This window comes from Vicia villosa, linkage group LG7 (assembly GCF_029867415.1).
Source record: "Vicia villosa cultivar HV-30 ecotype Madison, WI linkage group LG7, Vvil1.0, whole genome shotgun sequence".
NCBI lineage: Eukaryota > Viridiplantae > Streptophyta > Magnoliopsida > Fabales > Fabaceae > Vicia > Vicia villosa.
In genome coordinates this window covers 79,968,424-80,040,512 of record NC_081186.1, presented here as the reverse complement: position 1 = coordinate 80,040,512, position 72,089 = coordinate 79,968,424, and the positions used below count along the sequence as shown (strand labels likewise).

Genomic DNA, 72,089 nt, shown 5'->3' with positions numbered 1-72,089 from the left:
GCATGAAATATCAAGTCAAAAATATAGTACAAAATGAAGTAAAATATTATTATTTTTTTTTTATATTGATTTTATTTGAGAAATTGAATTACAAATCAAGCAAAAGACTAAAACAAAAAGCCTAAAACTAATATTTTTTATTGAACATTTTTATATGTCAAAAGATGTGTCAAAGTCTAAGAATTAATAGGAGAAAAATTATCATTTATCACCTAAATAAAATTGGTAGAAATCTAATTAAACCATGCATTTAATCAAAAAACAAATGGAACTAAGGGGTGTGACCTGAATTATTGGTATGAAGAGCAATTGGGGTGCAGGACCCAGAGGACATGGCCCAAGCATGATTTTTGTATTGCAGACAAAATAATAAAAGAAGTAACAAGGGCCAAGGGGAATCGGTGTAGGCCCAAGGGTTTTGTGATCCAATCACCATTTTTATCAGATTTTATTATTGATTCAATTATCGTTAATCAAGTCCATACTTATGTTACATTAATATATTAATTAGCAAGATTAGATGTTATCAGATTAATAGTACCAGACTTTATGTTAAATATAATTAACTGATAAAATTGAAAAGAGGAATTTAGGGTAAAATGTGTGACCTTTGAGCTTATCGTGACCCACTTCTCTCTTCTCAAAGCGGCGGCGATATCACCTTCTCCGGCGAGGTTCTTCTCTTCCTCTCCGTCATGAGCAAGAAAGCGCAACGAAAATCTCCACTATCTGCCTTACCCTATCGTATCGCCTCTCCGACTCAATCTCAGATTCACTCTCTCCGCGCGATAGATTCTTCAGAAAAACTCAACGGCTACTCCAATAATCTTGACGAGGATGAATGATGTCCGAGGCCTTGATTCGACTGAGAAATAAACTCGTTCTTGTTTGGATTTTAACCGTGGTGAAGATTTATGGCATTGAAAGGGCGATGAAGCTCGATTCTTTTTCTTCTTTTTCTTTTCTAATCCGATATTTTCTTCTTCTTCGAGCTATCCTTTCGATTTTTCAACTATTGCTGAATTTCCCATCGCGACGAGATGATGTTGTTCTTTGATTGTTGCAGCGATGAAGGTTGTTGCGTGAAGGATTCAGTGATGATGTAGTGGATGAGATGCGGATGAATGATGATGTTGATGATGAGCGAAGTGTTGGTTGAAGGTTATCGTTCCTTTCTGCAGGTTTCAGTGAAGGTGAAGATGGAGGGAGTGATGTTCGATGAAGGTGAGTGAAGATGAAGATTGAAGGTTGTATTTTTTTGAAGATTGAAGCAAGGTTGAAGGTTCTGTATGTGAAGATTGATTCTGCAGAGGGAAGTTGAGATTGATGATTGAAGAAGGGTTGTGGAGCTAATGATGAAATGATGAGAGAAAAATCGTTGAATGGGAAGAGTGAAGAGATTGAAGAAAATGGTTGAGTCAAGGTGGAAGTGGTGTCGAGAGCCTGAAGAAGATGAAGATCTCAGTATATATAGGTAACTCTCTTCTTTCTCTGCTCTTCATTTCTGCTGGAGAGTCTGTTTCTCATTCTGTTATAGCTGTTAGGATGGTAGTTAGAGTTTGTTTGGTGGTTATGAATTCTGTTAGGAAGTTGTAACTGATTCTAGAAGTTAGGGAAATGGTTTATGGACTGTGGGATCTCTTTTGTATGTAGAATTATGCAGGTTTTGTTAGATACATATGGCACTATTTCTTTTTGGGCTATGCTGAGTTTTTGAAGTTGATTTCCTTCTCTTTTTGGTTTGTTTTATGCAGGGTATTAAATTGATGTGTGGAGAGGGACTGGCTGTTGCCTCTGCCGGTCTTGGTTTTGGACAAGAAGAGCAGCTGTCAGCTTCAACACTAGTAGCAAACCACTTTGAAATGCAATCTGAACTCTCCTAGCAACCACTTGTCTCTGAGGTGCAGCCTGATTGTTTGTGCACATATGCAGGGTTATGGTAAGTACGGTGATGAGCAAAAGGCTTTGCAGAGGCTCACTCATTGGATGCAAGATGGAGTGACTCAAGGACTTGGAGAAAAGTAGATCCAGGACTTAGATATAATCTTGTAATGTAATAACAAAATATTTGTACTTGTATGCATTTTTCTTTTGCGAGTGAACTTGGATAACATTAACCTTGTATAGATCGGATAAACTCAAAAAATGTGAATGATGTAAGGTAGGGCTTTGACTGGTAATGAATCTGTATATGAACATGTATTGGTGACATTTGGTAATCGAACTTGTATATCTTGAAAATAGTGTTGAATAACTCTTGAATAAATGAACAGGCTTGAGTATCCTTGTGCATGTCATATGCTCTAAGTTTCAAGTAGCTTGTTTCTCAGGAAATCCCACACAAATTCTTAATAATTCTAATCCATTATGGTATTCTTTGAATTCGAATCCACTTGAATTTCAAGGAACAAATCCTCAATTGGTTCCCCTCTTCAATGAAACCCTTATTCAATCTTAAATCAACTTGAGTGAGGTAGACCCTTTGAATAACCTCTGAATATAGATAAAAAATTTTAAGCAATAATAACTTCCAAGTCAACAAGATCTTTGATCCCAATATCAGATTTATTTACTAATAATGCATGATGTGTTACATGGTCTAGTGGATATATGCAAATGAATATGAAACTTAAGCCAATTAAAAATAAAATTAGATGGGCAAATTTTGGGGTGCAACAGCTGCCCCTATTTAATCATCTTAATCCTGAAGGTGAGATTGGCGTTAGCCTTTCGATCATTCAAGGAAGAAGAAGATTAAATATCAAGAGAACCTGAAAATTTGCCTGATGAGATAGGATCCATTGGGGAGGGAATGGTGTCAACTCCACTGAAAAAGATTGTGTCAATTCTGGATTGATTGAAATAACTCTGGGTTAGAAATGAACTCATATCAACTCTAGGTTGAAAAAGAAAAGTGGGTCGACTCTGGGTCGAAGAACAAAGGGAAGTCAACTCTGGGTTGGACAAGATGTAAACATCAACTCTGGGTTGAGAATAGAAAGGGAAATCAGTATTAATGGGACAAGATATAGGCATCAACTCTGGGTTGAGATAGAAAGTAAGAACATCAACTCTGGGTTGAAAACAAGAGATAGACATCAATTCTGGGTTGAGAGAAAGTAATTCAACTCTGGGTTAGAAATGAAATAAACATCAACTCTGGGTTGAAAAATAAACGTGGGTCAACTCTGGGTTGAAGGATAAAGGGAAATCAACTCTGGGTTCAAGACAATGGGTAGACATCAACTCTGGGTTGAGAGAAGGTAATTCAACTCTGGGTTGAAAGAGGAAAGATGATCAATTAGGAATAACCATCAACTCTGGGTTGAATGGGAGAGACAGAAGGTAACCGTCAACTCTGGGTTGAGTGGGAAAGGAGGAGTCAACTCTGGATTGAATAAAGGGTAACCATCAACTCTGGGTTGAGAGGGAAAAAGGATAAGGGATAACCATCAACTCTGGGTTGAGTAAGAAAAGGTAAATGATAAGCGTCAACTCTGGGTTTGGTGGGAAAGAAAGAAGATAACCGTCAACTCTGGGTTGAGTGGGAAAGAGAAATCAACAATGGATAACCGTCAACTCTGGGTTGAGTGGGAAAGAGATCAACTCTAGATTGAATAAAAGACAAACATCAACTCTGGGTTGAATAAAAGGTGACCGTCAACTCTGGGTGAGTGGGAAAAGACAAGAATCAACTCTGGGTTGAAATAAAAGGTGACCGTCAACTCTGGGTGAGTGGGAAAGAAACAAGGATCAACTCTGAGTTGAAGTAAAAGGTGACCGTCAACTCTGGGTGAGTGGGGAAGAAACAAGGATCAACTCTGAGTTGAAGTAAAAGGTGACCGTCAACTCTGGGTGAGTGGGGAAAAGACAAGAATCAACTCTGGGTTGAAATAAAAGGTGACCGTCAACTCTGGGTGAGTGGGAAAAGAATCAATTCTGGATTGAATAAAAGTCAAACATCAACTCTGGGTTGAATGGAAAAAGATAAGAATCAACTCTGGGTTGAACAAAAGATAAGCATCAACTCTGGGTTGAGTAAAAGGTGACCGTCAACTCTGGGTGAGTGGGAAAATATAATTAACTCGGGGTTAAAAGATGAAAGGAGAATCAACTCTGGGTTGAACACAAAACATCAACTCTGGGTTGAAGAAATATGAACATGATTGACTTTAGGAGATGACACCACAATGGTAACTCTGAGTGATCCAGTGGATTATCAATGGAATGCTTGTAGGGACCTCATCTGATGAGTAACTTGGCTTATGCTTCATATGCAAATGTTTGATTTATCTGTGCACTTCTGGAGATGCAATGCTATGAATTCTATATGCAATGTACTGATTGATTGATCAGGGCTTCTGCTTCGATGTGGAATAGATTAGGTGGAGTTCTGAACTCTGCTTGATTCAAGATAGGGTGGATGCCCCTGATTTGTTGATGATTGGACCATGCGGGTGAAATGATAATGAGAATGCAATGATATGCATGATGATTGTATGATTATGAATGGGATGATAGTTTCCAAGATGCCAGGAGTGGATGGAGTATGCCCTTGTGGAAAGTTGTTGCTTGAAGGATGGCACTTGTGAAGGCGAGGTGTTGACTTGACTCCTCAACACTTGTCTTGATATCTGACACTTACTTGGGGATGAAAAGATGAATTGTCACTAGCTTGCCCCAGTTTGTAGGATCTCTTGAGATATGACTTTGAGAAAACTCGAATCACGGAGATTGCAATGGTCTGCCCCAGTGTTGATCATGGGATGAGTGCCCCAGATTGAAAGGAACTATTCCACCAGATAGATGCTTCTGATATTTGCTTTGTGGATGACCAAACTTTACCTTTGTAAGATTACTCGATGGAATTTCAACGTTGAACTTTCCTTGGTATCAAGTACTTGCTTTCGAGTTAGAGACAATTCTGTTTTGAAAAGGATAATGAGAATGCAATGTACATGTTAATCTCAAAGAAAAGTTTTTATTTGTCAATGTTATATCAATACTAACACAAATGACACAGCAACATAAGGAGTCAGTTTTGACATGATTTCACAGTTTGTATGCTTTCAGAACGAACCCTGCTTCAATTAGGACTTTTGAGGGTTGTAACGTGGCCGGGTTCACGGTTTGAGAAACAAAGGATAAAGGCTCAAGTTCTACTTAACCCACCCCTCTTCATGATGTCCTCCAGTCCTACGTTCAGTTAGTTTGACACGAGTGTTCATCTTTCAGGAAGGATTGTGATGGATGAGGATCCTTTATGGCTTTGGCGGAGGTGGCAGCCACCCTTTGATTCTTTTGTTGATGGTCACAACAACTTGTCCCTTGGAGGATTTTTCTTTTGCTTTGTTTTTTTACTTTCCCTAACTTTTGCCTGGACAAAGAGTTTCTTTTGATATTGGTGTTCGTTGTCCAGCGGGATATGCCCTAATTTTTGCCTAAGTCATTTGCTTCAAAGCTTTTCCTTTCTTTTTGACTTAGCGGGCTATTGTTTCTTTCTTTTTTTTTTTGATCATGATTCAATACTTTCTTTTCACTCCTTTTTTTTTTTGCCTCGTTTGGGAACAAGTTGTATGATTTTTGTGACTGACTTGATGAAAAGGTTATGACTGCCTTTGTTCTTAGTGAATGAGAGACATCCATTGTGGATTGTTCTCTTCTTCTTTTGTTGCGGGACATGAGATGTAATTGATCCTCTGATGGAATACCTGAAAGTTGAGCGCTCGGTCGCACTAACTGAAGACTACCCTGCCCCTGGTTAAGATGAAGGGTTTCATTGTTTTTTTTTGAAAAGAAACTACTACTCCTTAGGCTCAATGGGGTTTACGAAGGTTTCACTCCCTTATAACTCCGGTGTTTAGGAATTGAAACAATGCCTGCACATCGTCAGTAGGATCTTTGTTCCAAAAGCATACAGTTAGTAGTTCATGTGTTTTTTTGATTTTCATCATTCTCCTTTTTTAGTTGCTTAAGACAAATGAGTGAAGTATCAATGAACATAATGACAAAGATGAAATGATTTGAGAAAAACATGTATATTGCATTATTTTTATTTATTCAAACAGAATGAATTTCTTACAATGAGAAGTAATTGATAACAACGAAAATAGTACAATTGAAAATACTAGAGAAATCTATACAATGGCAAGCTTGGCCTTATTCTAATGCAAATGAAATGTTTTCTGACAAACATAAAAGTCTTCATGTTCCACTGGTGGAAGCTCCATTGTGAGGTGGCATGGGATTGTTGACCACATTAGGTGCCGCAGGTGTGAATGTAATCTCCTTTGCATCAAGCAGATCCTGAACCTTGTCTTTGAGAACTCTGCACTCTTCAGTGGTGTGGCCAGATCCTCCAGAATGGAATTCACACTTGGCATTAATCTTGTAATTTGGAGGGAGAGGATCAGGAGGAGGCCTCGCCTCAGCTAATTGAATCAACTTTTGATCAAGCAAGGCGGCGAGAAGTTGGCTATAGGTCATTGGTACACGATCATACACCCTTTTAGGCCTATTCTGCCTCTGTTGACCCTGTCTCTGCTGATAACCTTGTTGTTGGAAACCTTGTTGTTGTTGTTGGACATATTGTTGATAAGGGACCCAAGGTTGTAGACCAACAGGTGTCACATAAGCTTGAGGGGCGGTGGCGGCCACTCGATAGCAAGGAGCTTGATCTTGAGCATAGGTGGCACTGGTCTCGCCTTCTTTCTTCTTGACAAAGTTACCCTGAGGTTTCTTGTACCCATATTGGTTTGCAGCAGCAGCATTGGCGGGATTCTGGATCTTACCAATTTTCAAACCATTCTCAATTCTTTCACCAATCCTGACTAGATCGGAGAAACCAGAAGAAACACTACCAACCATTCTCTCATAGTAATGTCCTTGAAGAGTGTTCATAAACATATCAACCAGTTCAGATTCAGAAAGTGGTGGATTAACCTGAGCAGCCATTTCTCTCCACCTCTGAGCATACTCTTTGAATGTCTCATTGGTCCTTTGCACTTGATTTTGAAGTTGCAACCTAGTCGGTGCCATGTCAATGTTGTATTGATATTGCTTGAGGAAAGCATCAGACAAATCCTTCCAAGATCGGATTCTATTACGCTCCAGATTCATATACCAGTTCAGAGATGCCCCAGATAAGCTATCTTGGAAGCAGTGAATGAGCAATGAGTCGTTGTGGATGTGAGAAGCCATCTTACGACAATACATGATGATATGGCTCTTCGGACAGCTCAAACCCTTGTACTTCTGGAAGTCGGGAGTCTTGAACTTAGGAGGGACAACCAGATTAGGAACTAGACACATATCCTCAGCATCCATCCCATAGGCACTAAATCCTTCAATGGCTCGAATTCTTTCCTCAAGGATTTTGTACTTCTCAGCAGATTTCTCAACGGGTCGAGCTCTTTCAGCAGTTGGTATTGTTTGCATTTCTGGATCAGCAGAACGAGTACCACAGAAAGCAGGAATAGGAATCTCTGTTTGAGAAGGTGGCACAGGGAATGGGAAGACGGGATCAGCCATAGTCATTGCTCCAGAAGTCACGGGTATAGTCCCACCTTGGTTTGGAGCTCCAAGGGTATCAACAGTCATGAAGTTGAATGGCATCCCAAGAGTAGCATTAGTCCTTGCTTGGAACTCAAATGGAGTAGAAGAAGGTGGAACGACCTCAAGTTGGCTAGCAGCAGCTTGGTTACCAACAACGGGAATCTCTTGTGTAGCAGGAACCCTTTCAGTTCGCAAGGCTTGGATAGCTTCCAGGATAGCATCGACCTTAGTTTTCATTTGATCCATCTCTTCTCTAATGGCAGCTTGATCTTGTTCGTAATTCTCCATGATTCTTCTTCTGTGAGCTCTTGTCAGATATCGGTGTGGAGGAATCGTCTTGACTGATCTGATGGAGAGGAAGAGTATAAGAGTCTTGGTAACCATGGATGCATATGCATGAATGCAAAAATGTTAATGATGATGCAAATGCAGCAGGAATCAGGATCAAGGATCAAGGCCTCTTGGATAACAGCTTCTCATGATCAATAAGATATGGTCGAATCCTCCAGATTCAGAGGTCCGACGTTGCTTTCTGGATAAATAGCTTGTGCATAAGTCAAGGGTGGTCGAATCCTCCAGATTCAGAGGTTCGACGTTGATTCTGATAGATAACCTTGCATAAGTCACATAAGGTCGGACCCTCCAGATTCAGAGGTTCGACGTTGATTATGATAGGTAGTCTGAACGGGCATAGGGTGGGATGAAGGCTTGTTTTCCTGCAAAACAAAATTTCCCAACCCCTCTCACAGGTAGGATCTAGTATATGGTAGGTCAAGAAGCCAACAGAGGATTGAAAGTAGGCGCTATCATACGATATTGCCTCGTTCAACCAAGCTCTGTCCGTGGATACATGATCGGATCAATCAGACATACGTCTTCTGTCCGTCATGGCCACTCTAATCCTAGTTCCTAAGGTATCACTCTGGCCTGGGTATTGGGCCTTTTACCTCATAGAAATCCCACCCAACCTGCAAACATAGAAAATATGTGGCCCCCACGGGGACCCATAATATAGTCCAGGATGCGAGAAAATAAACATGATATGCAAGCAATAAATAGTCATGATATGCGAGGCATAAAGAAGTAAAGCCATAAAGCAATAAATCAATAAATGAACACCCAAAGAAAGCAAACACAAGCTAGGATCGACTAAGCTAGGTCCCCAGCAGAGTCGCCAGCTGTCGCACGCTCGCGAAATGTGAACAGAGTCGCCACCAATATATTTATCCCAAAGAGGGAAAGGAATATCAGAAAACCTAGAATAAGGATAAGAGAAGGTCTTGCGACCAGAGATAAGGTACGGGAGTCGGTTACGCGAGGGGAAGGTACTAGCACCCCTCACGCCCATCGTACTCGATGGTATCCACCTATGTTTGTTCTATTCTAAGGGTGTATAAATCTAAGGCTTAATTACTAAGGGAATGCATGCAAATGAAAGAAAAGAAACACGGGGAAAATAAGGTTTATAAATAGTTGTGCTCGCTTAGGCCCCGCGACCTAATGCCTACGTATCCTTTTCAGGAATCAGAGCGCCGTAGTTCGGCTCTTTAGTTTTTGTTTGTTTTTGTGTTTTTTAGTGGACAGTTACATTCGCACTCCGCTGCTCGACCTCTGGAGTCTTAAGCTGGGAATGGAGCGGAAGTAACGTGTCCGATTAGGAGAAAGAATGCCCTGAAGGCAAGGGAAAGAATGCCTAGGAGGCAAGAGAGAAAAGAGATTGGTTTGTGTCTTTTATGTGTGATTCCATGATGGACGAAAACCTACTACAAGGCATCGCATCACTTCCTCACTTTGATTAGCTCTGAGCCTTTATTAGATATTTTGAAGTGTTTTTGTTTAGGTGTCTTTTAAGGGAAATTAATTTGTGACTTAGATCATACCAAAAAGAGTTTTGTTTTGCATATTTAGAGAACACACATCGAGGCCTACGCCACAATCGTTTCTCTAAATAACGGTTAAGAAATACATCGAGGCTTCACACCTCAATCATTTCTTCTCCGCTAAGTAAGGGAGATACAAAAAGAGTTCTTTTGTGAATATTTAGAGAATGCACATCGAGGCCTACACCACGATCGTTTCTCTAAACAACGGTTAAGAAATACATCGAGGCTTCACACCTCAATCATTTCTTCTCCGCTAAGTAGGAAAGAACATACATCGGGGCCTACACCCCAATCATTTCTTTCCTACTATGAAATATAGTAGCGGTATGATCTTCATCGATATTTATTAAGTATTTTAAAAGTTGAAAAGAAAAAGAAGGAAGACTAGCCTAAAAGGATCAACTAGCCTAATGTTATGAAGGGGATTTCTAGATCCTAATGTTATTATGGTTTCTACCTAAAGTTAGGAATTAAAGAGACATGAAAATAAAGTCACATTAGAAGCAAAAATTGAGAATGACGCAATAGTACAAAATCACACATAAGCATGAAATATCAAGTCAAAAATATAGTACAAAATGAAGTAAAATATTATTATTTTTTTTTTATATTGATTTTATTTGAGAAATTGAATTACAAATCAAGCAAAAGACTAAAACAAAAAGCCTAAAACTAATATTTTTTATTGAACATTTTTATATGTCAAAAGATGTGTCAAAGTCTAAGAATTAATAGGAGAAAAATTATCATTTATCACCTAAATAAAATTGGTAGAAATCTAATTAAACCATGCATTTAATCAAAAAACAAATGGAACTAAGGGGTGTGACCTGAATTATTGGTATGAAGAGCAATTGGGGTGCAGGACCCAGAGGACATGGCCCAAGCATGATTTTTGTATTGCAGACAAAATAATAAAAGAAGTAACAAGGGCCAAGGGGAATCGGTGTAGGCCCAAGGGTTTTGTGATCCAATCACCATTTTTATCAGATTTTATTATTGATTCAATTATCGTTAATCAAGTCCATACTTATGTTACATTAATATATTAATTAGCAAGATTAGATGTTATCAGATTAATAGTACCAGACTTTATGTTAAATATAATTAACTGATAAAATTGAAAAGAGGAATTTAGGGTAAAATGTGTGACCTTTGAGCTTATCGTGACCCACTTCTCTCTTCTCAAAGCGGCGGCGATATCACCTTCTCCGGCGAGGTTCTTCTCTTCCTCTCCGTCATGAGCAAGAAAGCGCAACGAAAATCTCCACTATCTGCCTTACCCTATCGTATCGCCTCTCCGACTCAATCTCAGATTCACTCTCTCCGCGCGATAGATTCTTCAGAAAAACTCAACGGCTACTCCAATAATCTTGACGAGGATGAATGATGTCCGAGGCCTTGATTCGACTGAGAAATAAACTCGTTCTTGTTTGGATTTTAACCGTGGTGAAGATTTATGGCATTGAAAGGGCGATGAAGCTCGATTCTTTTTCTTCTTTTTCTTTTCTAATCCGATATTTTCTTCTTCTTCGAGCTATCCTTTCGATTTTTCAACTATTGCTGAATTTCCCATCGCGACGAGATGATGTTGTTCTTTGATTGTTGCAGCGATGAAGGTTGTTGCGTGAAGGATTCAGTGATGATGTAGTGGATGAGATGCGGATGAATGATGATGTTGATGATGAGCGAAGTGTTGGTTGAAGGTTATCGTTCCTTTCTGCAGGTTTCAGTGAAGGTGAAGATGGAGGGAGTGATGTTCGATGAAGGTGAGTGAAGATGAAGATTGAAGGTTGTATTTTTTTGAAGATTGAAGCAAGGTTGAAGGTTCTGTATGTGAAGATTGATTCTGCAGAGGGAAGTTGAGATTGATGATTGAAGAAGGGTTGTGGAGCTAATGATGAAATGATGAGAGAAAAATCGTTGAATGGGAAGAGTGAAGAGATTGAAGAAAATGGTTGAGTCAAGGTGGAAGTGGTGTCGAGAGCCTGAAGAAGATGAAGATCTCAGTATATATAGGTAACTCTCTTCTTTCTCTGCTCTTCATTTCTGCTGGAGAGTCTGTTTCTCATTCTGTTATAGCTGTTAGGATGGTAGTTAGAGTTTGTTTGGTGGTTATGAATTCTGTTAGGAAGTTGTAACTGATTCTAGAAGTTAGGGAAATGGTTTATGGACTGTGGGATCTCTTTTGTATGTAGAATTATGCAGGTTTTGTTAGATACATATGGCACTATTTCTTTTTGGGCTATGCTGAGTTTTTGAAGTTGATTTCCTTCTCTTTTTGGTTTGTTTTATGCAGGGTATTAAATTGATGTGTGGAGAGGGACTGGCTGTTGCCTCTGCCGGTCTTGGTTTTGGACAAGAAGAGCAGCTGTCAGCTTCAACACTAGTAGCAAACCACTTTGAAATGCAATCTGAACTCTCCTAGCAACCACTTGTCTCTGAGGTGCAGCCTGATTGTTTGTGCACATATGCAGGGTTATGGTAAGTACGGTGATGAGCAAAAGGCTTTGCAGAGGCTCACTCATTGGATGCAAGATGGAGTGACTCAAGGACTTGGAGAAAAGTAGATCCAGGACTTAGATATAATCTTGTAATGTAATAACAAAATATTTGTACTTGTATGCATTTTTCTTTTGCGAGTGAACTTGGATAACATTAACCTTGTATAGATCGGATAAACTCAAAAAATGTGAATGATGTAAGGTAGGGCTTTGACTGGTAATGAATCTGTATATGAACATGTATTGGTGACATTTGGTAATCGAACTTGTATATCTTGAAAATAGTGTTGAATAACTCTTGAATAAATGAACAGGCTTGAGTATCCTTGTGCATGTCATATGCTCTAAGTTTCAAGTAGCTTGTTTCTCAGGAAATCCCACACAAATTCTTAATAATTCTAATCCATTATGGTATTCTTTGAATTCGAATCCACTTGAATTTCAAGGAACAAATCCTCAATTGGTTCCCCTCTTCAATGAAACCCTTATTCAATCTTAAATCAACTTGAGTGAGGTAGACCCTTTGAATAACCTCTGAATATAGATAAAAAATTTTAAGCAATAATAACTTCCAAGTCAACAAGATCTTTGATCCCAATATCAGATTTATTTACTAATAATGCATGATGTGTTACATGGTCTAGTGGATATATGCAAATGAATATGAAACTTAAGCCAATTAAAAATAAAATTAGATGGGCAAATTTTGGGGTGCAACACCAATGACGAAGACTTGCAAGATATGTTTACCACCCACGAATACTCTGGGTTGGATTCCATCGAGCTGTACGTTACTCTTCAGGTTGAGACACAAGAAACTAATGTTGTCCAGTCACAAGTTATTGACACACCTGTCAACGAGCAAGACGAGGTTGACGTCATTGACGAGGAAGAAGACGATCTGGAAACTGAATTTGACGACATGGTCAACGAGGAATCCGACGACGAGCAGCAAACGTTGGTGCCTCCAGCTCATGCGTACGCACCTCCAGCACATATGAGTAACTTGAACCTCCAAGGTGACGAACCATCATCTGACATCTTCTTCACACCCTACATCCAAAATGACGAAGAATTAAAGGAAGGAGACAAGTTTCCTTCTAAGGAGGCATGTCTGAGAAGAATAAAAAAATGGCACATGGCGAACAACGTTGATTTTGAAGTAGACCGTTCAAACCTGGAACGGTATGTAATCACTTGTAAAAATCCAGAGTGCGGGTTCAGACTGTTGGCCTCTTATAGGAAGAGAAGTAATGCATGGAAAATAGGGTCGATTACGCAGAAACACACGTGTGTCAACCCTAACAATTCCCAGGATCATACAAAACTCAGTGCCGATCTTATATGTCAGGAGATCTTGCCTCTCATAAGCTCTGATCCGTCTCTGAAGGTTAAAAATATAATATCACACATCGTTACAACCTTCAACTACACTCCATCTTACAGAAAGGCGTGGGTTGCAAAAACAAAGGCAATTGAGACAGTCTACGGCAACTGGGAGGAGTCATACAAAATTCTTCCCCGATACCTCAATGCGCTACATAGTTACGCACCTGGCACTGTTACGATTCTAGAGACACTGCCCGCGCATGCCCCGGATGGAAACCCTGTCCAAGGAAACGGAATATTCCATCGGCTTTTTTGGGCGTTCAAACCTTGCGTCCGAGGTTTTGCACATTGTAAACCCATACTTCAAATTGATGGGACATGGTTATACGGCAAATACAAAGGAACCATGCTCATGGCGGTTGCACAAGACGGGAACAGCAACATATTTCCAGTGGCATTTGCTATCGTCGAAGGTGAAACTGCGGCGGCTTGGAGTTTCTTTCTAAGGAACCTCCGAGAACATGTTGCTCCCCAGCCTAACATATGTTTAATCTCTGATAGGCACGCTTCCATAGAGAGTGCTTACAATAATCCAGCGAACGGATGGCATGACCCCCCTTCAAAACACGTCTATTGTATTCGCCACATCGCCCAAAACTTCATGCGGGAGATCAAGGACAGACATCTAAGAAAGGCCCTAGTCAATGCTGGTTATGCATTGACCCAACCCACATTCCAGCATTATCGGAGTGAGATTGTAATGAAAAATCCAGAGGCAGGTACTTGGGTAGATAATCTTTCCAGGGACAAATGGACAAGGGCTTACGACAATGGCGTGCGATGGGGCCATATGACAACCAATCTCGTGGAATCCATGAATGGCGTTTTCAAAGGCATTCGTAACCTTCCAATCACAGCACTGGTGGAGGCCACATACTTTAGGATGGCTTCACTCTTCTCAACAAGAGGCAGGAGATGGGGTGATGTTAGGCAAGCTGGTCAACTATTAAGCGATAGTTGCATGAAATTTATGCAACAGCAGTCGGCAAAAGCGAACACTCATCAAGTGACTTCTTTCGACCGATTCAATCGCACGTTCAGTGTGCGCGAGACAATTGACCACAATGAGGGACTGCCAAGGCAACAATATAGGGTTCTTCTTGACGAAGATTGGTGCGACTGTGGAAGGTTTCAAGCTTTTCGTATGCCTTGCTCGCACGTCATAGCTGCATGTGCGTATGCCCACCGCGACGTTATATCACTACTGTCTCCGATTTACAAGACTCAGACATTGCTCATAGTTTACAGTGTTGCGTTTCCTGTGGTGGCCAAGGAGGATTACTGGCCTGAGTATGATGGAGAGGTGGTTTGGCACAACGACGCAATGCGGCGAAAGAAAAAAGGGCGTCCCAATAGTACACGGATTAGAACCGAAATGGACGTCCGCGACAAAATGGAACGAAAATGCAGCATTTGCCGTCAGGTGGGGCACAATATAAAAAGATGCCCTAATCGTGGCTCGACAACGTCGCAAGTTTAGTATAATCTGTATTTTTTTTAATGCAATGTATCAGTTTCGCTTACCAACTCTTGTAACCGTTAATCGGTCTTTCATCAATAAATTGAGCTTTAGTAAAAAACCGATATCGATAACGCAACCATTATTTAGGGTAAGAGAAACTTTAACGAACTCGATTTATCATACGTTTTTACGAATATACAAGGCCGGAATAAAAAACGGTCCGCGAATATAAGGCCGGAATAGAAAACGGTACGCGAAAATACCCGAATAGGGTTAATTTTGAAAAAAAAAAGGGGAACACATATGAGCCAAACCATTTGGCGCCTATGTGTTAAGGAATGGCCTAATGCGCCAAACCATATGGCTAGCAATTGCTTGCCCTATTTTTTTGGCCTAATGCGCCAAATGATATGGCTTGTGTGACATGCATGCGCCATTTCATTTGGCGTATTCACTTGTCTGGGGTCCCAAACCTAGACAGTTTGGTATTTACCCCGAAAACTTGGTTTTTTCTGTATTATTTTTATTAAACCTGGTTATTTTAATTTTTTTTTCTAAGAAAAATGGTTAAACATTTTACTTTTTACATTATTCACCTTGTATGAAAAGTTTTACATTATATTTTAATAGTTTTGGGAATGGATAAATCTGGACAGTTCCATCAAATATAAGAAAAAACAAAACGATGCCACAGCCGCTTTTCCCTCGTAGTTTCAGAAACAAGTTCGAGCAACACTGAACTCAACTAACTTCCCGGAAGAAAAACTTGGCCGGGAAAATCTGCCGGAGTTGCTCGTCGGCCGCCATAAACAGTGAGAAACTTCGCCTTAAGTTTTCCTTTTTACTTTATTTTAAAATTTTTCCGATTTTTGTTCCATTTTTTGGTGCATCTGTTTGATAATTATATGTTCTTTGAAGAATGATTCTTGTTACTCCAAATTTGAAAAACTGATTCTCTGATATTTTTGTTTTGAAGGTTGCGTTTGTTTGTGTTTATTTGAAGACCTAATGCTGGTGAACGCTTTTGATTGAAATGAATTCAACCCATTTTACAACTGAATTCTTACCCAGAACATTGAACCCCTTTTCACCTTACAACCAATTTTCCTTTCTTAAACCTTTCAACAAATCCCCAAACCTAAAATTCCAACCCCGCAAACGCTTTCAAGTTGTTTCCTTCTCCCAAAACCCGAAATCGAGTAGCGAATTAACGATTTCCGGCAAGGATTATAATGTCCGCAGCAATAGAGATGTTCGGACTTATGCGGGTCGGAGTAAGAAGACTGGTGGTGCATCGTCTTCCGGTGGTAGACTGGAAGGCAATGCGGAGTTTCGGAGACGTATGAAGCGGAATTCTAAGGCGAAAAGCAAGAAGCTTGCTGAGTCTTTGTTCTACAGGTTGAAAAACCCTAAAGGCCGTGGGAATTATCCTGATAATTTCTCAGAGGATTTGCTTCAACAAATCGGGCTTGGATATGATCGACTCGTTCGGTTCATGGAGAAAGATGACCCGAATTTACGCCACCCGAATGATTGGTATAAGTATGGTGAATACGGGCCGTTTTCGTGGCGGGGGGTCGTTGTTGGTGAGCCGGTTAGTGGAGGGATTACGGATGAATGTGTGAGTATAATTAGCGAAGTGAAGGATCATGAAGAATGGGAGGAGATTGAGAAACATGAAATGGCTGCTGATTTTGGGGAGAAGGTGAAGCTGTTGGATCAAACTAAGTTAAGGTATTTTTGGGTTTTTGTTCGGCATCCGAAGTGGCGAGTTTCGGAGCTTCCTTGGCAGCAATGGACTTTGGTTAGTGAAGTAGTAGTTGAAGCTGGGAAGCAGAGGTTAGATAAGTGGACTTTGATGGGTAGACTCGGGAACAAGGCGAGGTCGTTGATAGGGCAATGTGCAGCGTGGATGAGGCCGGATATTGTGTATGTTAAGCGGCCGGTGTTTCAGTGTAGGTTTGAGCCTCAGGATAATTTTTTTAACGCGATAATTCCGTTTCTTGATCCTAGAACGGAACAGGATTACCTTTGCGAGGTGGAAAACGATGACGGGAGGGTTGAGAGGTGTACTTATTATGGTGGGTTGTGTAAGATTGTGAAGGTGAATCAGAAGGCTTTTGTTGATGATGTGGTTAACGCGTATCAGAAATTGAGTGACGAGAAGAAGTCGAAATGTTTGGAGTTTCTTTTGGGGCATCATCCGGTGGAGATTTTGCATCCGTATACTAAAGAGTGGAAGGCTAAGTTGGAAGAGATGGAGCTTGGTTGTGATGCTCCTGATGAAGAAGATGAGGATGCTGTTGGGGAAAATGATACTGAGATTCTTGAATGGATTGAGGATGAAGGTAGCGATGGAGATGGAGATGGAGATGCTGAATTTGATGGTGATGATGATGATGATGAGAATGATGAAGAAGAAGAGGAGGACGAGGAGGAGATTGATGATTTTGATATTAATGAAGATCAAAATCTAGTTACGGACATGGAAGAAAGCGAAGATGGTAAATTTCATGCGATGAATGAAGACGTGACGGACTGGAAGGAGTTTCGAAAATTAACAAATAGCGCCGATGCAATTGAAAATATGGCAAGGAAGAGTGTCGAGATCTCTACAAAGTTGTACAAAAAGCAAATGATGATGGCGGAGGAGGCAGAGGAAGAAACAATGCGTGATTCAGTAAAAGGAGACGAAACCGCGTTGAGAGGAAAGCGAGCAAAGGTTAGTCCAGAAGAGTGGAAGTATGTTGGGCTAGGTCCGTGGAGAAAAAAGATCAAGAAGAGCAAACTTCCTCCAGACCTATTTCTGCGAGCAGCGATTCGACCTTTCACTTACAGAAATCTTGTTAAAGAGATTGTTTTAACTAGGCATGCAATTTTGGATGGTGATATTGGTAAGGAAGAATAAGGATATAGTTGTGTAGGAGTGATGTTGAGAAAATTAGTAGAATGAATTTTTGTCCTTGCTTTTGAAAAAGATAATGATAGCATACAACTTCAATTTATTTATACATGTTCTTCTGTGTTTTCAAAAGATTTTGATGTATGTAACATTTCTTTCTGGACCATGTTTGTCATTAACATATGTACTGTGGCAAGCATTTTAGTGAATGTTTTTCCTCAAATCTGAGTGAGTGTTTGTCATTAACATTTCTTCTGTGTTTTCAAACTGTTTTGCTTCATTTTGTAGTACTGGTCGAGTGTTTGCGAATTGGGTTTTCATTGTAAGGGTGTCAAAATATTTCAATTTTGTCTTCTTAGATGGAGAATGTGTATAGTCAGTGTGATCTTGATGAGGATGACTTAAGGGGTGTTGCTACGATGGAGATACTGTTCAATTTGCATGCTATTGTGGTGTTAGTTTTGGGTGTTGGATTGTTGGCAAGTAACATGAATCTGAGATATGGTGAGGCAATGTGCTTGCTGAGCTTTGAATTAACAAGTGTGAGGATATGAAATGTCCATGAGCTTGAAACGGTTTTAGTTTTGATGGAAACAAAGAAGGAAAGTTTGCAATGGGCTATATACATTTAGTTTTGTTTGTTTTGGTCTATAAGAAAAAGGAGAGATAGAAACATTACCTTTTTGACATAAAGGCATGGCATCTGGGCGGGAATGGGTTTACTTTTTCCTTACTCAAATCTAAATCTTAGATAAATATATGTTGAGGATTTCTTATTCCCTTTTTTCATCACACCACGCCAAATTTTAAAAAATTCTTGAAAATTAGAAATATATTTCCGGTTTGCACCTCCACACATATAATTCATTCGTTTTTGAGATTTGTCCCTATTTTATGTTAAAATTTATTTCGGAAATGCGCTTCCGGTAAAAAACGAGAAATGTTTTTCCGATTTCTTTTGTTTGTTTCCAAGTGAGGCATACTCATGAACATTAGTGTTCCAAGAAACCTCGTCTTTTTTTAGGCATCTTGTTGAATAAATGGTGTGTGATTTTACCATCTCTAATTCTAAAATACACACAAAGCCAATATAACATCATAGGAAACTAAGGCTCGTTCTTTTGTTCTTTTATGTAATCCAAAACCTTTGGATAGCATACCAAAGAAACTTTATTTTGGATACATCTACATGGGTATTGGTATGGAATTGCCACTTGGAAACAAACAAACTTTCACATTTAAATGTATAGAAACCGGAAATATAGTTCCGATTTTATACCGAAATTGTATTTTCGATTTTACGCAAATACAATTTTAAAAAGGTACGCCCCGGAAATTGATTTCCGATTTTTAGAGGGGCAAAAAAGGAATTGCATAGGGTCTTTCTTAGGACCATGAGGTGGATTAAGAATTCCTCCGTATGTCTTTTGTCCCAAATTTAAATGATGAAAACAATTCTCAAATATTATCAGATGATATTATGAGATGGGTGAATAATTTCTTATTCTAATTCATCGTATCGTATGGATTGTTTCCAACTCTTGATTTTAAACCTATATAATTTTATTATAATTAGCAAAATTAAGTTAAACCCAAAGTTTTAGCAGTTGAAAATTTAATTTATTCCATTGTATCATTCATTATTTAATACTAGTTTTGATGAGTGCTAAATATTTGAAAGCTTAAACTTAATATTTGTTTTGAGGGATTTTGTAATTAATTTGATCTCATCTGCATATTTATCATATAAATTGTTTCTCATATGCATCAAGATGTATATAATAAAATGATATAGTTGAGACTCCTAGTGTAATTGTTCTATGAAGCCAATGAGAGAACCTAAGCTATACCTGAGAACGATTTATGCTTCTCCAAATCATACCTCCATGGTTGTCCTTCTTTGATCTCGCCTTCTTGTCTTTATTCATTATTTTACATAAAAGAATAATCGTTTTACATACGAGAGAATGAGATGAGAAAAAAAGTTACATACAGAGGGTAGAGAGAAAGACACGACACATAAGTCACATTAAAAAAATCCAAAGTAAAATAAAAGAAAACTAAAGCCATAATCGCTCACCACAAGGAAACAATAATAAACAAATTTTGATTATTATTATTAAGTTATGTTAATTTAATGGTTCATGCAACACGTTCATATCATAAAAAATTTAATGATCAAAATCTCATTGCTTCACCATACAAATGTCAGATTTCGAAGCAGGATTAACATTGGTCATTCGACTTTTTCCCCACTATATAATTTTTTTGTAAAATTTTGCTATATAATTTTTTTATAAAATTTTGAGGATAAGGGAACTTGAACCCATGACCTCTTGATTGAAAGAAAGGGGTGCTACCACTAACCCAAACAACTTGTTTTAATTTATTTCTAAACTGAAATGTATCAATTAAATACATGTTTTTTGTGTTATATTATATATTTTATATTTATTAACTTTTAGTTTTTAAATGTGAAATTTAAATAACATAAGTGTGAATTAAAAATATTTTGTGAGTTAGAGTTTTATATTAAGTAATTTTGAATTAATAAATTATAATTATGAAATTAGAAATAATTTCTGTTTAGAAACAATTTCAGTTTGGAAAATAATTAAAAAATATAATGAAAAAAATGAAATATAGAAAAGATGTATGTAATTGATACATTTCAGTTTAGAAACAAATTAAAACAAGATGTTTGGCCTAGTGGTAGCACCCTTCACATAGGTTGAGCATTTTAATTAAACTATATGGAATCAATTTGAAAGAATAATTTTTGGAAATTGATTCATCCTTCTTATTGTATGGTGTTGTTAGTATTTTTTTTCTCTTTTAAAAATATTTGTGGGAGTCAATTCTAGAAGGAAATTAATTTGAACTCTTATTTTGAACAAGTTTTAGGATAGACTCACTTATAAAGTTTCATTCACTTTCCTATGCTCCCTCTCAAATGGAAACTCTTTTTATTAATATTTACTTGCACCGTCGTTAGATAACCTCAATGGGACACACGTCGCATGAACACCCTTGCCGAGAAGACTTTTGATACAAGAAGTCCTAGTCGAACTAGGCTCTGATACCACTATTGGGGCTCTAATACCACTATTGGGTTATGAGGGAGTCTGAGGATCACCATATAGGGCTTTAGAAGCAACCACACAAGTGAGAGAGATACCTCATATTAACCCAAAACCTTAAGACATTGAGTCTATGAAATTTCTCACTTATAAAGTGTTCAACATTCACTTTTGCAAGTTCATCTCACTCAGAGGAGCTAAATTGGTTCTCTAAAAATATTAGATGAAAGTTAGGGAGTGGTACTGATATTGACTTCTAAAGGCGTGTATGGCTTAAGAATGAGGTTATGTGATGTCTCTATCTTGAATGTTTTGCTTGCACTGATTTGGATAATGCTAAACTTGATGACATGGGATGTGGTGTAGTAATAGGTGGTCATGGGATATTCATATAAATGTTGACAGTCTGTTAGAGGTAGGCCGAGTTCAAATGGAGGATTTGCACACCATAATGTATGAGGTCGAGTTAAAGCATAAGAAGAAGATAAATTCATTTGGTGGAGAGATCCTAAGGGATTTTCAATATAATTATGCTATCATTTGCTTGTTGAGACTTTGAATGCAGGTACCGAAGTGGCTGATAATTTGCTTTAGGAATTGGATAAGCTGCAAAAGCTAAAAGTGTCATGTAAATATTTTTGGATGGAGATTATTGCTTGATAGACTGCCGACTATAGTGGATTTAGCCGATAAAAGTGTGCTTAATGATAGTTAAAATTTGTCTTTCCATCTGTGCTTTGAAGAATATGAATCAACTTAACATCTTTTTGGGTATGCTTGTTTTAATAGAAGTTGAGAAGAGAGAATTTGTGAAGAGAGAAGTTTAACAAATCTATGCAACTTCTCTTGTTTGGATGAAGGTGAAATAGAGAAGAGAGAGTAAAAAGGAGTGGAACCCACTCAAATATTGTTTCTCTCCAATGCTGCGAAGAAGTTGCAAAGAAAAGGGAATATACATGCTATAATTTGTTAATTTACTAATTTGGCCTTGTAAAACTAAAACTATTTTATTATTATAAATGTATCTAATAACGTTAAACATTATACTACAATAAGATGGAGAGATAAATTCTAATTCAACTAAAATTTTATAAAGTTATTTAAAAGATTGTTGTGAGTTTTTTCTTCTATAAAAATATTTAATTATAATGATTAAGTGAAATAAATTAAAAGTTAAATAATTTAAATTAATAATTTTTAATTTAGGGTATTTAAGTAATTTTAAAAATAATTCATACTTCTATCTTCTCTATTTCTTCTATCTTTCACTTATACCAATCAACATATCAAATCAACTCTATTTCTCACTTACTTCTCTCTCTTTACACTCTTTCTCACATCTTTCTCTCTTCACACTTTCTTCTCACAACCAAACACACCCTTTGTAAACTGCTCAGCTACATATCAGTTGTAGCAATAGGCTTTTGTCTGGATTGGTATGTCTTCGGTGGGGCCTGCATGCTCACCTGCAACATTCTTCAGGGTATTCTGCAGGAAGCTTAAAGACATATTCAAAAATGACATAAATGGCCTAACGTAAATGGTTGTTTGTTGGTTCTTATGGTTGGCAGGAACAAGTGCTTTTTAATGGATACTTTAAAGATGTAGCTAAAATGCTCAATCATGTTGAAGTGACTTTCTAGAAATGACATGTTTCTAGGAATAAGGGGTGGGATGATTGCCTTTTTTGAGATTTATTGAAGAGTAATTCATATTCAGAAGATGAGCATCAGAAGTTCTGATGTGGGCTGATCTTCTGATTGGTTACTCAGAAGATAGTGTTGACCAGAAGTTCTACCTTCTGGGTCCTTTAGCTTAGATATTTAGTTAGTAAGGGTACTTTAGTATTTCTTAGTATTGTACTGTTTGTACCTTTAGACTTGTTCACTAAGTTTACTCTATTAGGGCTTATGTGGCAAGATTTTTCTTTTGTATAAATAGCCTTGTAGTAGCTATCATTTATTAACAACACAAGTAGTAGAATACATCATTAACATTTATTCTCCCATCTCTTTTGCGCCGTTATTCCTTTTGTTTATTCTCTTTGTTATCATCTTTCATTCTTGTGCACCAACAATTGGTATCTAGAGCTCCGGTTCCAAACACATGGAAACACGAGTGAACGTGAGTTTGTGTGACTGTGTGATTGATTTTGTTTCAGGGAAACAAAGTTGTGTTGAATCACATTTTTCTTGGTTGTTTGTGGGTTGGGAAACACTGTGTGAGTGTGAGTGAAATTTATTTTTCTGCACAAGTTTGAAGATGAGTGGAAGCAACTTGAATACCAAACTTCCAGTTCTTGATGGTAAAAACAGAAATAGATGGATGATTCAAATGCGTGTATTATTTGGTGCTAAAGATGTTCTAGATCTTGTTACTGAAGGATATGTTCCGGTTGCAGCGGATGCAACGGAAGAACAAAGAGAAGCGCAGAGAGAAACGAGGAAGAGAGATCAAAAGGCGTTGTTCTTCATCCATCAATGTGTGGATGTGAATGTGTTTGAGAAGATTGCTGATTCTATGACGTCAAAGGAGGCGTGGGATATACTAGTCAGGTGTTACGGCGGTGACGTATCAGTGAAGAAGGTGAAACTTCAATCCCTGAGAAAGCAATATGAGAATCTCAACATGAAGAATAATGAGAAAGTTTCTGAGTATATCTCTAGAGTGATTTTGATCACTAATAAGATGAAGGCTTGTGGAGAAACCCTTTCTGAACAAGTAATCATAGAGAAAGTATTGAGGTCACTTACTCCTCAATTTGATTATATTGTTGTATCTATTGAACATTCTAAAGATCTGGAAACCATGAGAATAGAAGAGTTACAAAGCAGTCTAGAAGCATAAGAGTTGCGCCTGACTGAAATAACTTCTGAAAGGGAAGTTGAGCAAGCTCTGAAAGCTTCTTTTGTCAAGAAGGACCAGAAGCATTCTTGGTCAGAGGTCAAGAACAGACGTGGTGATAGATTCCAGAAGGAAGCCTCAACTTCTGATGAGAAGAAATATCAGAAGGGAAAGGAGAAGAAGAAAGTTCAATGTTACTGTTGCAAATAGTTTGGCCATTTTGCTAGAGACTGTTTGGCAAACAAAGGAAGGAAATCAGAAGAAGCAAATATAAATAGAGGTGATTCAGATGATGAACCTGTGCTATTAATGACTTCAGAGTCTAACGAAAGATATTTGTCAGAGTGGTAGTATATGGACACTGGGTGTTCAAATCACTTGACTAGAAACAAACAATGGGTGATAGATTTTGACTCTGAAAGGAGAACAAAGATCAGATGTGCTGATGACAAGTACCTTTATGCAGAAGGAATGGGAAATGTCAAAGTCAGAGTGAAGAATGGGAAGAATTTTCTGATCAAATATGTTTGGTATGTTCCTGGAATCAAAAGCAATCTGATGAGTGTGGGTCAGCTCATTGAAAAAGGTTTCTCAGTTGTTATGAAGAACAATCTCTTAAAGTTGTATGATTCCAATCAGAAGTTGATTATGCAATCTGAACAGGAAAGCAACAGAACATTCAAGGTGAATGTAGAAACAGCTGAAACAGAGTGTCTGAGTGCAGAAGGCTCAGAAGGTGATGGTAAGCTGTGGCATAAGAGGTTGGGGAATTTGAACTATAGAAGTCTGGGACATCTAAGTTCTAAGAAGCTCGTATGTGGCATTCCTAAGATTGTGAAGCCTGAGAAGTCGTGTGAGGTATGCATGAAAGGCAAACAACCCAGATTGCCATTTGTATCAGAAGTTTCTCCAAGAGCAAAGCATACTCTGGGAGTAGTGCACTCTGATGTGTGTGGAACATTTCCAGAACCTTCACTTGGAGGAAATAGGTATTTTGTGTCTTTTGTGGATGAGTTCACAAGAATGACATGGGTAACACTTATCAAGTTTAAGACTGAGGTGTTCACAGAATTCCAGAAGTTCAAGGTGAAGGCTGAGAAGCAGAGTGGTCAGAAGATAAAGATTCTTAGAACAGATGGTGGAGGTGAGTATAACTCTACAAAATTCCAGAAGTTCTGTGATGATAATGGAATTGAGCATGAGGTTACTGCTCCTTATACTCCTCAACATAATGGTCTGGCTGAACGAAGAAACCATACTTTGCTTGATATGACGAGAAGTATGCTAAAAGAGAAGAAGCTTCCTCACAATCTCTAGGGAGAAGTTGTTGCTACTACAACATATGTGCTCAACAGGTGTCCAACGAAGAGGCTGAAAGAAATTGTTCCTTTAGAGAAGTGGACTAAAGAGAAGCAAAGTGTTAGTCATCTGAAGGTTTTTGGTTCTGTGTGTTATAAACACGTTCCAGAAGCTAGAAGGAAGAAGTTAGATGATAGAAGCAGAGTGATGTTATTGGTGGGGTACCACAGTACAGGTGCATACAAGCTCTATTGTCCAGAGATTAACAAAGTTGAAGTCAGCAGAGATGTCATTGTGAAAGAATCAGAATGTTGGGATTGGAGAGAGTCTCAACCAACTTCTGATGTAGAGATAACTTTTGAAGAAGAGTTAGAGTCAGAAGATGAAGAATCTTCTGAAGATGAGTCAAATGGTGAATCTGATTCTGATCCAGATTCTGATGATGATCCAGAGTTTGGTGATAGTCATGATTCTGGAAGGGAAAACTCTGAAGATGTAGAGTCTGGAGGACAAGCTTCTAGAGATGATCATGAAGGTGGTGACTCTGGAGTAGCTGACTCTAAAGTAGCTCAAAGGCCACAAAGAGTCAGAACTATACCTAGAAGGTTTGCAGATTTTGACATGTTACAGGACACAAAAGTTGACTCAGAGGGAGATGTCATTCAGTGTGCCATGTTAGTAGACTCTAAACCAGTGGGTATTGAATAAACGCTCAAGAAGAAAGTCTGACTGAATGCCATGAAAGAAGAACTTGAGGCTATAGAAAGAAACAAGACTTGGAAGCAGACAGAGCTTTCAAAGAAGAAGAAATCCATCAGCGTCAGATGGGTTTTCAAGGTAAAGCTGAAGCCAGATGGATCAGTTGGTAAGCACAAAGCAAGGCTAGTGGCCAGAGGTTTTCTTCAGAAACCTGGACTAGATTACTTTGAGGTATTTGCACCTGTAGCTAGACATGAAACAATTAGGCTGGTGATTGCGTTAGCTGCAAATAGGAATTGGTCCTTGATGCATCTGGATGTAAAGTATTCATTTCTGAACGGTCCATTACAAGAGGAGGTATACGTGTCACAACCCCCTGGCTTTGTGAAAAAGAATCAGGAAGGGATGGTGTACAAATTACACAAAGCTCTGTATGGATTAAAGCAAGCACCCAGAGCTTGGAATTTGAAAATTGATTCATTTTTCAAGAAGCGAGGGTTTCAGAAGTGTGAGATGGAATATGGAGTCTATGTGCAACATTCTGGAAGCAATATGATTCTGTTGCGCCTTTATGTTGATGACATATTGCTTACAGGGAGTTGTCCAGAAGATCTGATGAAGTTCAAGAAGGTGCTGATGAATGAGTTTGAGATTACAGACCTTGGGAAAATGTCATATTTTCTAGGGATGGAGATTATGTACTCAGGAGATGGTATCATTCTGCATCAGCTGAAGTATGAATTAGAACTTCTGAAGAAGTTCAAGCTGGAGAATTGCAAAGCTGCTGTTACACCGTCAGAAACGAATCAGAAGTTGGACTCTGACTCTGAAGGTGAAGATGTTGATGCTACGATCTTCAAACAGCTGGTTGGTTCTCTAAGGTATTTGTGTAATACCATGCCTGATATATGCTATGCAGTTGGATTGGTTAGTAGGTTCATGAGTAAACCTAAGTGATCCCATTACCAAGCTGCTGTCAGAGTCTTGAGATATGTCAAGGGAACTCTGAAGTGTGGCATATTGTTTCCTTCAGGGAGAAAGGAAGAATCAGAGTTATTGAGTTACTCTGACTCTGATTGGTGTGGAGACAGAGTTGATAGAAGGAGTACCTCTGGATATTTGTTTATGTTTTTGGGAGGTCTTATTTCTTGGAGTTCCAAGAAGCAAACTGTTGTTGCTCTATCAACATGTGAAGCTGAGTACATTGCAGGCGCTGTAGCTGCATGTCAAGCTGTGTGGCTTCTGAACTTATTAGAAGATCCGAAGATTAAAGTGAAGAAACCTCTAAAGTTGATGATTGATAACAAGTCTGCAATCAATCTTGCCAAGAATCCGGTGTTACACGGAAGAAGCAAGCATATTGAGACTAATTATCATTTCTTGAGAAGCCAAGTCCATAATGGAACATTAGAGGTTGTGCATTGTAGCACCCAGAAGCAGTTGGCAGATGTTCTGACGAAGGCAATCAAGACGGATCAACTTCTGCTATTAAGGAATGGAATTGGCGTTGTCAGTTTTGATTGAAGAATATGAATTAAGGGATTGTATTGAAGAGTAATTCATATTCAGAAGATGAGCATGATGTGGGCTGATCTTCTGATTGGTTACTCAGAAGATAGTGTTGACCAGAAGTTATACCTTCTAGGTCCTTTAGCTTAGCTATTTAATTAGTAAGGGTACTTTAGTATTTTTTAGTATTGTATTGTTTGTACCTTTAGACTTGTTCACTAAGTTTACTCTATTAGGGCTTATGTGGCAAGATTTTCTTTTGTATAAATAGCCTTGTAGTAGCTATCATTTATTAACAACACAAGTAGTAGAATACATCAGTAACATTTATTCTCTCATATTTTTTGCGCCGTTATTCCTTTTGTTTATTCTCTTTGTTATCATCTTTCAGTCTTGTGCACCAACAAGATTGATGTTTTAATCTGTTGACTTGTATAGTAAAGAATGTGTAATGCACTTTTATGTATTGAGTTGAGTATCCATTGTACTCTTTTAATATTATATTTGTTTATAAAAAAAATCAATTAATTTATTTTCTATAATTAATTTATATAGTTGAATTAATCCTAAATTACATTATAAACTAAATTAATCTTATTCAAGTGAATTAAATACATTTTTATATTTGATCAACTAAATATCTAACCAATATAAAAAATGAAAAAGAGTATGTACTTATCACCACCCAATTCATTAATAGTGAACTTTGAAATTCAATCCAAATTACAACTTGAATGAGTAGAAGATTCAACTAGCTAGTTGCGTCAATCTCAATCATATATTGAATAACTTATGGCACGGGTGATAAATACACAAGTCTCATTCACTCTCTTGCCAGAAACACAAATTTCATCGTCTTTTCTCCATCTTAGCCAGATTGACTGTGACATTCTTCCACTATTCTGTTGAAGAAAATCCGAAAGCTGTATAATTATGTGGCAAAGTTTGGATGATGGGATTAGATTATTGTAGCTAATATTATAAATATCTTATCCAATTCTATGGCAAAGTAAATATTGGAATGTGGTTTATTATTCTGTAACCTTGTTTCAACCTTATCCACACAGCATATAATTCAGAGGTAAACAAGTATGAGACTAAAACAGCTAGCACCTTATTATACATTTGTATAAAGAAAAAAAATTATAAATGATTTACAATGTCAATAAAATATTAATATTTTTCTATTTTATTTTTAAATTTTTTAAATTTCATTTTTATATTATTAGTAAAAAATAATTTTATACAATTATAGAAAGTTTTTTTTTATAAAAACTTAACTATATTTTTTTTAATATATTGAAAACATTAAAATAATATATAATAAAAAAAAAAGTAGTATGTAACTAAAACTTAAGTGGTACTGGTAGGCGGTAGCACACCTTTTTTTACTTTTAATTCAACAAACAAACATTCCATAATACTTTTTCACCATTTTGTTTTACAATTTATGTGTCAATTTAAAAATGACAAAACATTAATTTTTAAAATTCTTACTAATTTGTTTTTCATTTTTTTTAATCACAAATATTAATTGCATAACTCTTCTATCTCTTTATTAAAAATTTAAAACGAATATAAATTTAATTTTTTTAAAACCAATGTTTCTAAAATATTTAGCATGATTCGGAAATAGTGACTTAACATATTTAAAGATTTAAAAAATTTAAATTAAATTATTTTAAAATAAATAAATAAAATTAATGTGAAATAAACATTAGACAGATTTAAAACCATTAAAAAGTTCGCCACGTTAATAGCAATAACTTTCAAATATAATGCAGAAATTTCAGATGAAACCTTTTGTTTTTGCTACTTCCACGCCGTCGTCACCGGTCAAGCCATCAGATGGAGGTGTGTCTAAATCCCCTAAATCATTGTTTCGGAATATTCTCATTGAAGGCTAAAGAGTCACTACTATGAAGGAGAGAGTGAACTTGATTGAAAATGGACTTATGAAAGTTTCTCTTAAAAGAGAAAATTGATTGCAACCAAAGGTCACGAAGGATGAGAAGCTTTTTTAAAAACTGTGCAATTCTTGAAAGGGGACGCTAGTCATCAAACTACTTGGGAAGAATGTAGGCTATCATTTGATGAAGGATAGGTTGAAGAAGATATGGTATCTTATAATATGTTTGGATATCATGGACATTGACAATGGTTTCTCTATGGTCAAGTGCAAATTGCTCGCAGATAGGGAGAAAATTGTGTTTAGAAGGCTCGTGGATGTTGTTTGACCATTATTTGACAGTGGCTCGATGGACTACATACTTTTCATCTTCTCTCACAAAGGTGGAGAAGAATCTGGTTTGAATTCTATTTATAGGGCTTAACTTATTATATTTTGATGAAAGTGTCCTTCTTGATTTGACATATGTTATGGGTACTTGTGTTAAGGTAGATACTAACACCCTGAATATGGAGAGGGGATGTTTGGAAGAATTTGTTTGGAGATTGATGTGATCTTGCCGGTTGTCGGCAAGGTCAATGTTAAGGGTCACTGGTACAACATGCTATTATTTTCTCCAGTTGGGGTTGTTATGAAAATTCTTTATGCTCTTAAATGGTTTTGAATTTAGATTAGGGAATGGTAACTCCTCTTTTTTATTTTCAAATTGGTCTGGGGTAGGTATATTAGCTCAGCAGGTTCTTGATGACAGTCGCCTTTACGTGATTTTTATGAGGAAATTCAGATGAATTTAGAAGAATAATGACCAAAAGGCATGTAAAAGTGTGAAGAATGAGCAAAAAGCCAATGCAAGAAAGAAAAAAAGGTTAAATAAGTTTTTGGTACCTATAAATATTGCAGTTTTCAGTTTTAGTCCCTCCCTGCCTTTAGGTAACGGTTTTTTGAAGAAAATCGTTGCCAAAACTAGCTAAAACCGTTGCCAAAACGCCAGGAGGGACTAAAAATGAAACTGCAATATTTATAGGGACCAAAAACTTATTTAACCCAAGAAAAAAAGACTTAGTAAAATCCAGGAAGAAAAATGAAAGAAAATGAAGGATCTGATTATGGAATTATCGCGCCCGCGTTGCATCCCATTGTGGCGCGATGAGGCTTGTATCACGACACGATACTGACTTGTCGCGACGTAATGAGGTGCTATTGACTGACACATTTTTTTCTTCTATTTAATGGTCTTTTGACTACTTTTTGGAGGGTTCTGAATTTTAGATAGAAAGTGAGAGCTAAGGACATTCAAGGGGCGATTTTGGAGTACATTTGAGTCATTAGAGAGCAATTATTCTATATATTTTGATAATGAATACTTCTCAGTTCATGGTATTTGTTAATTTATCAATGAGTATCTATGTTTCTATAGATTAGATCTTTCTGAGATGGACCTTATTTTTACTATGTTGGATCATATGTATGTTTGAGATTTGTTGAGTACTTTTAATGTTATTATCTTATTTAAAATGTTCTTGTGTTTGATGATTTTTTTCCGCTTACGTACGTACGAATCGATCTAGATATTTAGGGATTTCTGATGTTAGTCTATTTATCTGATCTAGTCAATTTATTCAACTTTGTAGTTAACTAGGGATCAGTAATTATAAGTTGTTGCTTATGAATTAATGCTCTTAGAATGCCTAATTTAACTTTGAATTGGCCTAAGAAATAAGGGGATTATCGTATAAATTAATAAGCTACACACCATGGAATTGAGTGTAGTCATTTTGTTGATTCGCAGTGAGATAATAATTTAATTGAAACTCAATAGGTACACGGTTCTTCAGCAAGTAAAAACTAAGGGGATTAAAAAATAAAAGACCTAATCGCCTTTCTCGCCTTGAATGTCATCTTATAATTTCGAACGAACCGCCCCCCCCCCCCCTAATTACTTATTTCATCTAAGGTGGGTAAAGTTGTCAAATGGGCCAGTCTGGCCCAGCCCGCTCCGGCCCGATGGGCCAAGATGTTTAAATGGGCTAGCCCAGCCCGATTGCTTAATGGGCTATAGAAAATGAGTCTGACCCATTTATCAAAAGCCCGTGAAGCCTGATGGGCTATCCCGGCCTGTATTTCAATATTATAGTTTTAATTTTATAAAAAATTATGTAATGGATAAAAGTCTCATAACATAAGTTGAGAGTCATCATAAACTTAGTTATGTGATATTTAAAATATTCATCAAATCAACATCCATATATATATATGAATGCCACAAAAACATCTATGTAAAAGTATAAAATAACTTAATATTATCACCAATACTTATCAAATTTTCTCTTCATCTCACAACAATTTCCTTGATCACATCATCTTGAAAATATATCTTCATTCTCTTTAACTTTTATTTATCACTTGAAAATACATTTATGCAATCATATCTTATCTCAATCTTTTTCTCTAAAATTTACCAAAATATTTTTTTAATGGGTCAGCCAAAAACCCGCTTGGCCCGGTCCGGTCCAGCCCATAAAAAGCATTGGCCCGATGGACTGACCCAAAAAGTTAGGGTCGTGTTTTTTTAGGGTATTTTACGACCCGACCCGCGCTAAATTATTGGGCTTATGGACCGGCCTGATGGGCCGAACCCATTTTGACAGCTCTAAAGGTGGGGCAACATTGCCATTGACAATATCAAAAAGTTCAAAGGGACATCGTTTCAACATGCTAAGTTGAGGTAAAATAAAAATGAATTTAAATCTTTTAAATTTATTGCTAGACTCTCGGCTAAAGAGAGAAGAGTCATGTTTTTTCCAATGAATAAAAGTAAATCAAAAAAATTAAAGAAGGTAAGTTGGTTAGATCAATATCTACAACAAAAATGTGCTTTTTCGTCCGACTTTTTTTCTTCAGAAAATCTTAGTATTTAGCTTTGCGACCGACTAATTTAAAAGGGAACAATCCTACCATTCACTAGTAGAGGGTCTGTTTAAAGTCAGAACAAAATTTTATATGAACTGGAAAATAAAAAATTGGATGAAGATTCACAATGACCAAGATTTATGAATAGATGATGTTTGGGGTGTTAATCATATTAGTTTTAATTTTAAAAGTGAGAAAATACCACGTAAGAAGCAGTATTTGAAATTGAAGACACTATACTAAAAATGAGTTTAGGCAGCACATATTTTACCAACGTTTATTTATAAAAAAATGTTGTTAATAAACACAAAGAATATTTGGGGTGACAAAACGGGTCCGGTTTGTTTGGCATGCCCGTTTTGCCCGCATTTTAGTGCAGGGCGGACGTAGGATTTAAGCTCTCACCTTCTAATGTGATCGTCCCGTCTCGTTTCGTTTTTTATGTTGGTTTTTGCAGGCACATGCATTTATATGAATTTTTTATTTTTAAACCTAAAAATAGCAGTGTCGGGGCGAGTCAAGATATTAGGCCCACATCATGAAATATGTCTGTCCCGCCCTATTTTTTTACGGGACAGGTATAAACGGGACGGACATGCCCGTTTGCCACCCCTAAAAAATATTAGACAACACTTTTAAAAATAAGTGATGGTTAAAGTATCTAGTATATATTTCATGCAACACTTATTGTAAAAACCAGGATGTATGTTTGACTAAAAAAATATTTAAATTTAAATATAAGACGATGCTCATAATGAGAAGCGCAACCTTAAATCTGATATAAGCCAAGATTATTATTTAAATAAAATACTGCTTAGAAGTACATTAGACAGCGTCCAAAAATAAATTAAAAACATTATCTAAGGATAGTAAAATTAAAAAGCCGTTGTACGCTTATTTTAGAAAATGTTGTCTAAGATCTAAAACACTATAACGCAACGCGTGTTTTACAAAACGCTATTAAAAAAAATTTTATTATACATATTTTTTAAATATAATATGTAACTAAATTATTATAAAAGTATATATATTGATCTTACCTGTTGATCAGAATATGTGAGTGACCAACAAGACGTCAGTAGTTTTGAATGATCAACGGAAAGGGAGTTGTACCTGCAGGTAGGGGTGAAAATAGGTCAGACCGATAACAGGGGCCTACATACTAGCCTATACAGGCTCAGGACAAACTATTTTTTTAATAGAAAAGACCTAGGTTTTTTTATAAGTTTATTTAGTTAAAAAGACTAGGCCTCAGGCCTTAAAAAAAACCTTTTAGCCCTATCAGGCCGACCAATTTAAATAAATACGAATAATTTTTTATTATTATTATGTTATGTGATTAATCCCTATAATTAAGGGTCCGTTTGTTTCAGTTTTAAAAAAATTGATTTTTTTCTTTATATTTTCTAAAATAGATTTTCCAAAATCGTTTTTCAAAATATTACAAATTTTTTATATTTGTTTTTTCTAAAATGACACTAATTTTGACATCCTGAAACATAAATATAGATTAATGAAGACCAAAATTTAGTCAAAATCACAATTTTTCAAAAATTTGTATTTCAAAAATGGTTTTTATAAAAATTTATTTAAAATAGCTCCAAAATTAAGTGAGTTTTTGAAATTTTGATATGTAAATTTTTTCCCATAGATAAATAAAATACCTAAAATTATATTTTAAAGATAACTATTCAAACAAAATTTTCATTTAAAACTTTTATAAAAAATTTCTTTATAAAAATTTTTTTACAAAATTTTGTACCATTAAAAATCATTTCTAAAAAAAAACAAAACAATTAATATAAATTCTTTAAGCATGATCTGAATCACAAACAAATGAGGTCGTTAAAATTCTCTATATAAGAAAAGACTTACTTATTAATTACGACCAAAAGTAATATTAAACACTCGATCTTAATCACAAAAAGGAAAAATTAATTTAAATTGATTTTCGAAAAATTTTAAAGAGTCAAAAATTGGTTGCTGAAATATCACAACTTTAGATTTTTATTTGAACATGCTTATTAGATACCTAACATAATTTATAGGTAACCAGGAATTTGAAAAAATTAAATTAAATAGTCCAAGAAACAGTGGAACAGATCGGGACTTTGTGCAGTTAATTAGGGATCATACGTGTCGAAAAGAATCGAACAAGAATCTCGTATTCTACGATGTCGCCACGTGGTTCGTTCAAAGAGAAAGAAAAAAAACAGAAAAAAATAAAATAATAATGCGGGAGAAAGAGAAAGAGAGAGAAAGAAACGAAAAGGTGTTAGTGTTGCTCATGCGTGTCAGAAAAGAACAACTTTCAACCTACCGTGGAATGTTATGATTCGACCACGTAGATAACTCCCAAACGACACTAACACGTGGTGGAATCATGAAACGATGAAAATTCAATCAACGGTTCAGATTTTATCTCGCCCTTAAATCGTTCAACGTCATACCAACTGTATGTGTCGGGTGTTGCCCGTGACGGTGACGGGTAGTCTGCCCGTGAATAACTGTGGACCCCACCTGACCAGGTTCTTCCTTTCTTTTATCTCTAGAAAAAGCTTCTCACCCAAACTCCATTTCAATTGATTGTGAATTTGTTTCTTTGCTTCTGTTATTATTTGTAACTCAATTTCAATCAGCAATTTATGGCTGAGATTTGTTGTGGTGTTGTTGGAGCTGGAGAAACTCCTACTACAAATATTGAACCAAACTCCCGAACTTCCCGTCGCCGGAGTTTGGATTTTCTTCCGTTGAAATACATAGCTAACGTGGCAATTCCACCGGAGAATATTTCCCGGAAACGTCAGAAGCTAGATCTACTTGTTTCTCTCCCTCCACCGCGGGAGTTTGAGAACACGATTGATAGATGTGAGGAATCAAATGAAAACGAAGTTGTTGCTGTTCCGAATTGTGTGAATGTTTCTGATTTAGAAAACGAGGTTACCGTTGCTGAAGAGTGTCCTAAGTATGGAATAACATCGGTTTGTGGAAGGAGACGAGACATGGAAGATGCTGTTTCGGTGCATCCTTCTTTTTGTAAAGAAAAGAATGAACAAAATCAGAAACCGTTTCATTTCTTTGGTGTCTACGACGGTCACGGTTGCTCACATGTAAATAAATACTCGAATTTCTCATAACTGTTTTTTCTTTCTCTCTAATGTTGGATATGTTTCTTAATTATGTTTTTTTGTTTTGTTTTTGTTTCTATAGGTTGCAACTATGTGTAAACAAAGGTTACATGAAATCATTGATGATGAGGTAAACAAAGAGAAAGAGAAAGTTGACTGGAAGTCAACGATGGAGAAGAGTTTCATTCGGATGGACGAAGAGGTTTTGAAATCTAGCAAAACTACTCAAAGCTTTACATGCAAGTGTGAGCTTCAAACTCCTCACTGCGACGCCGTTGGCTCCACCGCGGTCGTCGCGGTTGTCACGCCGGAGAAAATCATTGTCTCTAACTGTGGAGATTCACGCGCCGTTCTTTGCCGTAACGGCGTCGCCATTCCTCTTTCCTCCGATCACAAGGTTAGATTAATTTTATTTTTTAATTAATTATTTCAGTAATTATATTTATATAATTAGATAATTGACCCGTATCCGTTTTTGTGTAGCCGGATCGACCCGATGAGTTGGATCGGATCAACTCAGCTGGAGGACGTGTGATCTATTGGGATGGTGCAAGAGTGCTTGGAGTGTTGGCCATGTCAAGAGCCATTGGTGAGTGAGTGCAAGTGCGCACGATAACTAATTTTTCTTATTTATTAGTATTATCTTTTTAATTAACTAATTCAAAGTTAGTTGTCCTATTCTATTTTTTTTATGTATAAAAATAATAATTCATTAGCAAGGTTCTGAATTTTTAAGGTTTTTTTTATGTAGGGGACAATTATTTGAAGCCATATGTTATTTCGGAACCTGAGATAACTGTAACAGAGAGGAGTGACGAGGATGAATGTTTGATTCTGGCTAGTGATGGGTTATGGGACGTGGTGCAAAACGAGACGGCGTGTAGGGTAGTGCAGATGTGTCTCAAGGCGGAGAAGACGGTGTCGCCGCCGGGGTCTCCGGGGAGTGATGTGGTGGGAGATGGATCAGATAAGGCTTGTTCCGATGCTTCAATTTTGTTGACGAAATTGGCGTTGGCGAGGCATAGTTCGGACAATGTAAGCGTGGTGGTTGTTGATTTGAGGAGACATCAACGTCAACGATAACAATTAATAATAATAGGGTTTAATTAATGGATTTGGAAGAAAAAAAATATTATTTATAACCGACCAAAACAAAACTTATGATGTGTACTATGTATGGACATGTATGTGGGATGGGATTTTTTTATTGATAAAGATGGGAGGAAAATGGTGGGGCCTTAAGATTTTTCCTAATGATTCTATGAGATTTTAGTAGTTTAGTGTTTGATTAAATGAAAGGTTAAAATTGTATCTTATTAGAATTGATAAAATAAGAAATTTGAATATTTAGATTAATAAGTAACAAGTAGAAACATTTGGTATCAACCAAGGAATATATTGTCCGTAAATGATATTGAGTAGTTATAATGTAGTAATGTTAAACTAGTAAATAACTTAAGAGCCCACGGATGACCAAACTTGAATCGATTTTTTTTTTCAATTGAATTGAGTTATATAGTTAATCATATTAATATTTTATACTGTCGATTAATTATAATATTTGACTTTTATATCAATTATACTACGATGTAATTTAAAATCAGATTTGGGTCCTCCCTGGTTCTGCCCCATTATGCTTTCATAAAATGGTTGGAAAAAAAATAAAATATTTGTAGATTAGATTAAATTCGTTGGAAATTGCACAAGAGAAAGATATGTAAGAGATAATCTATTTCCCTGAAAATTATGATGCAATTCAAACTCACGATGCCATTTAGGTCTGGTGGAAGATCTTCTTCGGTCTTAGTCAAAAGGAAAAGGTTAATGTCAAATTTGAAGAAGATGATAAGGACGATCATTATTCGGGGTTGTCGATTTGTGTTGATCAAACTAAGTTTTTTTTGTACTCGTTGTGGAACGATGTGTTTGATGTATAGAAGTATGCCAACATCCAAATCCCCCTCCATGAAGGTTTTTCTAATGATTTCCGAGCTATTAGCCAATTGGAAACTTAGCAGTTGTCAAACATGGTGGAGAACTACCTGTTGAGGGGTCTAAGGAAGGAGTTGAGTGTTTCTTAAGGTTCACATGAGCGGGAGTTAGTAAAAATATTATTATGGAGTGAGATAGGATGAAGGAATCAAAGGGGGCTCATGGAATCTCTCAAGAAATCAGAAGAAGAAGCCAAAACACTCTCTTTATATAAGAACAACTTGACGGGGTCTCTAAAAGTCCTCCTCCTTTCCAAGAAGAAACAGGAGGACGATTTCTCCGCTGACAAAGATGAGAAGGTGGACACTTCCAACTACTACTTTGAGGGGGCCAAAGAACGAGTAGCTCTCCTTTACCTTGGAATTAAGTCATATTGACTTATTCAAAGTGATAAGGGATGACCAAATCGTGGACGAAGAGGATGAATCGCCTCCCAAGGTAGTCAATCCTTTTCCTTAGGGGTTTTTTTATTGAAGCCGAAGACGCCCATGGTGGGGAGGATCAGATTCCTACTAAGGAAATCGTCCGCCTAGAGATTATACCAGAAAAAGATGATCTCATGTAGACGTTCAACAATTCTTTTTTGAATTTTTTCATCATGCCCTTAGAAACTTTGAAAAGTAATAATGTCCTAGAGGATTCTCTGTAATCATTCTTGCCCTTTTTTATCCCCGCCCTCCAAAGCTTTATTAATGAAATGTTTTGTACCCCTAGGTGATTTACTTATATTTTTTGTCTTTTTATTTATTTTCTTGATATGCTTGACCAAAGGGAGCATTTAGGCCGACTGGTTCCTCTTAAAAGAGTATAGTTAGAGTTCTTCATTTAGGGCTTACAATGATAGCCTTCGAGGGCGGGAAAATTTCCCCCTTAGTAATAAGGCGTTTAAACGCCACTGAGGGGAAAGGTACCTCACCAAAGTGCCCGCATTCAATAGCCCTCATGGGTGGCAATATACTTCGTTGAAGTTCTAACATTCAATTGTCTCGTGGGCAACAAGGATACTTCATTGAAGTTTCCGCAATCATTAGCCTCATGGAAGGAAATGATACTTCATTAAAATTCAAGCAATCAATAGCCTCATAGGTGACAAGGATACTTCACTAAAGTTTCAACAATCAATATCCCTGTGGGCGACAAAGATACTTCATTGAAATTCCACCAATCAGTAGCTTCGTGGGTGGTAAGGATACTTCATTGAAACTCAAACAATAAATAGCCTCGCGGGCAGAAAGGATACGTCATTTAAGTTTCAGTAATCAATAGTATCGCGGGTGGCAAGGATACTTCATCTTCATTGAAGCTCCAACAATCAATAGCCTTGTGGGCCTAAATGATACTTTATTGAAATTCCTACAATAAATCCATATGTATTTTGCAAAGATAAAAAAAAGCGTACAAAAATCTATAAAAAAGGTGAGGTATCTCACTATAAATTGCTCACATAGGGGAAACAAGTGCCCCTGTTATTATTTGCCAACTATGTCTTCACAAAAAATTATATAATTGGAAGAGGTAGCACCTCACCATAATTAATGAAGCTGATAACATAACTGAATGAAACATGTCACTAAACCTATAAAAACCTTAGTGTTCATCTTGGCTGAAACAGTGAACTAAACTCCTCCTCTTTACGAGGCGACGTCTTCTCCCTGCGGAGTTGTACTCTTGATCTCACATCCAAAACATTCACCCTTTATGCATTAGGCTGTTGAATATGGGCCAAGACCATAATCGCCCTCTTCATCCTCAAGGTATCTTGATAGTATCTTCGGGTGGTCTCCTAATCACTTCGAATAACCCCAACACGTTGTTTGAGTTTTAAGTACTTCATAAATAAGTAGAAAATAGATAGAGCTACTCCCAATAGATTGAAAGTAAGTCGCACTATGATCATATTGTAGAAGGAAAAGGCATTTATCACAAGATACATCACAATCTTTGCACTATCCTCTAGTTTAAACATGGTTTTCAAGGTGATGTAACCTTTCACCTACATTTGTTTTTCTAAAAAAATTAACTAGTGAACCTTTGAAAGCTCTGATATCGTCTCGATCTAGCTGGAGCCTTTCGAAGGCATTCTAATATAAGGTGTCTACAAAACTTCCTTGGTTGATCAACCTACACTTGATTTCCCAATCCTCACACCTTTCAATTATAACCATAAAATCATTGTCATAAGGATAGATTCAAGCAGCGTCCTTCCCTGAGAAGGTGATTTTATACTTTAGAGTTTCCTCCCCATATCCTCCACCGACAATACTTGGCTTCCTGGACCCTATGACCAACAATATTTATCTCTATGGACTTTCTTGACCAATGCCTTTGCACCGAGATGCATACTGACCATCCCTTTATGCACTTCGATGAGAGTGTACACATCTTCATCCCATTCTATCACAAGTTTAGATAGTGTGTATTCTCATATGCTCTGTTCCCTTGGGACGTGCACTATTTTGAAATAATTAAACTTTTCCAGCTTTTCTATAGTCAAGGGACATATTATTGTAACAATGGATATTTTGCCTGAACGTTCTTTTTGACTTGTGACGCCATGAACTGGGAATTCGTCTGTAGTTCAATGTTCTCCCGCTCTTACAACTCTACATGGTAAAGTCGAGGAGTCATTAGGCGCCAAGAAGCTTCAGTGTTCACATGGATTTAGATCTCGCATGCATAGTCCTAACTTCGTAAAGATTTTGAAATACATTAGGCCGCACAAGCTTCTATCATCGATGAGGATCCTTAATAATAAACGACTAGTTATGGTAGTCGTTAGGACTAGTTGAAGTGTTGCGTCAACCTTCTCGTGGTCTTGTAACCTTATCATCGACCTATCCTTTTTGTCGCCTCTTGATTTGAATACTGCTCTATGATGAAGACTCTCTCTCTCTCTCTCTCCAAGAAGGTTTTGGTCAATCGAATCGACAATGAAGGTCGGATATGATCCAAAGTTGGAAGGATCTCATGTGGTTTGGGAACCCGATCAATAATTTAGTTCTTCATCTTAGCATGACTACTACATCACTCGTGACTTGAATCAAATTGTGGAAATTCACAAGAATCAGGAGTCGATTCTCACAGGTGACGCCATTGTTCCGTTCCAAACTAGAAATAATTAATGAAATGATGGGGAAGTGCTTTAATGCGGTGGAGTTGAACTTTCGGTGTGGTGGAATGATGTTGACCTGCAAAGTAACCGTTGCAATGTCTAAGTCAGTAAGAGAATAATAAATAAAGTGAGAGTAAGAGTGAACTTTTAATCGTACTTTTTTTGTGCGATCCCTTATATAATCTGAGAGTTGATTAGGGTGTTCAAAATCTAAAATAGGCGCGAATTTTCTTTTATTGAGCCTTTGTCCGACACGGAATAATTTGTATAAAAATTATTTGAAAATATGATACTGCATAAACTAAAATATTATGAACTAAAATAATTTTTCATCATGTTTAAATTAAAGACTATTTAAAATCATGCATACACGATCATTCCAACAATATTTAATGCCAATAATAGATAAATCATTCCACATAAAATTTGACGCACATCTAAATATATATGAAATTAAATTTAATACAATTGTATCATGTAAATTTATTTATTATGTGTTTGTAATTGAAAGTTAGATTTTAAAAGTTTCCAAAGATGAATTTTTGATGAGTTAAGTTTATATTTTAATATGTTTAATATTTTTTTAATTAAAAACAACAATATACATGGGTATATGATTCGAAGTTTATCACATAATTTCATTGCAAAGAAACATTTTATTGAATTATAGAGTAATGTTACTGATTAGGATCACTACTTGAAGTTTGTAGATTTCAAACATACATGATCCTTTTGAATCTAAAGCTCTTCCTACTATTTTGTAGTATGTCTTCCTTCAACTTTATTTCATAATCTTCTCGTGAATAATTTCTCATAGAAGGACATGTTCTAAGAAATGAATAAATAAAGAATATAATAAACAATGATAAGAAAATTAAAATGTGAAAAAATTGGACACTTATATGGTCCATGAAGAGGATAACTCAAGAAAAGGCCCATGACTAAGACTTGGGCAAAGTGAAATAAGATAAGGCCCAAATGCTTCAACATTATGAATACCGACAACAAATGGGTACTTTTTGAAAATTTTATCTTACACCGGTACACTTATACCTTTATTCCTAAAAAATAAAAAATAAAAAAAAATACTCACTTTAATTTTTTTATAAATTAATATATAAAATTAAATTTTTCACCTTGATTTTTAAGTTATTTGAATTCCGAGAAAGTGCACCCTACACAAATTTTTTATTATACTAAAGAGTTTTGGTGATCAAGATTTACTAAATAACTGTTGGATGTGTGTTACTCTCTCTGATCCTTATTATAAGAAAAAGTTCACTTTTTAGATTCATTCAATGATTAATGTATCTAGTCCATATATAAATTAAATATATTAATTATTCTATGAATCTAAAAAATGAACTTCTTCTTATAATAAGGACGAGAGGAGTAATAATGAACTTCTTCTTATTTGATTTGTTGATTTTGTTAACTGAAAATTCGATAAGTATATACATATATTTTGTTTGTTTTAATATTCTAGTTTTCTATTATTGAAACATTTTTATTATTATTTTTTACAGATATAAATATCTTTATACCATGCAATAAAAATGAATCATGCATAGACGTCAGTCATGCATTCTCAACCACATAGAAATTTGATACATGAGAAACGATAATAATGTGGGTTGAGGAGGAATGATTGACGTTATTACATAATCAAATACAAAGACAAGAAAGAGAGAGATTTTAAGAGAAATGGATGATCATTAGAAGTCTCATGTTCTTTTATATGACGGCTTCACACTAACCTATGTTCTCAATTTATTTCATTGGTTTAAAATCATTGGGTCAAAATAGTTACAAATAATTATTGTTATTAAAAAATACTTACTTTTGTTAAAAATAATAATTTTTCCCTTAATTTTTTCCAAAAGTAAAAATGAAGCAAAAGTTGTTGATGCTTGAAATCACATTGGATTAGAAGAAATTTTATTCTCCAAAATCAACGTGTTGGATGTTAGGATTGGTTATACGACTACAACGTTGACAACAACTTACATTTGTAGTGTCCAACATTGTTAGCTTAAAATATATAATTCATGTTATATTTTAGATGTTATCACCATTTTATTATATTAGATATTATTTACGTTTAATTATTGTCGATGCTAGAATAACCATGTTAAGTATTTGACTCAATAAATTTAGGTAACAAATTAGTACAGTGTTCATAACAATACATAATAATAAGTAGCAACTAATATAATGGCTAACCAACCAAATATTTGGACTTCAGTGGTAAAGGAGCTCCTGCTAAGGACGTAATCCCGGAAATATCCATATAATTAGCTTATCTATTAAGGTGCTTACAAGTAAAAGCCTCATTTCTCACTTCTGGTCATCATCACATATTCATTTTGAAAATATAAACATTGCTATAAGTTCAAAGTAGAAATACAATTAAATAGGACTTTATGTATAACAGATTAGTTGCTGTAATGGTACAGAATTATTAAATGAGCTATATACTTCATGCACATGCACACACTACATATACTGCATTTACCAAAGGAAAAAAGTTATGTCATATTAACATAAGTCAACACTATTACCCTATATATAATGTTGATGGAACCTTCAAAAATCCATCCAGTTTTGCAGCATTTCTTTTTTCTTGCTATCATAACCGTTATTTTCTTCATCCGTGTGATTTAAATCTGATACAAGACAGTTTCTTAAATGGGACCCCACTACACCTTCATATCTCACCAAGCATAATTCAAAAAACAAATATTATAGCTAGTTTTCACTATTAAAAAACCAAATATATATATACACATAACTTGATTATAAACCCGAGAACAGAGTCGTCTTTGAAGGCGTGCAAAATGTATTATCACACAGGGTTTTAAATTTATCACAGTTAAACCGTTGTTAAATAGCGTCTGGTTGTCACGATTAAATCCTGATTAAATATAACTTCTATTTATTTTGTCATGATTAAACTGCGACCAATCTACACAGAACTTAAAAAAACTTGAGATAGCCTTTAGCGAGAACGGCTCAAATATGAAAATAACTGTTTACTCAACTATATTATAAATACATGGACAAGGACACCCTTTAAGTTATTTATATACACTTCACTTCCCTTGCTTTTTTTCAACATTTCTTCTTATTCTCTCCCACATTACATATATAGTCCAATATATTTTCTCTTAACTATTTTCATCTTTAGCAGATTTAAATTTTCTTTGCATGGAGGGATTTCACTCTGATCATCAGTACTGGTTTTGGACGAAGAGAAGGCAAATACAAGCCCAAACTGAATCATGGGAAGAAAAAGCATTTGCAGAAGATGCAGCTAGGAGTATACTGAATGGAAGCATATGGCCACCAAGATTCTATTCATGCAACTTCTGCAAAAGAGAGTTTAGGTCTGCACAAGCTCTTGGTGGTCACATGAATATTCATAGGAGAGATAGAGCTAGACTCAAACAAAATCTTAGCCCTCAAAGCAACAATGATTTCATCAACTCATCATCACTAGGTAATCATTGCTTTCCTGCAAAAAGACGATCCGTTTCGCCTTCTAGAATGATCTCAACCATCTCATCATCACCTTATTCTTCTTCAATTATTTGGGGACAGAAGAAGATAGCTTCTAATATTACAAGAGAAAACAATTTCAAGGATTGTGTTGAAACAAGTCTGTCTTTAGGAATGTTTGGACAAAAATCATCAACTGTTGTTCTTCCATGTGAGGAAAAAGGTATCATTAGTAAAAGATTGAAGACTAATAACACTTCTTCTGTTTTCATCAAACCTTGTTCAAATGATCATCAAAGGTTCTTGAGTTTTCAACAACCTTCAGAAATTGTTCTTGGAGTTAACCATGGAATGGAAGATTTAGATCTTGAACTTAGGCTAGGGAAACAACAAAAAATTATTAAGTAGTTTATTCTATTTCTACACAAGTTATGATGATTGGTGAAGTTGTATTAGTCCATGTTCATCTTTATTTTAAGTCATTTTAAATTAGGTTTATTGAAAAATGGCAAGAGAAGAACCTTTTATTTGCCTAAGTAAACATTGAATATAATGAAAATCTTCAAACTTTATATATATGAATATTAATTATATCTTCATTATGGTATGGAATTGTTTATGAATTCTCTTTTTTTATTTTTTTGTTTGTTTGATATCTAGATAATCAGAAAATGCAGTTCAATGAATGAAAAATGACAAAGGAAAATACAATTTACTAAAATAATTTAATAAATATTTAATTAGGGTTTCTGTGAAAATTAATATATAGTATATATATTGGATTTTTCTTGCAGAGTATATCTATAGCCGTCTAACAACCAAAAAACCAGATCCAAAAATTGCAAAAATAAACAAAGAGTGAAGAAGAAGCCAAACATAAAAATGAAAGCAACATTACAAGAATAAAAATGATTTTTTTAAGGAAAATGAAGCATCTGAGATAGAGTTTCTGTGAAGGGTGAGGCAAAGAAAGATGAACAAGTGGAATAGCTAAAGAATAAACTAAACTTGGATTTTTGTTTTTTGAAAAAAATAAACATGCAAGTTGAAATTTAGTATTATAATATTATTTTTGTTTGAGAGATATAAATATGTGATGCATGTAGTAAACTGAAAGTTTAGATAGAGACCGGAGAGAGGGAATGTAAAGATAAAACTGGAAGGTATATTGAAGTGATGAAAGAGACTACTGACAGTATGTGACTGACAATATGAAATCACTTCAGCTACATGTATATTCCAGCTAACTAACAGTACAAGTTCCTCATATGTAACCTGGATAAAATATTCAATGACTATATTCCTTGATTATCACTAATAACATAATGTGATATAAATTATATATTTTGTAATTATATTGTCTGATTAATTATATATGTATCATTCTCAATTCAACAGCATCTATGTTGTGCTTATATGGTGGTAAACAAGTACTTGATGGTAATGTATATTATTTATTGCAATTGAATAGAGATTAAAAAATAATAAATGAAAGAGAGAGAACAGTGATTTTATCAAATTATCCTAATTAATTATTGGTGTATTCAAATTAGCATTATTGTATATCTCTGTCAGGCCAAGGATATGTTCCCCTAGTTGTGGACCTGATTCGAAGTTGACGTATTGACATATTTGTCGTTGTCTCTAGAGTGACTAGCTACTAAGAAGGGGGTAGACCGGTTATTTGCCAGCTTTAATCAGTTACAAGTCGGATTCTAAAGATAGGCGCAGGAGTGGAGTGCAGTGTAAACAGATTTACGATGTGGTAAACACACCACAAAAACGAACATGTGTCATATTTGCGTCATGTTAAACACGCCACATAAATGAAAATGTGTCGAAGTTTGCCACATGATTTCCACTTCATAGACTATTTTTAAAAATAAAATTAATAAAATATGAAAAATTAATAAATAATAAAAATATTTTCAAATAACAATTATTAATATGATTTTTTTATAAAATTTCAATTAAAAATGATTAATAATATACAAAATTTAATATTTAAAAATAAAATAACAATAAAAAATCAATCATCAACATCAAAATCGTCGTCATCTTCATCCTCATCATTTACCGCTCCTTGGCCACCAATAGGGGTGTAAGCGGATCAAAAAAATCCAATTAAACCGTCAATCCAAACCAAACCAAACCGAAATTAAACCGATTATTATTGGTTTGGTTCAAAAACCGAACCAAACCAATAAAAACCGATGTGGTTTGGTTCGGTTCTCGGATTTAGTTTTTAGGAACCGCCAATCCGATGAACCGAACCAATGGAAATAATGACGCTCTAAATATTTTATTCTACCCATCATTAAACTCAAATTTTGTATCGGTCCAACCATTATCCATCTTTGTTTACACTTCCATCCTTTAAGCAAAACACGCATCTAGAATCAAACTCTAAAACATAGACAGTAGAAACCATAAGTCACAAAAGTTATGCTTTCACAGAACTGCTGCTCTTGCTGCCCACAACTATTGTTCCTTTCACTACCGTCATTATGATATGTTATTGTCGTCATCTTCGTGCTCAAGTTCTCTTTGTTAATTTTCATATATTTTTGTACCTTCTTTTTCTTCATCAAAACTCATTTAGATCTTGTTACAAAATAGTTTTGATGTGTGTTTGAGGTGTGAAACATGTTAATGAATGTGCGTTTTGTTATATTCTATATGTTAAGCTTTGAAATCCCTTTCCAACTTTCTGATACTAAGTGTTAACTTTTATATTTGATAGGAAATTTATTTCATGATGCAGTGGAAATCATGTCACTATTTCGTATAGAATAAGAGCAACTTGTAATTTGTTTGAACAAATATAGCATGAAACATATTATTTTAAAAAATAATAGTATAAAATACACCAAAAAATACGATAATGGAGAATATACAGATGAATATAATGTTTTAAAAAATAATAGTATAAAATACACCAAAAAACACGATAATGGAGAATATACGGATGAATATAATATTTTAAAAAATAAACATTGTAAACCGATCAACCAAACCAAACCAAACCGAACCAAACCGATTAGTTTGGTTCGGTTCCATTTTTGAGAAATGCTGAAAACCAAACCAAACCGATGGAAATATCATTGATTCGAATCTTTTTTCAACCAGAAATCGGTCCAAACCGATCCGATTACACCCGTAGCCACCAACTCCACCATTTCCACCAAACTCTTGATTTGCCACCCAATGAACCATATGTTTGGTTCGTTTGTGAGAGTATAAATTGTCGTATTTGCTCCCCCATCTCAAATCGTCTCTTCTTCATTGCCTCGAATTCGACCTTTAGTGTCACCTCACTTTCCGTTGTCTCGCATCACGCCTCAGTTAGCGCCAATTGTCTCATTGTTTCTATCATTTCGGGTGTCAATTATGGTGGATGTGACATTCTTTTCCCATTTGCAACTCTTTCAAACAAACTTCTAGCCCCTTTTCTAGTTGCGGCCAAAGGTCCAACACCAAAAAAACACCATTAGCTCCCCTCCTGCCAATTACTAAACTTCAAATATAAAGATCCACACGTGTATCAATCTGATTTGAACCTATCGGAGTATATTGAGGATGTTCAACTAGAAATTGTGCGAGCAATCTTTGATACTCCTCCTATACATACATAAAAACATTAAATTAAATATAATTTGAACAATTTAATTATATACAAGAATTAAATTAAATGAAATAGTGAAATATAGCCACGTGATTTTTACGCCACAAACAACAATATCTCGTCACAAACCATCAATTAGCGACGTGAGCAAACACGCGACAAGAGCGATATGGCAACTCATTTTCCACGTGAAAATCACGCCACAAATTTGCCGTTAAATTATATATAGTTTTAACAATTTAGTTATATACAAGAATTAAATAATGAAATATGAAGAACTTACTAAAGTTCTCTGGGAACAATCATCAATAAACTCCCCCGATTTTTTGGTACGAGTCATCACAAATAGCTCATTAATTCGTGGGGGTCTCCCATTCTCCTTAGGCTAATTAATAAAATTAACTTTAATTAAAAATATATAATAAATCAAAATCTAACTTAAAAATAACTATAATTACCATCTGTCGAGCATGTCGCCGATACTAATACTTCCTACTGCATTAAGGCATCCTCCCATTTTAGATGCTCTCAATTTCTTTGCATTTTCATATTTTACCTTAAAATCATATGAATCCCAACAGACAAGAAGTTCATCAAATACTTCCTTGCCTATCTAGTTAGGAAGAATATTTTGTTCTTCCCAACCAAGTCTAGCACGCCTAAGCCTGTCTGAAAGTTAGACTGATGTTCTGCTCCAAAAATTAGCTTTAATCCTATATTCATCCATTACGTCCTACGTATACTTTTCCTACAATGTTGTATGACATTCAAATAAATTGTTAGATAATTATAACAAAAAAGTAATTGAAATAACAATAACTTAAAATAAATTCATTATACCTTTAATTTATCAAACCAAACATCTTTATCTTCCTTGGAAAATTCTCCAACGTCTTCCAAGATTTTTTATACATTAGTTGAATAACATGATTTATACATTTGGCAGCAGGCCGACTCATTGTGAAACTAAACAACAACAATTTGAATAAGAATTAAATCTAAAAATGGCAACATGTATACTTAAATATAAATTCATAAATTAGAAACTTACGATTTTCACAATGGCCGAATAACATATCTTCCATTAATCATTTCATACTTATTGAGATTTGTAGTGGGGGCATGGCAACAAAACCCATACCCACGGGTACCCACCCTAACCCGACCCGAAGTTGACGGAGAAAACCTGCTTTGACTGGGTTTGGGTTTTCTCCAATTACAAAATATGGGGACGGGTCGGGTAATGAGGACACTATAACCTGCCCCCCGAACCCGCCTCATTTAACTAATTATGTATATTATTATTTATTTTTGATAAATTAGAATATTAAATATGTGGTCAATGTTTTGATAATTTGGTTTGTATTTATTATTTAAATTATTTGAAATGTATCTATAGAACTTTGCGAGATTATTTTATTTTATCATTTATAATGTAATTTGATTTTGAAAAAAATAAATATTTTTATTAAAAAAATTAATTTTGCTAAATAGATGTGGCGGGACGGGGATACCCGAATCCAACTCGAACCCGTTTGGGACGGGTTTGAGTTTTAATTCTCCATCCACTTATCATATACTCACCAATATTTGACAGTATAGAGAATTTTTGTTTTTACTTGGATGGTAAGAAAGAGTTGGGGCCTTTATCGCTGTGCGAGCTAAAATATATTCTTTGTCGATATTTGGCAAACTCGTAACATGCTTTTTTAAATTTTTCCTAGAAGACAATGTTTATTATCTTGGTTTTCTCGTAATTATGTAGCCCTTTGACATTATTAAGAAAAGTTCTCAAATAATATCTATCCCGTTAATTAGACGGTGTAAAATGAAGGTTTAAATGTAGTTTTGACTCCTAAATTTTTGAATTTTTTGATTTTGGTCTTTCAAGTTTTTTAATTGTTTAATTTTGGCCCCCAAATTTCAATTGGTTGATTTTTCCCCCTCAAATTTGTACCTTTTGCATTTGATAGTTCCCTAATAACATGTTGACTAAAATTCTCTTTTTTTGTTACTTTTTCTCTTTCTTTTTTTTCAAACTTTTTTTTCTAATTTTCTTCTGTACAATTCTACTTTTCTTCTCTTTTTATTAGTTAAACTTTGAACGTAATATCTTGAAAATCTTAAATATTACATTCCACATATGCGTTATGGCAAATTGTTTTGACAACAAAAAAGATAGACCACTAGCTAATTAAAACAACAAATTCTTTGGTCAATAACTCCCTCATATTTAAGCATAAAGTCTTGAAGTCTAACAATCATACAGGTCATATAGAATTTCAATTTTTTATAAGAGATATTGTAAGTTTGTCCTTATATTCCAAAATAACTTTGTTAAAAGGTTGACGTACGTATATTATTGACCAAAAAATCTGTTATTTTAATTAGCTAGTAGTCTATCTTTTTGTTGTCAAAACAATTTTCTATCAAGTATATGTTAAAAGAAATATTTAATATTTTCAAGATATTACGTTCAAAATTTAACTATTAAAAAAAGAAAAATAAAATTATAGAGAAGAAAATTAAAAAAAGAAAGAGAACAAGTAAAAATAAAAAGAGAAGTTCTACATGTCACTAAAGAACTCAAATATAAAAGGGGACAAATTTGAGGAGACAAAATCAAATAATTGACAAACTTCAAGTGCTAAAATCAAGCAATTGAAACTTGGAGGGCTAAATTTAATCATTTAAAAAATCTGAAGGACTAAAATCAAACAATTAAAACTTATAGAAACAAAATCAAATAATTAAAAATCTTGAAAGGAAAAAACTGCATTTAGGCCTAAAATGAACTCTCCCAATTATAAAACATCTTTTATGGGGACAATGTTATTTTTCAAAATCTTTCCAAATAAATTTTAAAGGAAATTGTTTCTTAGTAGTATTTCTTACTTCACATTTTTTATTTTCTTCCATCCATACTAAAATTTGGTGTTTTGTATATTTAACTTATCGCTGGTTAACTGGATTAATATCATGGAAAACAACAAACTATTATTTTTCTAAATTAAAAGTCATAGGATTTTTTTTATACTTAATGGCAAAACTAAATATTACTCATTTTCTCCCACAATAAGTAATCAAGCACACCATTTCACACCGACTAAAAAAAAGTTTAAAAGTAAAAAAAAAATATTGTTTTTACTAATGGTACCCTTATTATGTATTGGAAATGGTGAAATTTTTATTAATTAGAAGGTAAAATTAGAATAAAAAAATGTCTTGAAAATTAAAATAAGACATTCATTTTAAGACATTATTTTATTTTAAAGAATCACTCATTGTAGGATGGAGGGAGTAAATTGTAATATGTAAGTTGCTTCGGATGTTGATAAATATTTGCAATCATAATATATCTTAATTTTGGCAAAATCATTCTAAAATATTGATTTCATAAACACTATTATAAAAATTTGTAGAATTATAATTTAACATGATAATTTTTTGTCTTTATTTAACTATCTTTTTATTTACTTATGATGAATATGGATTTAGACTAAAGATGGATATGGATATTTGCACTATTGTGCAACATAAACAATGATAAACTAGAATCAAGCTGCCTCTAAGTTTCACGTCATTTCATCTCCTCCTAATAACTATGGTTGTTAAAAAAAAATAAGAATCAGACTGATCTGGCAAATCGAATCAAACTGAAGTTAAAATAATTGAATCGTTATATTTGGTTAATGAACTAAATCATTATGTACAAATAATTCTAAAACTAAAAGTGTAACTAAAACCGAATCAAATTAAAACTGAACTCAAACCGAACTAAAACTAAAAAATGAAATTGCTTAAAACAAGTTAATTTTTTTATTAAAGAAATTGAAAAATATGTTAACAATTTGGTTCTTTGATAAACGTTTCGATTTAAGAAAAATTGTCTTCTAACGTTTCGATATAGTTCAGAATTTCAAAAACGGTATACCAAACTAATAATTTTGGTTTAGTTCGGTTTGTAATAAATTGAAACGGTTCGATTCAATTCGAATAAATTTTTACTATAATTTAATTCGGTTTGATTAAATTTTTCTCCGTTAACCGCCTACTAATAACTCACATCACGCCATACTAATAAATCCCAAACCCTACACTTAATTATTTCCCACAAAACATATTTCTTTCTAACACCTCCAAAAACCCAACTAACCACACAGAATCAAATTAACACACTTCAACAATAAAAGAGAAAGGACAAAAACAAAAACATCACATCATCTATCCTATAGTAAACTAAACGCGTCATTTGTCTTTAGTCTTGGAAAGGATATTTCCACCTGTTACACTTAAAACACACAACAACCTAAAAACCTAAAAATAACCAAATTTTCACCAACGTTTGGAATCCCAAGAATGTTATCATTTATAGAAAACAAAAATAAAAACAGTGATAGCCACCTTATAACAACGTAATATAGTGACAATGACCGTTCCTCCATAATACTCCCTCCGTCTCATAATAAGTGTCCCATTTGCATTTTTTCTTTGTCTCAAATTAATTGTCCATTTACAATTCCAATGCATCAATCATTATTATTTTTCCACTATTATACCCCTATTTAGTAACTTTCATGTTATTCAACTACTACTAATAGGGGTATTCTAGTAAATGACATTAACTTTTTTACTAAAACCAACACATCCAATCATTTTCTTAAAAACCGCGCATTGCTCAAATAGGACATTTATTATGAGACGGAGGGAGTATACGGTAACGTCACAAGCTGTGACATTGTTTGAGAATTCTAAGTTGATGAAATATCGTATTTGACTTGTTTTATGTTGTTTACAATGTAGATGGAATACTAGTAGTAGATAGATTCATTGGTGTGTACGAGGGGAATTCAGGTAAACTTTCACGATATGGTTTCTATATTTGGGATGTTCACATGGTAACAGGAAATTGATTGGTGTGGAGAATGTGGAGGGGGAGGAGGCTTGGTTTATTCTGGTTGCGAGGAAGCATCTAACTTTGTGCATGGTATTAAATGTTGGGTATCGAAGTGGTAATAAAGTGAAGTACTATTGCACAAGTATATTATTATATTATTATTATCGATGTATTAAAATTTGGACCGAACCGACCGGTCGGATCGAGAACCAGAGGGGTCATCAGTGTGGTCTGATTGTTAGATTAGATATACTATTGAACAAGTGAGAATCGACCAAAACCAATCAAAATCGGAAAAAAACAATAAACAGACGGTTTTAGAAAAACGGCGGTTCAAATACATGCATAATACGATGTTGTTTTCATGATTTTTTAAAAATATATATAATTAAAATATAACTAGACTTTATTCAAACCTTGTTTTTCGGAATAATTTTTCTCCTATTTGCAATTAGACCTAGTTTAAAATTTACTAAAATTGATATTTTGTATTTTTTTTTTGTGAGTGATGATTATATTTAGAATTTGAATGTAAAGAATAAACATGTGAAATTGTGATATTTTAAAATTTTGTAGGTGTTGTGATATTTTTTAAAGACTGAGTCATCCGGTTCGACCGATTTAATAAATATATAGTATTGCAATAGGGACTGGTTTATTCAACCAAGTTGTCCGGTTTAATTCAATTTAGTCATGTGGTTCGACTAATGAACCAGTGGTCCAGTATCCTCACCAGTTTGATGATCAGTCCGGTTTTTAAAACACTTATTTTTATATAAATTAAGGATAGAATATTGAATTATTAATAATTAAGAAATTTTATATATATATATATATATATATATATATATATATATATATATATATATATATATATATATATATATATATATATATATATATATATATATAATTGTAGACTGTATTATAATTAAGAAAGTTTGTAGTCCTATAAATTTTGTTAGCAATTTATTTAAGGAAAACTTAATATAAAAAATTTGAAAAAAAAATTGAAATCCATTACTAACAAGAAAAAAAATATGTACACTAACAAAAAAAATCTTGTTGTTAAAGCCTAATCAGCTGATTATTTGCCGACAACGACCAATAGTTGGAGAACGGGTGAGTTGATTGGAAATGAGAAAAAACAAAAGAAATGAGGATTTCAATTGTATTGAATGATTAAAATATTTTCAGGCTTTTTTCAAATAAAATTTAAGTCAATCACAAATATCAAATGATAAAAAAAATAAGAAAAGGTATATTAATCTATAAAGTTTATCTTGTTCTTCCTCATAATTTGGAGCTAGTTTCAATCTCCTCACACATAGAGCTTTTTACTATAATCAGATATTATTTAAAATATTTCATTGTCCAAATGAAATATATCTTAGATGTCAAATATAAAGAACGGATCTGTGACATATATCTTAGATTTCAAATACAAAGAACTTATCTAAATTTAATTTTTTTATCGTCTTAAAGAATCTGATTAACTCTTAATCTTTTAAAAAAAATACAATCAAATCAATAGATATTAATTGATAAGGTGTTTACAAATATAATTCAATAAATTATATAGTCGCCCTCGTTTTTCATACTCGACTCTTCAAACGTGTCAAAACTCACTAGACAATAATCACTATCTTCCACTATTTTGTTAAGTTTGATACAAACATGTTGCTTTCAACGAACTATTAACAAAAACAAGACCTCTATAGATCTTGATCCAATAACCTTGTTATCCACAATAACCTACTACAAGTATTCGTTATGTGGCAATTCTAGGGGTGACAAATAGGCATGTCCCTCCCGTTTACTTGCCATGTAAAAATCCACAAAAACATGGGACGGACAGTCTTTATTGAGGATGTGGGCCTAAAATCTTACTTGACCCCACAAAAAATGAGTGTGGGGCGGGGCAGATCCGCGGGCATTACACCTTTTAAACTTAAAAATTGCAAATTTTCATGTTAATGTCCACTCCCACAAAAAAACGAGTTAGGGCGGGGTGGACATATTAGAAGTTGCGAACCTAAAATCTTGGTCTGCCTAGCAAAAAAATACGAGCAAAACGGGCATGTCTACACAAATCATAAGTATGATAGCCACACATGCACTTTGTTAAGGTGGTGAAGATGAATCTTGAAAAATCATGTCAACAAAAATTTATCTATATTTATCAACAACAAAGCTAATTATGATGAAGAAGAGAAAATTCTTATGAAAATCATGTGAAACATAACAACAACATACACAAAAACAAGAGTATAAGGAGGAAGAAGAAGAAGAATGCCTTCATTATGAAGAACAAGATTAACAGTTATTCTGTAGAATAAGAAAGCTAATGACGAAGAAGAAGAGAAAAAATGGGTGTTAGGATTTTGTTGTCAAGGATACGGCAATATTGTCCATAAGCAAGAGTTTATTAGGTAAATTTCTCACAACGGTTTTCATTACCAACCGTGATGATAGGTTTGTGTTTGTGTGTGTGTGTGTGTGTCTGTGTATGGTGTGTGTCACAACGGTTGTACAAATCAATCGTAGTAATATCCCTTTTATTTATTTTATGTGTGTGTCACAACGGTTGTGCAAATCAACCGTAGTGATATCCCTTTTATTTGTTTTTTAAAACTAAATAAAAAAGAAAAGGCGTGCATTAACGTTAAAGGAATAAATATTTTACAACGTTGAGGTTCGAATCCATGAAAGCTTGATTTTATGACCACGGTAAGCATAACAACCGTTATTATATCCTAACAAATTTTAATTTAAAAATATAAAAAATGTTAGCGCTTGAGAGTTGAGATGTCACCACGGTGTTTGGAAGAACCGTGGTGACTTGAGCGTTATTGCTTGTGCGTTTTGTAGTAGAGGGTGTTAGTCAAGGGATCAGATGAATGTGAATGAAGAACACACATACAATATTATCTCAAATTTATATATAAATGGGTCTTGATTCTTGGTTTATATCATGAGCTTGATTAATCATGAGCAGCACAACAAGATTAATCAACTGACTCTCTCTAATTCACTCAAAACAACAACAACAAATTGTACAAGAACAAGATGCAATAAAAAGAAGTAAATTTGACATGGATTAAACTAAAGAAGTTGTTCTAGAGAAGAAGAGAAAGATTCATGGTGATGGGTATAGATACACTAAAGAAGAAAAGACAAATTGTCATTTTCTCTCTATGGGTTTAACCCGCATGTTTCATACACTTATTATTTTCATCAAAGAAACAACTATTTAAATCTAAGATGGAAAATTGAATTTGTGAAGCTATGATTCAAATCACAAGATTTTGTTATTCAAATCAAGTTATAGCTTGATTTGAATCAATTTGAGCAGAGTCCAAACTTGGCTTCATGGAGACATCTGATTCTAATCAGAATTAACACTTGATTCGAGTCATGTGAGGTTATGATTCAAACCAAGTTCATTTGTTGATCCAAATCAATTCATCCAGAGGAAAATTTCAATTTTCTCAAGGTTCATGATTCGAATCACATTTAACATTTGACTTGAATCAAGCAACTCAACATCCTGATTTAAGAGCTCTAACTTGTGATTCAAGCCACACCCAGTGAAACGACAAAAGAGCAATTTGCTAGCCTGAAAAAGAAACATTATCATGGATCAAACATTTAATTTATTGAGTAATGAGGGTTCTTAATATTTAGTAACACAATAGCCGAAGCGATTACAATACAAGTGAAAATATGAATAAAGTACAAGAACACCAGTATTAAATGATAAACAAATTACAAATACGTAAATAGACTAAAACAACTACATTCAAATTGAAAAAAACATCAAAACAAATAAACGATACCGTACGATAACGTGATTGCACTTTCATTTCTTTCTTTGAAAGTTATTTTCTTTACTCAAGTTGATTCTCAAAATTTTATTCACAATTGTTTGAATGGTGTGTAATGTGATTCAATGTGATGAATAAAACAATGAGAAGTTAAGTCTTTATATAGGTTTTTTTTGCTAATTTTTTCTTTGATCTTGATTTTTGATAAAAGAGTCGTTGAGATCTTTGTATTATCTACCGTAGTCTATTTTACGATCTTTATACTCTTTGCATGTCTTATTGCACATGACATTGTATTTTTATCACAAAAAACTTGTATCATTGCACATTTTGTACTATTGCTTAGATGTATCTCAAATGTGAACATTGAGAAAGAAAAACAACTAAGTTATTCCTCTAGAGAAAAATACTTTACTAAAGATTGTACGAGAACAAACTCAATAACGATAACAACTTGATCTTCTATTAGAAGAACGAAATTTGTTGAACTTAAGCTTGAAGTCTACCAGAGAAAATTACGGTGAGAAGCTCTTGTACTTGAGGTGGCGGTGGATGGCTTTGATTCCAAACCCACACTTAAATATTTTCCACATATATCAAACATTAGACCATAAAATCATTCTCTTAGTCTTAGCATTATATTATCATAAAAACTAAATTAGAACTATTATTACTTCAACATTGATTACCATACCTAGTTGCAAGGACTTTTTACCATAATGTGCCTGATCCTGAAATTGTCCTCCACTCAACATCACTTACGTAGAAGAGTGAAGTTAAAAAGTCTTAGACTCTACTCATATACCAAATTGTTTTTATTTATTACGATGGATGGTTTTTACTATATGGAGTGTGTAATTTAATTTGTAACAGTGTACTATTTCTCATTTCTTCCCAAGTAGAAGTTAAATGCAGTTGAGATGATGAGAAAGTAGAGGTGGATCTGACAATAGAAGCTACCTAGCACGTGTGTAGTGTAGGAGTTTTGACATTGAAAACAACTAAACAGACATTTCATCCTATAATTAATCTACTCATTGGTTGTGATAGTAACTTTGATAAATGACACTTCACTAGTACTACCTTATTCTTCTTCTTCTTCCCTCTTTCCTATATTCAAATAACCTCTTTTACAATGTTCCAAACAGAGTAATTTTCGATCTCTACAACTTACACATGTGATGGCATTTATAATACTAACTCACAAGTCCATCCAACGAAAGAAACAAAAAATGTTTGGATCATTCACACGTGTGAGTGAGTTCTCAAAAAGGTTTTCAGAACTTATTGCATAATAATAAATTAATATCAAATGACACTATATGTTCAAACAAATCATCTTCGAATCATGCAGTGCAAATTGGCACTAAGTTGTTGTTAGTATTTTAGTTTATGTTTGGCATGCAAACAAGTTAAGGGCTTAATTAATAATAATATCATTTTGAAATATATTAGTTAGTTTGACTAAATCAGTTAGACTTTGAGTCTAGATGACTCAATTATATTGTTATTATTATCCCATTTTTGTACTTAAATAGAAAGAACAAGTGCCATGTACAATACAAGTTACCAAGAGAGAAATGATATTGCTCTAATTTGTCATTTGTGGTGACATAAAGCAATATTGAAGCAACTTAATGTACTTTTGTTCATGTGCCTGCACATTTGGAACAAGAAGCCATATAAGATAAGACAAATGTGATATATATATATATATATATATATATATATATATATATATATATATATATATATATATATATATATATATATATATATATATATATATATATATATATATATATAACATTAGTATTGAACTTGCTTTATCACTGAACATTAATATTGAGTGAGTTTTTTTACACGAAGAAATGTTATAACCACTAGCGATACTGCATATATAATACTCATAATAGATAATGAATGAAAAGCTCAAATACAACAAGAATTCAATAACAATACTAATAATTAATATTATAAATTCTATTATTATACCCCCTTATCACATTGAGTACCAGAATACCGTCAAACCTAATTGTGGTGATGTTGTCATTCTGTCAAACCTAATAATATTGACTCCTGTCATTTGCAGGCAAACCGATATTGACTTTTAATAGTCATACCTTGTGCACTAACATGTTCTTATTTTTATTCTAACCTTTATGGCAACGAGTTATGATAATCTAAGGGTATGCTTAGATTGATAGTGGATATAATTGATTTTAGCATAATTGAGTTTGGTAAAATTCATTTTAACAAAATTGAGTTTGGTATAATAGATAGACTTATTGTTGAATATATTTATGTAAAAGTGAGTTGAACGATAAATGTTGGTGTAAAAATTACCTAGAATCAATTCTAGAGGCAAAAACTACAAATTCTAACTTCAATTAAAATTAATTCTAAAGACAGAATTAAATATATTATTAAAAAACAAAATACCTCAAAATTATCCCGAAACAGTCAACATCTTTAGAATTGATTCTAAGTCTTATAGAAGTGGAACCAAACATTCACTAATGCTCGATCAAAAGATAAGTTAAGTCTAATTAGTCAGAATTCGAATTTGGTAATCTAATGCTTGGTCGGAGGATAAGTAAAGTTTATTTAGTCAGAATTCAAATTTGGATTTTTCTTTAACAGCCCGTAAATTGAATATGCTAAATTGCAAGGGGTATTATGGACAAAAATATAAGTTAGAATTGTGGGGTGCATCAAAAAACTGAAGGGTGTAAATACCAATCCCTAGCTCCTATTACTATACACGTTCAAGGTTTAATTATTCAATTAAAGAAAAATGGAATGAGATAAATGGAGTTCTTTGTAAATGATTCTAAATTGCAAACTTTTTTTTCCAAATATGTTTCTCTAAAGTGATTTTGGGGTGAGAAAAGTTCCTCCCTTTGCATTGTGTTTACTTTTTGTATGGTTATTTGGGTTTGCTTTTGTTTGCATTATGTTGAAGTACTGATAAATCAAGATCAAACCAACAATACCTTTTTCTGAGGTGAAAATCAAATGAATGCATAACCATGGACATTCAAATACACATTTATGACAATTTCAAAACTTTTGTTGTCTGTAACTTACCTCGCATCTAGCAGCTAAGAGGTAGCAATATCAAGTTCTGTACAATTTAGTAAGAAAAAACCTCCAATAAATTTGCAGTTAACCAGCTCAGGCGTAAACTCAAGGAGAGGGGAGTGATATCTCTATGACTATGAGGATCATCAATACTACAAAGTGGAGCACTCTAAATGTTTCACAAGCTATAACATATCTTCAACCAAAAATCTTACCATCATCGATCAAGCAAGCATCCTATTGATGATCTGAATGACATCTCTGGTATATATGTTCTGCAGAATTGGTTTACGAGAGAACCCAGAAAACCTCCAAATTGAAAAACCAATGAAGGACTGAGATCATGGGTTCATAGGGACACAGAAAAATTGAATCGGGTAGAGCTACAGAAGCACTGCACCTATGATTAACCGACACAGTTACCAGTACCGTCTTGGTCTGCTGCTTCTTTTGAATGCACAGAAACATTTTCAGCAGACCCTCTATCTCCAACTTGTTCAGTCTGTTTCTGCTCCAATTGCTTTGAATCTTGCTCAGGGAACACCTCGGATTGTAATGACGGGTCGATATTATTTATATGCAGCCATGTCAGTTCCCATAAACTATTACCATCACCACTACTACTGCTTCTCTCTAGTACGCGTCTAGCTTTCATAACAAGCAAAGTGTTCTTGAGAAGCTCGGGTACAAGCTCTTGAAGCTTCTCGCTTCTCCTTCCCCTAATTTTCACATTCATAAATATTTCGAAACGACTTAACGCACCCAACCATAATTTGCTGAAGTCTGTAGATTGAGATAGGTCTTGGAGTAACAAGAGAAAAACTTTAGACAAGAGCTTCAAGGCAAGAATAAGTGTTCCTTCCATGTTCCGGTAGTCCTTTTGAGAGTGTGTCTGAGAAATTTCAAGCAGGTCATCAAGCACGGTGAAGATGACTTGATCAAAACATTGTAACCACAAGTCATGTGGAAGATGAATCGCAACGGATCCTGTTAAGCAATTCTGCAACGATAACAACGCATGGTTTCGAACCTCTTCTCTTTGGTCCAAACTTAGTTTTTTTAGTCCCTGTATGAGTCTCAACCACATATCCCCAATATCCTGCAACATCTTTGCCACTTCTTCTTCTGTCATTGCTTCCTTAGCGTCATTAGTCCACTTCTCAAGACAATTGACCGACCCTGCCATTAGATCAAGTGCCACTACAGACCGCTCAACCTGTCCAACACGAGACTCGGCAAATTGCTTTGCAGCATCTACACAGAGAACAAAATTAGCTGGGAGTATGTGGGCTCCATCTGACATAATGAAAAACAATGCATCGAATCCAGCCTCGGACGATTCCAAGTGTCTAGCAGTGATGGAAAGCAGTGATGTTATTGTCCGCCAACCTAGCTGAGATCTAATATGAGAAGCATTCGCCTTCACAAGGTTACTAACTTCCTGTGTAATCTGTTCATAGTATGAGTCAGCGACCCGTGCGTCAAGCTTCAGGACAAGTTGCAGGGACCGTAAAAGTTCGTCGGTAATGTTCTCTTTGTAAGGAAGTAAGCGATGGCAAATCCTTAAGAGTCCAAAAACGGCCTTCTCTACCTGTGCACAAGGCATCACGGTTGATTGCACAATATTGGAAATATGCTCATAAACATCCGGCCAAAGAAGTTCAATTCTATCTCGGTTATTCAGAGTGATTGCTACCAGTAATTCCAAGCAGAAAACTGAAGTATCTTCGTCCTCGGATGTGTTGTTCCCTTTCTTCGGTTTCACTCCTGCGCTTTTGAGTGCTTTTGCAAGGTGCAATAGAGATTCAGCTTGCAAAAACTTACTCTCGGTAAATATGCTCTCAATGTGACACTTCTGAATTGTTTGAAGGCAACACTGTTGAGCAGCAACTTGTTCTTCAGATGGTACTGATTTTGTCTCTTCAGCACCAAGATATAAGAGTTGACTAAACCTGCTGATCAATCCTGAAGATCTCTTTGGAGTACTAACAGATAAAAGCTGAGATGAAGATAAAGAGTTAGCATTGCGTTTTCCATTCCCAGTTTCTGTGGAAGTTTCTGACTCTTCGGCCGCATCATTGGCCATTTGAGCAGGAAGAAGACCTAACTTCTGAAATTTTAAAATACAATCAAGAATATCCCTCCACCCTGTGCGGATGTAATCACCATACCTATTCGCAATAGTGAAAACAGTCTCAGTTGCCATTCTTGCTTTTGTGTCCTCTCCGAAGGCTAAAATTGACTCCTCGGGAGATAAAGGATCCAAAATAGTGACGAACTTACAAAGTGACACAACCAAATCATCTAGTACACTATCAAGATGATAATAAGCTGATACCTTAGCAACAGCTAAGAATCCATCCATACATGTTTGATACACCTCTTCAGTTTCAGCATTGTCAAATACCACAGAAATGGCAGCAACAGTTGGACCGGACAATATGGCAAACATATCATAATCAAGGTGTGCTCTGCAATCAGAAACAATGAAGGGAGCTGTGTCTTTTGACTTGTTTATGAGATAAATCCAACGACTTGGGGTCATTTCAGGAAAAGCGGAACCTTGCTCAGGAGTTGTCTGGATCTCACTTTTACAAATTGAATGATATAGCCCAGACAGGACTTCTCGGGGTAGATCATTGCCACCATTTATTTGCCTATTATTTCGGACAAAATCTTCTTCTGTCATCTTCTTTTTGACCTGTGAATTGTGATGATCTGTATTAAGCAATATAATTGAATAAGATAACAAGAGAGCGGCATCCTTGTTAGCTAGGATATTTGGTGACTGCTCATAATATCTCTCTGAGAAAGCTTCAAGCACCCTCTGGATCTTCTGTGATTCTCCAGGCAGTCTGAAAGTCTCCAAAAATATACGCAGAGCTGAATCTAATGCCATGTCTTTGAAATCAAATGTTCTAGCAAATTCATGAAGAACCTGAACACAGAACTCATCATGGTGTCCAAGGTAATCACCAATGAGATTCTTATCCAACCCAATAGTGTATCTGAAAAAAGAGGCAACACTTTGGGGATCAAGTTTGTCAGGCAAAAGATGCATTCCTTGGAGAAACTGAAGACCTTTCTTGGCATCACGATTAAAATGATCGGCTCCAATCATCAACTTTTTCTTGAAGTGCTTTCTTCGACCAACAAAAGGAACCCAATTATTTGGATCAGTGAAGTTTTCACAATTTTCAAGCCAGAATGGAGTATACTCTTCAAGATTCTCAATAGAATGTGCTGAACTCAAAGATCCTTTACCTATCCTTTCAGCCATTCCTTGTATTATAGCAATAAGACCATCCAAAGCAAGAATATTCATGGAAGATAATGGACTGTTCACAGGAAAAGCACTCTTGGACAACAAATTAGCAATGTCTTCAAAGATATTACTACAAGTCGTGTCACAATCAAAGTTAGCATACATCTCCACTACGAATGCTTTTTGCCGGCAGAAGTCAACAAGTGCCTCCATGGCTACTTCCTGTTGTTGATATGAAGCCCCATATTTGCTTTGTGCAAGCCTCAAAATTACACAAGAAAAAAATGCTTCTAGCTGTAACTTGAGTTCTGTACGAAGATGATGATACAAATTTAAAACAATGCTACTTACCATGGAAAGTACAAGGGGACTCATTGACAAACCAAATTGCATAAGATTACAGAATAATTCATCCTGAATTATGCTCAACAACCTAGGGTGTCGGTGAAAAGAAGAACCTCCCAATTCTATGGCTGAATTAATCAAAGTTAAGGCAAAAAGAGGAACGTCTTCATCAAATGCTATTGTGTTTGACCGAGGACTCATTCCCATATGCTCAGCAACGTTCAAGAGTGAACACAAGAAGTGAAATATTTCCAGCATGCATGGAATCCCATGTGGTTCATTCATGAGCTGTTCATTCAGATCAGTCTCCTTGCCACTGCTCGCAGCTGTGTTTGCATCCACTATAATGGCTGCCGCATCACTCACAATATTAGAAGCAATGCCTGTGGATACAGATTGACTATCACTTGCAGAAATCAAGCTACCATTTTCCAATTGTGTGTTTGTAGAATGATGCTCATTTTTCACATCATCAATCTGTCCCTCAAAGAAAAAACTATAAGTTATTAGATACTCAAGTTTATTTATACATGTTCCCTGTCTCAAATTTAGTACCACTAAATCAGTTAGCAACATTGACAGTAAAAATATAAGTATTTACATTCATCAAGACAATCTCTCGACCCCTGACTAGTAAAAATACAAAAGCAACCTGTAACAATTGTTCTCTCTAAAGTTTTTTCCTGTTTATATATTAGTTTCTACTCGATGATATATTTAGGGATTTTATTGAGTGGTTTAGGTTGTTTTAGGATGATGGCAATAAAGTTTGAGTAATATAGTATACTATATGCACGAGAGGCATTATAACCCATTCTTTTTTCAAAGAAAAATGTTTTTCCTTTCTGTTTTATGTAGGGAAACAATAAACTAATGGAAAGCAGATAGCTGAAATAAGTGATAAACAATTATGTAAGAAGAGAAAATAAGTTTAAGTTTCAACGATTTCAGTTTTGTCAGCTGAGAATAAGTGAACCAAACACATTATCGATACATAAAAATTTAGCACAAATTTGAATTGTGCCACCACCCTAAGATCCCTATTTCTCCTTACAATCATGTTCCTCACTAACAAGTAGCAACCGTTTGGAATTGTCACAAAATAAAAGATGATTGAATGCAACATGACAAAAGTAAAACAATATTTATACCTCTTCTTTTAAAGCAGTGCTCCCATTTACAAATGCATGCTCTGTGACGTCAATGTCTTGAAGGTGACAGAAAATAGACCGAACAAGTTCATGCATTGTGTAGCGTGCTATCCTCTGCAACAACTCACTTTTGGTTCCTGCTTGATGAACTATACGGAAACAGGTGTTTACTATGGTGCAGATATGTTGATTACTCAGCATTACAGATGCTTTACTTTTCACACATGCCAAAAAAACTTGTAATATCTTCATTAATACCACTTCTTCTGATCCTGGATCAGTCACCTCAAATCTACAACTTGTGACAGCATCAACTACCAAGTGCATAGCATCCCCAACATTGACAGTGCTCTGATCAATTACATCCAGAGTTAAGATCTTGTAAACAGATGACAGAGCAACACCAGTAATTGGTGCACCAGTTTCATCCGATTGAATCACATCCAGAAAAGGCTGGAGATACAAGACAGGGTCTATGACATGCCAATGACTCTGCCACGAAAAAATCTGCCTTCTTAAGTTCTTTAAAGACTGAACAAGAGAGTGCTCTAATTGATCTTCGTCTGACATATAATGAACACCCCATCTAACATTTCTTCGCATGACTGCCAAAACAGCACCAATTTCTGCATTGATCATGCACGCCACAGTAGTTCTGCTAGGAAAACCCGCAGCACACTGCCCAGCTTCCTCTTCCATTGTATCGATACCAGTTTGCATTTGCAACTTTGCATGTCCCATTTTGCCAAGCAAACCTGCTTGACATTTACCAAAAATAAAACTCTGAAATGAAACAAAACCCAAAGAAATGCAATTTTGAAACAGACAACCAATACAATTACAAGGCAATTTGGATATTAAGAAACACAAAAATTCCAATCTCAAGTCAACAAAGTTTAAAATATAAATCAAAGCTTAAGGGTCAACCAAAACTCCATACAAACAACATACATACATACATGAACAAGAAGCATTATCAAATAGCAGCTATAGTAGCGCTATAGCGCCATAGCATATTGGAATTTTAACTAAGCCCTATTGTTCCATGATACACAAACTTACGACAAACTGTTATGAAATAGAATCTTGTAGAAAAATACTTTCAGCAATCTGCCATTGACAACACCGCAGTTCAAAATTCTAATTATGCACAAACAAATTCAACTTTATCATCAATAGCCTATACATGTTGAAATCAAACCAAGACTGCTTCAACTCTCTCCATTATCAAACCATCATTACACTAAAATTCACCTGGAACAACAAGCTACTCCAACCATGGTTTTAAATTGCGGTTGCGGTCGCGGATGCGGTTGCGGTTGCGGGTGTTGCGGTTGCGGACAATGCGGTTGCTGCTATGCGCATTGCGGCCGTTGCGGCGTGAATTTTAAACCCAAGATATTTGAAAAACATCATTATAAAACTCTTAAAATCAATATTTTACATTACAAATCACATGTAAATTGAGTTTTTAGGTTCTCAAATGTTAGTTTTGATGAAAATATGTGAAGAAATAAGGTTGAAGGTGTTTGATGTGAATTATAGTGTTGTGGGACGTGTGATTACAAATCACACCGCAATTGCGGCCTGATGCGGATGCGGAGGCTACCGCATCAGCAATATTGCGGCTGCAATTGCGGTTGCGGACCGCAATTTAAAACCATGACTCCAACCAGCAACTACATCACTCACTGATTCCTCCCCCAAAATTCAACCACATGTGAAAATTCTCAAACTAAGTTCAATCAACCACAAACTCTCTAAACAGAACCTTAGATCTAGAATCAAATAAACAACCTTTACATTGAATCAATCTAATTAAACAGTAACAACGAATTCAATGATCCATTATAACATGACCCAATTCAAATTGAACTCAAAATTCAATACAAAGCACTCCCAAACAGCACGCTAAACCTCTGATTTGAACACTTACACAAAGAAAACGAAAATCAACATTAAAAATTTCATCTTTATGGTGGAAATGAAAATGGTAGCAGAAGAAGAGGGAAGAGGGTTACCGAGATCGTGAGAGTTAGGTCAAAAATCGGAGCTGGTGTGTTGCATTGAAATCATGCTTTTGTGCTACTTCAAATCTAAATCTTCACAACAACAGGTTCGTTCCCCTTTTTCACTCTCTCTTGCACACACAACAAATTACGACAAAAATATCACCAATTTTTTTTTCATTCAATTTTTGTATTTTCGACACTATTTTATGAATTATTATCTGATTAAGATCACCATTCCAATGGCAAATTACTTTATTATTACTCATTTTAATTTATATTTTTTTACGATATCAATATTGATTTTTCATTTTCATTTATATATAAATATTTTAAATTTTATTTTTAGTTTTTATTAGAAAGTAATATATTTTAGTTCATATAAATTTTTTATGTATTTAGTTTTAATCCCGACTATTTTTTAAAATTTGGAAATTACTTAATTACTTTTTAAATTTTAAATTTTAGAATAATTATTTTTCTATAAAAGAATTTATTTATCAAATTTTATAATTTTTTAGAAGATAAAAATTATATATGAATTTTTTGAATTTCAAAACATAAGGATAAATATAATGAAATTTTCGACTTAACAATCAAATTTTGAATTTTTTTAAAAGAATTTTTCATATCGTTCTAAACTTTTATGCAAAATAATAATTAAAAAATATATATTTATTTAACAGCGTGGACTAAAACTATGTGTATAATAATCATTCAAATACTATATTTTTATGTTATTTTAAATTTTGTTAAATTGATTTGTACTTTAATTTGAATAGTTTTAGATTTGGACCTACTTGGATCCTACTATTTTCATAAATGAAAATGGAAAATCAATATTTATATCGTAAAAAAAAAACGGAGGGGAATAACAAAGTAACTTGCAATTGAATCGGTGATTTTCATCGGATAATAATTCATAAAATAGTGTCAAAAATATATTTAAAAAAATGGTGATATTTTTGTCCTAATTTGTTGTGTATCCAATATTAGACTAATTATTATTAATAAGTTTTTTTAATTTTCTTAAATATTACTTTTTTGACTATATTATTTTCTAAACTATTTTATATGTTTTAAACATGATTAATTTGTAATATTAAATTTTAATATATATTTCATATTTATGTTGTATCAAGTCTATTATTTTACTGAACCAAATCTCTAGACGTTTATTCTAATTTTTAGTCGGTGATTCTTGTTTTCGTTTTGTTTCTCTTTCCCCCCCCCCCCCCCCCTTCTCTTTTTCTACTTGGCTTGTCCTCCCCAGCCAATGTTGTGCGATCCCTCGTGCTGGTTTTTCTTATTGTAGTTGGATTTTCTTTTGCTAGCCTTCGTTTTTTGGTTCCTTCTTTTATCTGATCCGAGATTTTCTCTCTTTCTAATTTCCATGAAAATTGGAAATTTTACTCCCTTTGTCCCTCAAAATAAAACCCCATGGAACACATCGGTACCACCACTGATTCCAATCGAGTGCTTTCCCCAACCATCACCAAACCTGTAAACACAACCACAAAATAGATTAGCTGTGAAAACGCCCCCAACAATACTAAGTTAATCATCCAAAACACCATAATCAGTCATAGAAGAACTTTAAAAGTCTCATATACATAAAAGTTTGAAACCCTGAACTTACCCACCAGAGACCCTAGTAAAAATCAAAACCACTATGTACCAAGAAATCCTAAGGTTATGTTTGCGAGTTTGGAGGGGAAGGGAGGAGAGGGTTTTGAAAAATAGGAAGAATTGAGTGAAAAAAATAAAAAGATTTTAGGTAGGAGGGTTTTGGAGGGTTTGATTTTATTCATAACACCAAAAACCTCATAAAATGGGGGAACTCAACAATTATATTGAAGAAGGGTTTTGGAGGGTATTAGAGGGCTTACATAAATTTTTTAAATATCTTTTAGGTTGTTATACTATTATGAAAATTAAAAATTTAGTAATGATAATGACTCTTTTATTATTCTAAACAAAATCATTTTTTCAAAAAATGTCAAATATTTTTTTATATTTTTTAAAAATTTTGTTTTCGGAAGCGCCTTCCCCTCCCCTCTCTTCCAAACTCGCAAACATAGCCTAAAGAACCGATTTTTTCTTTTATTAAGAAGAGGAGATCCAAGAATCAGAAGAAGCCCTTGACCTGAGCATTTTGGGTAAACTCATCACTAAGAAACCCGTACACAAAGGGTCTCTGCAGAATGCACTTGCAAATATCTAGGGCAACCCCCAAAATTTGTCCGACAAAGAAGTTGATGCGAGTATTTTCTGAAGGTGGGAAAAAAACACAAGAAGAGGGGGTTGAATTGTGTATGGAAATTGATGAATTTACGTAACAGGGGAAAATTGAGATTTTTGAGAAGATATAACTATGAAAATCGATTGCACACAACAACAATCGGTTGTCATGCTTAAAAATGTGTTTTTTTTGTTTGGGAGTGATGACAACTGGTTGTCATTTGTGACAATCGTTTGTCGTTGTAACATTGTTGAAAAATGATTTTGATTCGGCCATAACGTTTGATCCATAAGTCCAAATCAGTTGTCATTCGAAGCGTTGGAAACGTAAAGCAATTTACTATCAAGTGATAATGGAATAACAGGGACGAATGTGCTGTAACAATATGATTTATTGATGAGAATTGCATGTATCATTGACGTGTTGTTGATAGTGAATGCTATGATTTATGTCTTTATGTGTCACAAGTATTAATTAATATATTATACATGATGAGTGTAATTGACATGCTGTTGTACGTGGTTGAGTCAATGGTGAGTTACATATATATGAATTAATAATTCATTGAGTTGATTTATTATATGTTTGGTTGATGAATCATTGCATTATTGTAATAATGTCGTGTGATAATGATGTTGCTATGTTAATGAAGTGATGATAATGTTGTTAAGGTGTCAGTGATGTTGATGTGATGTTGAACATGATTATTAAGTTGTGATAATTATGTGATGTTGTTAAAACAAGTTGATGGATGTATTTGTGCATATTATTGATGCTTGTGGATAATTATGTGGAAACGAATAATCGTTGTTGTTTATATTTCGAAGGGGGAATGTAAACATGAATTGTTGTTGTTGTTGTTGAGTTGTTGCATCAACTATATGCCATGCATCATATGGTTGTTATTGAAAAGGCGAGTTGCAATTCTAGAATGGTGGACCAGTAACTTGTCCCAAACCTAGAAGGATGGGTTCCAAGATCTAGAAGGGTGGATCTGGGGTCGTATGAAGAACCAAATATTGAGTTGGTACCACATGCATATACATAGAGTTGCATTACATAACGAGTCATATGTACATTTGTTGAGATATAAATGTTGGGTCTGAATGTAATTGATATACTATGATTAAGATTGTGTTGAATATGATTATGTGTGATGATGATGTTGTTGTGTATGATGTTGATGATGAGTTGGGAGTGAGAATGTGTTATGTTATTATGCATGATTGTGTAGATGTTTTACTCTATCTTACATTATATACTGTTACTATTAAAATGAATTCTCACCCCTTCTATTTGAATGTTGTTTTTACATGGGCATCATGCAAATTCTCAAGAGTAGAGACGTTATTGTGAGTGGAAGTTAGCTCCTGGAGATATTCCTTTTAGTTTATTCATTTTAGACATGGTTATGCTCTAATATGTAATATTGGGGAGCAGATTATTTGTTTTATATTGAGATTTTCTGAGAGACAATGTATGCTCTCGTATTTGTTTTATATTTAGGTGCGATAGCATTAGGAGAAGACTTGCAAGTCAGTGCTTTTAATTTTTTTATCAAAACTATCATGGGATTTAAATTGGTATGTTTTAATTATAATTCCGCTGTGAAAATATCATATGAGTTGGATGTCATGTATGCATCCCAAGTACAAATCAAATAAGTTATATGTCGTGTAAATATCCTAAGTGCAATTGTGTGTCTTAAAACACTATGTTGAAATGTTTATGTAAATTAAGCGTTACATGATTAGTAAGTGTGTGTATGTGTGTGTGTGTGTGTGTGTGTGTGTGTGTGTGTGAGTGTGTGTGTGTGTGTGTGTGTGTGTGTGTGTGTGTGTGTGTGTGTGTGATTTTATATACGTGTAGCATCTTATATGCAAATGTTTGTGAAAAATATATGATTTATTATAATTATGCGTTAGAGAAATAGGGTGTTACACCTCAACTCGTAAGTCGGAGGTGATTTAGATGAATGTATTCAGGAAAAATATTTTTGATGTTCTGAAGATAATAAACTTTGTATAAACATGATTAAGATTAAGATCTTATTTATTATTTGATTTGTGCTCTTGAGTGGGAATAAATAAGACCCATATGTATAAAGTTTGTCATCAATGAGATGAGAAAAACAACGATTCTCAAGTTTATTATTAAGCTCATTGCAAGAAAAGGAAAAGTATTTGGTTAAAAGAAAAGAGGTCATTTTATGTTTGAGTATCAAGAAAATTTCCAAATGACATTGTCGTAATTATGCACAATCAAAGAGTATCAAGTTGCACAATAAGAGTATCAGATTTTCCTAATGACAAATTTGAAAATCAGCTTCTGACCATTTACACTAGCAATGACAATATCATAATTCATAATATATACTCAGGATAATATGATATAATTGAAAAATAGAGTATGAAGAAGTCTATATACATCTTTTCTCATTTCTCTCTAACACGTCAATTCATTCCAAGAAAATATCAATAAGAGAACAAAAAATCATCAGTCATCATTTCCACTAAAATGTTATTCTTAGAATAATCATTTCTAAGAGCACTTATCATAAAATAAAATCCTCACAAATAATCCTTTGTTGAGGAAATGCAAATCCAATACTCTTCACATCCCACCCAACCATTCAAAGCAAGTCTTAAGTGACAAAAAAAATCTCATATCATTCCAAAATCATTATCTTATAAAATCACTCACTCATAATGAATCATCAACATTAAGAAGAGTATTTTCTTAAAATCACAGCTTCTAAATATTCATTTATTCTTGAAATTTGGAATCTGATACTCAAATCAAATTTCATCATATCTTTGTATATCATCATGTTACTTTGAACTTGTATGATACCGTAAGCCCGTTGAAGCTTCATAATTAACATTGTAAGCTTAGAGAAGCTAAAGAAAATACATCTTGGTGTAAGAAAAGGATAAAAAAGCTATTGAGTACTAATTTGAAAATCTCACGAACCGTGAGGACTAGAGTAGCCAAATTGGGTGAAGCAAGATAAATCTCTATTTTGTTTCAGCTATTAAAAGCAAAATTTTAAAGGGGTCACTATTCCACCTTCCTTTCAGTGACATTTCTATCTACTTCATAATTCTTTATAATAAAGTCGTCGATAACATCAACTTAGCAACAAAAATCTCCAATTGATGGATTTTTCATGATTTTGAATAAAATAAACTCTATTTTATGGTGTCCCTCCTAAAAGGTAAGATTTTCTTTCTTCACGTCTATTATAGCCCTATCAGTCGCTAAGAAGGGTCCACCTAAGAGAATTGGGAAGTGAGCACCATCCTCCATCTCCATAATCATGAAATTGGTGGTTATATAAAGTTGGAAAATTCATATTGGAATGTCCTATAGTATTCATACTGGATACTTTATAGATTTATCAGCCAATTGTAATGATATGTTAATGGCCTTTACTTCATTGAGATAAAGTCTTTAACATATTTATTAGGGCATCAGGATGGCACTTGCCCATAAATCACACAAAACTCTATAAAAAATGTCATTTCTATAATGCAGGGAATTTAAAAACTCCCTGGATCTTTCAGCTTTGGAGGTAGCTTATTCTGGATAATGACGCTATACTCTTCAGTAAGCGCAATAGTCGCATTAGCCTCCAGTTGCATTTTTTGGACAGAATTTCCTTAAGAAATTTAGCATAAGAGGGTATTTGAGATGGAGCATATGTGAATGGAATATTAATGTGCAATTTTTTTTACAATTCTACAAACTCCTTGAATTATTCCTCGACCTTTTCCTCAGCAAATCTCAACGAAAACTGAATTGGTAGTTTGTACGGTGGAGGATCGACATATGGATTTTCATGTTCTTCCTCTAACACCTCAGCAGTAGGTTGAATCAACTCACTTTTCCAGTTTCACTTTTCTTACAAACATTCTCTAACTCTTTTATACTTTGCAACATAACAATGTTCAATTGTCCTTTTGGGTTA

At 34.7% G+C, this 72,089-nt stretch overlaps 4 protein-coding genes across 6 annotated transcripts; 3 read left to right on the top strand and 1 right to left on the bottom strand.

Annotated features, from left to right (window-relative positions):
- Positions 1-15,448: 15,448 nt before the first annotated feature.
- Positions 15,449-18,405, top strand: LOC131620954 (uncharacterized). Its single transcript, XM_058892155.1, has 2 exons — positions 15,449-15,604; positions 15,769-18,405. The coding sequence occupies exon 2, from the start codon at positions 15,826-15,828 to the stop codon at positions 17,698-17,700; it is 1,875 nt and encodes a 624-aa protein (XP_058748138.1). The 5' UTR covers positions 15,449-15,604; positions 15,769-15,825; the 3' UTR covers positions 17,701-18,405.
- A 16,101-nt stretch (positions 18,406-34,506) lies between these two features.
- LOC131620953 (protein phosphatase 2C 37-like) lies at positions 34,507-36,418 on the top strand. The gene is made up of 4 exons (XM_058892154.1): positions 34,507-35,054; positions 35,155-35,469; positions 35,556-35,661; positions 35,824-36,418. The coding sequence occupies exons 1-4, from the start codon at positions 34,590-34,592 to the stop codon at positions 36,153-36,155; spliced, it is 1,218 nt and encodes a 405-aa protein (XP_058748137.1). The 5' UTR covers positions 34,507-34,589; the 3' UTR covers positions 36,156-36,418.
- Positions 36,419-43,294: 6,876 nt separating this feature from the next.
- Positions 43,295-44,142, top strand: LOC131617579 (transcriptional regulator SUPERMAN-like). The gene has a single exon (XM_058888843.1). The coding sequence runs from the start codon at positions 43,384-43,386 to the stop codon at positions 44,080-44,082; it is 699 nt and encodes a 232-aa protein (XP_058744826.1). The 5' UTR covers positions 43,295-43,383; the 3' UTR covers positions 44,083-44,142.
- A 14,878-nt stretch (positions 44,143-59,020) lies between these two features.
- LOC131620952 (ARF guanine-nucleotide exchange factor GNOM-like) lies at positions 59,021-66,085 on the bottom strand. 3 transcript variants are annotated; one of them, XM_058892152.1, is made up of 3 exons: positions 65,890-66,085; positions 63,869-64,626; positions 59,021-63,200 (listed from the first exon to the last, which is right to left on the bottom strand). In XM_058892152.1, the coding sequence occupies exons 2-3, from the start codon at positions 64,607-64,609 to the stop codon at positions 59,514-59,516; spliced, it is 4,428 nt and encodes a 1,475-aa protein (XP_058748135.1). In that variant the 5' UTR covers positions 64,610-64,626; positions 65,890-66,085; the 3' UTR covers positions 59,021-59,513. The 3 variants fall into 3 exon arrangements, with proteins under 3 accessions (XP_058748135.1, XP_058748134.1, XP_058748136.1); XM_058892151.1 differs by having other exon boundaries at positions 63,869-64,623; positions 65,890-66,084; XM_058892153.1 differs by having other exon boundaries at positions 59,021-63,194; positions 63,869-64,623; positions 65,890-66,084.
- Between the last annotated feature and the right edge of the window lie 6,004 nt (positions 66,086-72,089).

Bases quoted from the DNA above. Each gene is read 5' to 3' on its own strand.
- LOC131620954 (XM_058892155.1), top strand. From the start codon at position 15,826: ATGAATTCAACCCATTTTACAACTGAATTCTTACCCAGAACATTGAAC.
- LOC131617579 (XM_058888843.1), top strand. From the start codon at position 43,384: ATGGAGGGATTTCACTCTGATCATCAGTACTGGTTTTGGACGAAGAGA.
- LOC131620953 (XM_058892154.1), top strand. From the start codon at position 34,590: ATGGCTGAGATTTGTTGTGGTGTTGTTGGAGCTGGAGAAACTCCTACT. The intron at 35,055-35,154 runs GTAAATAAATAC...TTGTTTCTATAG, and splicing joins ACGGTCACGGTTGCTCACAT to GTTGCAACTATGTGTAAACA. The intron at 35,662-35,823 runs GTGAGTGAGTGC...TTTTTTATGTAG, and splicing joins GGCCATGTCAAGAGCCATTG to GGGACAATTATTTGAAGCCA.
- LOC131620952 (XM_058892152.1), bottom strand. From the start codon at position 64,609: ATGGGACATGCAAAGTTGCAAATGCAAACTGGTATCGATACAATGGAA. The intron at 63,201-63,868 runs GTATAAATATTG...TTTTTCTTTGAG, and splicing joins GCACTGCTTTAAAAGAAGAG to GGACAGATTGATGATGTGAA.